Genomic DNA, 70,698 nt, shown 5'->3' with positions numbered 1-70,698 from the left:
TTGGTGGCATTTTAAACACTCCTGTGCAAGTAATTTTTCAGAAGAAGAGAAAAACACTCCTATAGTCAGCAAAAACACAAACATTAATATATAAACCTCTGCAATTTCCTTTAATCTATCAACAAAATCCGTACTAGTAGAAAAAATTTAATTTGATGTAGTCATCTTTAGCCACCCTAATATATCCTTAGTTCATGTAAACTTTAAAAAAAAATATTCATAATTCAGTAAATGCTCACCCCGAATCTTCCTATATCCTATACCACCCTGAATATTAATGAGAATAAACTACATGCTGTCGGTTAATTTCTTGTCTCTTTATTCTAAAAACTGAACGCTCAAATTGTAGTTTTCTCATTTTTATTAAGTGGCATGAAAATATATATTATAATTAGGGAATAATATAAAATATAAGAATTAATTAAATCTTTAAACATCTATCAAAGACTGAATCTAAAACGAAAACTGACCCACTACACAAGAATAGACAGAGTCATTTTCCGTGTATTCATGGTTTTTTGGAACGTCCGAGGCATTGGTAATTGTGACTCGTTCGGCAAGGATTTGTTGCATGCCTTTGGAATTTAAGAATCTGAGAATATATTTACGAGGATGTTTGACAGTGTGTTATACGGTGTTTAAAAAAAAAACATTTCTTATTTTTTTCTATTTTTAACATTAATAAATTAAAATTATTTTAAAAAATATCTTTTAAAAATATCTAGAAATAAAATTAGAATTCGTTTAAAACACTCTCTTAAGTCTTAATTATTAATCATAAAATCCAACAACCCATCTGTCTTCTAGATTTCCTATAAATGATTTTCAATTTATTATAAGAAGATGATTTCTCTGTCAGGTCTCTAAGTGGATGCATCTCAGAAGGTCTGTTGAGTTGAGAATTATTAAATAAACTATAATTTAATTCATGTGCTTTTTTAAAAAATAATAATAAATTAGTTACTATATTTTTAGTGGGTATTTAATAGCATGGTAATTTTTATTTTCAGTTATGTTTTAAAAGTGTGTTTTATTTTAAAAAATATTAAATTGTTCTTTTTAAAAATATTTTACCCAGTTTAATAATTAATTTATTGACAGATCTATTACTTTTTCAATTATATCCGAAGCGTTAGATCAACATATTCTTGGTAACTAAACAAAAGAGGAACTAAATATTGAAATGTAGAGATTAATACGGGGCGTTTTCAATCAAAGGGACTCCTTTTTAGTTCCTTAAAAATTCAAGGATTTTTAACCATATTTCGATTTTTAACCATTTAGCTCAATTTGAGCTCAAAAGGTTCGCACCATTTTTTGCCTAATGATTTTAGAAGCTATTTTGTCAAGTGGAATTAAGACTATATATTTCACCAAATCAAGTAAGCTAGTGAGTAAAATAAAATTAAAAACTATGTAGAGTGTTAATTAAATGTTTCCAACTTTTATAAAAAAAAAATGCAAAAATGCATGTGTTTAGAAATAATTTTTTATTATTATTTTACTATGAATCATTAAACAAAAACAAATGTTAATTAGGATTTTCTTTTCGAGTGATTTTCTTTTTCTTTTTTTTTGTGATGAAAATGATTACTTTACTCCTTTTACATAAAGATGGAAACACCTTCTACTTTAGTGTATAAATGAAGATTAATCAACTCGTCGAGAGCAAAAACACATACCATAAAGATTGGCTTCGAAAATCCAGCAGTTACATCCCATGTATCACCATCGTTATTTCTATTATCCATCGATGAATCATATTCGTTGTTCATATCAAACCTCCCAGTAGTATCCAACTTTCCTAGTTCAATTTCATAAGGATCCTCACCTTTTCACGAACACAGTAACTTACCACCCCACCTCAATACACTAGTATTTGCTACATTTTTCATCACCTTGGTATTACCAAGTATCTTGCCTCCTTTTAACACAGAAAACGAGCCACGATGTGTAAACCGCCACGTGTTAGTCTCTGGATCATGTTCCTCAACTTGAGCCTCTTTTTTTACGTACCTAGCTATCATCTTGACCTTTCTGTTGACTCCACCAATACTAAATGCCCTAAAGTATACATGACCACCCAAAGGGTGCACCGTGGAACAATGATCATCTGTAAATAGCCCTGGGCCGGTTAGATAACACGTCCCGAATGGAAAATGAGATGGGACTACTCCATTGATGACTCGAAGCGTTACTGCCTTGATTGTCTCTGATCTTTGTGACACGGGACTACTCCATTGATGACTCGAAGCGTTGGTAGTCCCAAAAGGCAGCTACGGGATCAACTATCGTGTCAAGGGATGTACGGCTTGAAACATGATCGGTGGTATCCGGGGTGAAAATGGATATAATTCTAGGTATATTGATCTTAGCGGGCGATGGGGTCCGATGAAATCGAGGGAGTTTACTCGGTAAAGGGAAATTCATGGGAACTATATGGCATGGTCTTGCTTGCATTGTTATTTCTTTGAGCTAAGGTTTCTGGGGAGCGAGTGAGATACCTCTCTCTCTCTTTTTCTTGGAGGTGTGTGATAAGCTGTCATGGGATTCGAATATATATATAGGATTTTTTAGAGTAAGTCATGCAGTTGCCAAAGTTTAAAGTTGCTGATTAATTGACGTTGAGGATGATCCACAAGTCATTGTCGGTTGAGTATGCCAGTAGATTAGATCCTGAAAGGGTCGGCGAGGGAGGTCAATGATTCTACGATAATGGCAACTATAGTAATTTCCTAGCGGTTTGAGCTAATTTGTGCTAGGAAGAATATTCGATTGAGGCACTAACAAAGACAATGATGAGGAGTTTGATACTCTCTGGTGTTGTTGGCATGATACTGCCCAGACAACGACAAGAAGGGGCGCATCCTCTGCTTTAGAGTTTAGCCGTCTATTCTCGTTTTTATTAAGTTAAATGAAAATATATATAATAATTAGGAAATAATATAAAATATAAGAATTAATTAAATCTTTAAACATATATCAAAGACTGAATCTGGAACGAAAACTGACATACTACGCAAGAATAGACAGAGACATTTTCTGTGTATTCATGGTTTCTTGGAACGTCCGAGGCATTGGTAACTGTGACTCGTTCGGCAAGGATTTGTCGCATGCCTTTGGAATTTAAGAATCAGAGAATATATTTACGAGGATGTTCGACAATGTGTCCATACTGTACCAAGCTGTCTTCTAGATTTCTTATAAATGATTTTCAATTTATTATAAGAAGATGATTTCTCTGTCAGGTCTCCAAGTGGATGCATCTCAGAGCATGATAATTTTTATTTTCAGTTATTAAAAGTATGTTTTATTTTTAAAAATATTAAATTAATTTTTAAAAGAAAAATATTTTACCAAGTTTAATAATTAATTTATTAACAGATCTATTACCTTTTCAATTATATCCGAAGCGTTAAATCAACATATTCTTGGTAACTAAAAACAAAAGAGGAACTGAGTGTTGAAATATAGAGATTAATACGATTTTTAACCATTTAGCTCAATTTGAGTTTAAAAGGTTCGCACCATTTTTTACCTAAAGATTTTGGAAGCTATTTTGTCAAGTGGAATTAAGACTATCTCACCAAATCAAGTAAACTAGTGGTTAAAATAAAATTAAAAACTATGTAGAGTGTTAATTATATGCTTGCACCTTCTATAAAAAAAAAATGGCATGAGATTAGAAATAAAATTCTTTTTTTATTATTTACTATGCATCAGTAGACAAAAACAAATGTTAATTAGGATTTTCTTTTCGAGTGATTTTCTTTTTTCTTTTTTTGTGATGAAAATGATCGGGATTTTCTTTTCGAGTGATTTTCTTTTTTGGTGATGAAAATGATCATCTTACTCCTTTTACATAAAAGAATAATATTGATGGAAACACCTTCTAATTTAGTATATAAATGATAATTATTTTCTTTGATCATAATTAAATATTAATCAACTTGCCAAGAGCAGAAACACTTACCGTGTAAGATTGGCTTTAATAATCCAGCTGCTATATCCCTTGTATCACGATCATTACTTCTATTATCCATCGATGAATCACGTCCGTTGATCATATCAAATCTTCCAGTAGTATCCAACGTCCCTAGTTCAATCTCATAAGGATCCCCACCTTCCCACAAACACAATAGCTTACCACCCCACCTCAACACACTGGTATTTGCCACATTCTTCATCACCTTGGTATTACCAAGTCTCTTGCCTCCTTTTAACACAGAAAACGGACCACGATGTGTAAACCGCCACGTGTTAGTCTCTGGATCGTGTTCCTCGACTTGAGCCTCTGTTCTTACATACCTAGCCATGAACTTGACCTCTTTGTCGACTCCATCAATACTAAATGCTCTGAGGTATCCATGGCCATCCAAAGGGTGCACCGTGGAACCATGATCATCTGTAAATAGCCCTGGACCGGTTAGATAATACGTGCCAGATGGGAAATCAGATGGGACTGCTCCATCAACGACTCGAAGTGTTACTGCCTCGGTTGTCTCTGACCTTTGTGACATGAATAAGAATTGGTAGTCCCAAAAGGCAGCCACGGGGTCATCTATAATGTCCAGGGATACACTGCTTGAGGCATGGTCAGTGGTATCCGGGATGGAAATGGATATGACTCTGGGTATTTTAATCCTAGCCGGCGATGGAGTCCGATGAAATCGAAGGAATTTACTTGGTGAAGAAAAACTCGTGGAAACTATATGGTATGGTCTTGCTTGCATTGTTTTTTAAGCCAAGGATTTTTGAAAGCGAGTATGTAAGATACGCTTTTTTTTCCTTGAAGGGGTGTGATGATTAAGGTGTCGCGGGGTTCGAATATATATAGGATTTCCCAGTCATGTTGCTACTTGGTTTAAGGTCGATCTTCCAATATGTTAATGGGGGGTCAGGTTTGCTGGTGGGGCCATGATGGAGGACATTAAGAAATTTGGACATTGAATGGCAGACACATTGTCTCGTTTATATAATTTTTTTGTCTGTTCTTTTAACTTGTGCTAAGAGCATCTATCTATATATAAATGGCGTGATGGCAAGAGATTTTTACCCCTTCATGTTATCCTCCACTTTTTTAGTTTCCCATGCTCTGCTTTGATGAGCTTGGAGGGTCTAACAGGGGAAATAAAAATTAATAAACTCATGGGCCATTGGCTCCAAGTTGCTCTGTGGTGCTTGGAATTCCGAAGTGCTTGGCTATGACAGCAAGTTTATTATTGATCGTAGCTATGATTATATTTTCTTATTTTGTCTCTTCCACTTCTACCCCCACAATTTTAAACCAGTATTTCATTTTTTTTTTATCTCACTACTAGATAACTAATGGAAATATCAACTTTTTATTTTATTCTATCATTTTTCTTCTTCAATCCCTGTAAATGTTCTAATATCTGGTAAAAAAAAATTATAAATTAAAAAACCAAAAAATGGTTATTTAAAAGAACTTGGGGGGTTTTTTTAGATGCCTTTTACAAGTGTATTTATCTTAAAAAAATATTAAATTAATGTGTTTTTATAATTTTGATGTGTTGATATTAAAAATAAAAATAAAAATATATTTTTAAATAAAAATTATTTTTGACAAGTACCTGTATAATACTTTGAGATAAATTTGAGACATATATATATATACATAGAAACTAGGATGGTCTGGGGGGATTTAAACTACAGGGTTAGAAGTTCAATGTTGATAAATGGATAGGAGCAAGAACAAAGTCTAACCACGTTTTGTATAATTGAAGCAAGAATGAAGCATAACCACGGTTTGTATAATTCATATAAACCCTAATTGATATAGTTTGTATCTAGTTAATGCAATTTGTATCATCAATGATTCTTAATAATTTTAACTTATACTTATTGATTTAAATTTAGTCAAGCCCTAATTTCTCATATAAAACCTAGTTGGTTTAATCTATATCTAGTTGATGTAACTGGTTACTAGCTTAGTTAACTTATACTTGATTGATTTAAAATCAATTAATTCCTACTTTAACGCAGGGTTAGATATTCAATGCTGATAACAACCTTTTACATAATTGATTTAACCTAATTAACATAGTTTGTACCATATTGATATGATTTGTAGCATCAGTAATTCTAAGTTGATTAGACTTGTACCTTGTTGACTTAAATTTAACCAAGCATAATGTCTCACATAAAATCTAATTTGTCTAATTTAAATTTAATTGATGTAATAGCATTGATGTAGTTGGTTTTTAATTTATTACTAGAAATTTTAAATATATAAATTGAAATATTAATGAAAATTTTAAATTGATAAATTACAGTGAATTTTATCAATAAAATTTTTCATCATTATATCTATTAGTACTCATTAATAAAAATATTATATTGATATATATAGAGAGTTATAATAATAAAAAAATAAAATAAAAAATAGAATGATATGTAACTTCTAATGATAGAATTAACTTGACATTAAAATGTATCCATAAATATATCAATAGAAACATTCTTTTAGTATACACCAAAAAATTATGGACAATGTTAGAGTGATGGTAAATCCCGACAAGCGTAAAATAATAAAATACTAGTAAAATAAAAAAATACTAGTGTAAATAAAAAAATACAAAATTTATAATTTAGCTACCACTATATTAAAAATGTTTGACAACAATTATACTATTTACAATTGAAAACACATTTTCTTTCGAGTATGTATGTTAAACTTAAAGTTGCTGATTAATTGGCGTTGAGGATGATCCCCAAGTCATTGTTGGCTAAGTATGCCAATAGATTAGATTCTAAAAGGATCGGCGAAGAAAGTCAATGATTCTACAATAATGGTAACTATAGTAATTTTCTAGTGGTTTGAGCTTATTTGTGCTGGGAAGAATATTCAATTAAGACACTAACAAAGAGAATGATGAGGAGTTTGATACTCTCTGGTGTTGTGAGCATGATACTACCCAGACAACAACAACAAGAGGCGCATCCTCTGCTTTAGAATTCAGCCGTCTATTGTGGAATCTGATGAGCACAGCTTCTCCTCCACCATTAACATGTTGCTGCATGGTTTAAGGTAGATCTTCCAATATGTTAATGGGGAGTCAGGTTTGCTGGTGGGGCCATGGTGGAGGCCATTAAGAAATTTGGACATTGAATGGCAGACACATTGTCTCGTTTATATAATTTTCTCGTCTGTTCTTTTAACTTGTGCTAAGAGCATCTATCTATATATAAATGGCGTGATGGCAAGAGATTTTTACCCCTTCATGTTATCCTCCACTTTTTTAGTTTCCCATGCTCTGCTTTGATGAGCTTGGAGGGTCTAACAGGGGAAATAAAAATTAATAAACTCATGGGTCATAGGCTCCAAGTTGCTCTGTGGTGCTTGGAATTCCGAAGTGCTTGGCTATGGCAGCAAGTTATTATTGATCATAGCCACTAAGCTGTGCTGGAAAATATGATTATATTTTTTTATCTTGTCTTTTCCACTTCTACCCCACAATTTTAAACCAATATTTCATTTAGTTTTTACGAGTCTAGATTTTTTCTCTTTCTACTAAATAACTAATGAAAATATCACCTTTTTCAACGTTTTATTTATTCTATCATTTTTCCTTTTCAATCCCTGGTAAAAAAAATTAAAAAATGTTTATTTAAAAGAACTTGTTTTTTTTTTTGGGGGGGCGTCTTTTTAGATACAAATTTATATTTTTTTTATTTGAGCATAATTTTTAAGTTTTCTGGTATATTTTTTTGGTTTGTGTATTTATTTATTTTATAGTTTTTTTCTTATATAATTTTGTTATATGAATTTATGATTTGTATATGTTATGATTTGTTTTAGATTTTATTAAATTACATTTGTTTGTAAATTGATGAAACTTATATTAAATTTGTTACTCTATGTTTTGTGATAAAATAAATAATAATTTATTTATAAGTTTATTTTTGTTTTGTTAATTTTATTGTTGAATTGTAATTTTCAGTAAATATGTAGAAATTTAAATTTATATAGAGATATAATTGATAATGGATTAAAAAAATTATTAAAATTGATTAAATAAAAACAACCAAAACCAATCTCTTACTACTAAATAATATTATTTTTTTTCAAATAAAAGTGATTGTAAACACCAACAAAGGTATAAAATGATAAAATACCAGTGTAAATAAATAAAAAATATTTGAAAAAACAAAAATTATAATTTAGCCACCACTACAGTAAAAGTTTGACAACAATTATACTATTTACAATTGAAAACACATTTTCTTTCTAGTACATATTATAATAATTTATTTCAGAACCGTTGAAGCTTAAGGTTGTTGATTAATTGATGTCGAGGATGATCCCCAAGTCATTGCCGGTCGAGTATGCCAATAGATCAGATCCTAAAAGGGTCGGTGAGGGAGTTCAATGATTCTACGATAATGGCAACTATAGTAATTTTCTAGAGGGTCGAGCTCATTTGTGCTGAGAAGAATATTCAATCAAGGCACTAACAAAGACAATGATGAGGAGTTTGATACTCTCTGGTGTTGTTGGCATGATATTGTACGTACAATGACAAGAAGGGGCGCATCCTCTGCTTTGGCCAGCTATTGTGGAATCTAATGAGCACATCTTCAACTTGAGCCCTTGTTCGACACTACCGATTTAAAAACATTCAGAATATATATGTGCATGGGCTTCCGAGTGAGCAGACTTTGATTTGAATATTATTCGACCATGTTTCTGAAGCTAGAAATACTGTACTTTTTTATTGGCGAGACACCAGTCGATTCTCGGCTCGGAATGTTTCCTGCTCTGGATGCGAATGGTAGGAAAATTAGGCTTTTTACTGGTCCACTCCTTTCAGAAAGTTTGGTACCCCTCCATTTTCTCGAAAGGATTGCCCATCTGAACTTGATGACTCTTGGATATAATTCCTCTGTTTTTTTAGAGATTTAAAGGGATTAGATTTTTTCATTTTTATCTTTTTAAGATATGTTTTAATTCAAGCTCTCGCTCTAGTATGAGATGAAAATGTTGGATGATGAATAGTAAATGATTTATGTTTACCTTGCAAAAAATATGTATTAAAAAATCAACAAGAAACTACTATATTAGAAGTTTAATACTAACAAATAAAATTACTAATAAATAATTAAAATTATATAATCTCAATACCATAATTTTTATAATACACCTATGCTGTAACTAGTACATATAGACATGTATACTAGCAAATGATCATAAAAAGAGTAATTTGTAATTCTTAGTTTTAAACTGGTTAAAAAATATTTTTTTAAAAAATTATTTTATAATAAAAAGTGAATTTATAAAAATTAAATTATTTTTTAATATTTGATAATGTCATAAAAAATAAATTGAAAGATATTTTTAAATGTTTTGTTATATTTTAGAAAATAAACTGAAAAAATAATTTTTTAATTTTTTTGTTAAGTTTATTAAAAGAATGTTGACTGGATATGATAGATAAACAAGATAAAGAAAGATGAAATTAAAAAAAATATAATTTTATAGATTATTTTAAATAAAATAAATAATAAATAAATAGATCAAATTTGATAAATAAAAAAATTTAAAAAAATTATTTTTTTAATTATTTAAAATAAATAATAAGGAATAGATTTGATAAATAAAAAAAATTAATTGAAAAAAATAAAAATTAACAAAATAAATATAAAAATAAAAATCAATTAAAATAAGTTTCATTAACCGTGCTGTAAATTATCTATTTTATTATTCACGTGTACCAAGTAAATTCGACTCGAATTTTATTCCATTAAAAATGGGATAAATTATGACAGATAGCAAATCCTTTTCCAATCATTTGGAAAAGCATGAAATAACTTAAAGTTAATAAAATAGCCGATTTGAAAAATAAATACGAACTCGGCTGGTCTTGATAAATTGCTGTTACCGATTATTATACTTTGAATTCTATATCTTTTTGGAGCCTGGATGACAGGTTGATTTGAAAAATCCAGGATGAGAAAGTTTGATCCATGTTAATGAATTGGATAAAATATTAATCCAATAAAACTTAATTAACCTTAACTAGTTTTTTTTATATGATTGTTCTAATTAAAACATAACAGTTAGTGCGTGTTTGGCACTATATTAACTTTTACGATTAAAAATTTTAAAAAATAAAAAATAAAATTTCATTTTTAATTATTATTTAATGAAATAAATTATATATTTAATTAAAACAGTATTGTTTATAATAAAATGATTAAAAATATATATAGTAATTTAAATGTTACAAATTAGAGTGTATGCGTGTGTGTACATGCAATTAGTAATACATCATAAATACAATAAAATCTTAATTTTACAGTCTCATTAAATTTATTGTAAGTGAACGAATTGAACATGGGAGCATGGCCCGGATGACATTAATTGTGAGAAGTAACTCAAAATTAATGTTGTCAACTAATCTTCAGCGAGAATGGAGAGAAGGAATCTCCAGTTTTATGGTGGTTTTTACTTGTTTATTTTTTTTCTTGCTGAATTGTGTGGCCCTGTCTGCCTATCACTTTTTAATTTGGGGATTTTTGTTTTGCATCGTGCTCTATTTGTTTTTAAAATAATTTCATTTTCATGGGATTATCGGCAACGTGACCTTGCTTTATCCTGTAATCTTCCTCCCCTTTAAGAAATTAAGTACATTATTGGTAATAATAATGATAAATTACTTCTTAAAATATTTTAAATAATATTTTTATTATTATTTTAAAATTTTATTTTTAACAATAATATATAAAACATATTTTAAAAATATTTAAAAAATATTTTTTAAAGTACATTAAACCCCAAATTCTAAACCTGAATGATATTTAAGGGTATAATTATAGTTGTTTTTTAAAATATTTTTTAATTAAAAATATATTAAAATATTATTTTTTAAATATTATTTTTTATATTAACACATTAAAATAATATGAAAATACTAAAAAAAATTATTTTAAAATAAAAAATAAATTTTTTTAATTTTTTTAAAAAAATATAAAAATTAAAAATACCATCAATAAATATTTCATTATTATAATTTTTTTTTTATCACATGGAATCAAATGAAAAGATAGTACCAGTGAAAATTACTGATTTTGATTGATGTTTGTTGTGCTGGTACAAGTAATGGACATGCCGTCGATCCAAAAAATTGTACTAGAAATTCACCAAAATAATTCGAAGATAAGTGAAGTTTCTTACATTATCCACCTCTTCCGGTTACTTGTATTTTATCATGGTAGATTAAAAAAAATCTAATAAATAAAAAAATTTAATTAATTAAATGATGAAAAAATAAAAACCAAAATTGATCAATTAAAATAAGGTTCATTAACCTTGCTGAAAATGATCTATTTTATTATTTACATGTACCAGGTAAATTCGACTCAAATTTTACTCAATAAAAATGGGATGGATCATGACAGAGAGCAAATTCTTTTCCAATCATTTGGAAAAGCTGATTTGAAAAATAAATATGAACTCGATCGGTTGGTTTTGATAAATTGCTGTTACCGATCATTACACTGTGAATTCTTTATATTTTGCATAGTTATTAATATTTCCTGATTTTTTAAATTCTAGGATGAAAATATTTGATTAGAGTTTTCTAATTGAATTTGAATAAAAAATTAATTTAGATTAATCTTGATTAATTTTTTAGTAAATTCATGTAAGTAATATTTGATTAGAGTTTTCTAATTGAATTGAATAAAATATTAATTTAGATTAATTTTGATTAATTTTTCAGTAAATTCTAGTGCGTGTTTGATATTATATTAATTTTTACAATTATAATTTAATAAAAATAAATTTAAGAGAATCATTTTTAATTACCGTTTGACAAATTACGTGGTTAGTTGAAATTATTGTTAGAAGTGTGGTTTATAATAAAATTATTAAAAAATTGCAGTAATTTAAATGATACAAACTATACTACTATACACATGCGATTATTAATACATACAATAAAGCAACATTAAATTCTTAATTTTATTGTCTTATTAAACAAGATTAGACCTCATTTATCAATTGATGCAGCCCTTTTTATTAAAAAAAAAACTAGCAACGTATTATTTATGTGTTTTTCCCATAACATGAAAACTATCTTCTTTATCAAACAGACTTATAATATTTTAAAAAAACATCATTTTCTAATAAAAATAACTGATCAAAATAAACTTAATAATCAAATAATCCAAAAATTTCCCAGTCAATCTTCAAATCAAAACCTGACAACTGTCATATTTCATTATCCTTCGAACAAAAATTTCACATACTAGAGAAAAGACTAAACAAACGTAGAAGTTTCCTCAACAGTCAATATTTGGCTTTAGCTTGACACGCACGCAGACTCCCGATCCATATACACGCCGCGCAAAATCCCAAGAATAACCCCACGAACTGATGCTTACTCACAAGGCTAGAACCGTCATTACGTAACCTAACCGCCCTTTTTTTTTTATTTCCCTCGCGTCCCCTTCAAGCCAGTCTTCGATAAGCAACGGCTACCCTCGAAGAGACCGAGAGGGATGAATTATGAGCAGAGGCTCGCGGCAGCCACAATGATCATCGAATCGAAATCACACGGAGAAAGCGGTTATGCAACTTCGCCTTTTGACGCCACAGAAATCGGCGTCACGGCGACGCTAAAACCTCACCAACTTGAAGGCATCTCGTGGCTTATACAGAGATATCACCTCGGTGTTAATGTTATCCTCGGTAGGATTTTATTTTTTCACTTCTATTTTTTAATCTGATAAAATCTAACTGAAAATCTCAAGAATACAAGAAATCAGGGTTTTCCAGTATTGCTTGGTGTCTGATTTGATATATTCAATTTTGTGAATTTGAAAAGGAGTCTAGGGTTTCACTTTAATTATATGCTGTTTTATTTTTAACGCGCATTAGAGTGACTCTTGAATTGGTATTGTATTTGCAGGAGATGAGGTACATAGCTTGAGGACTTGAATGGTTTCAAGCCTTTATATTGAAGGAAACCTGAAATTGTCTTAAATTTATCTTGATGCCTGATATTTACTTTTAAACGTGTGAAAATCAAGTAATATAGAGATTATTTGTGACCATCATTATTTTTGTCATTTGAGTATGGCCTGGCCCTTTAGGTAATCGCACAGACCTGCGAAACTCAAAAATTTTCAAGTAAAAAATCTAGCTTTCAATTGTCAATTAAAGCTTCAGATAAATCTCCCTGTAGTTATTCAATGTCCTTTTTTTTTTTGAATTTTTCGAAAGTTTACTAGTGCCAGGTCTTAGGGGGGCTGTATTATTTACTCTTAGAATTTTGCAACTGGCTTGGTATTGGATAATTGATTGTTGCATCTCTTATAACTGAATTTACTCCTAACATAATGTAAAATCTTGTCGGGTTTGTGAAGTAATTAAATTTACAGCTGAAACCCTGATGGAGTTTTGTCGTTCTCATCACTGACACAATGGTTAAAGAAGTCCTTATTTTTCTCGTTACTTTTAGTAATCTTCCCGTGCCTCATTATCTAGTCAAGTAGAACAGATGAGTGTGATAATAGCAATGGCAGTGTGATTCTGTTCATTATGTTTTGAAATCAAAGATATTTGCTGGCAGATGGGATTAGGGAAGACCTTGCAAGCCATCTCTTTCTTAAGTTATTTGAAAGTTCATCAGAAGTCACCTGGACCATATTGTGAGTTAAGAAAGTCTTTTGTTTGACTTCGAAGACTTTAGGGTATCTATTCTGGTAATGACTTTGATTCACAATTTTGCTTGTTATCCAATTATATGCAGTGGTGTTGTGCCCTTTAAGTGTGACAGATGGATGGGTGTCAGAGATAGCCAAATTCACCCCCAAACTGAAAGTCCTTAGGTATGTCGGTGAGAAAGAACACCGGCGCACTTTGCGCAAGACAATACATGAACATGTGAAAGAGATTCCTTCATCATCCGATGTGAGTTTGGAATCTTGTAATGCATATTTACTAACTGGAATGATATAATTTGTTAGTATATCCTGTTCCTTAAATTTTTTCATGTGTCTGGGTTCTAGTTTGAGGTTCTTTAAAATCTAAATAGATATGTTGGCTGTTTACAGGTATCATTGTTGCCTTTTGATGTGCTACTGACAACATATGACATTGCATTACTGGATCAAGATTTTTTGTCACAGATTCCATGGCACTACGCTATAGTTGATGAAGCTCAGAGACTTAAAAATCCAAAGAGCGTATGTTCAAGCTATCACACAGTGTCTTCTCGTAAATGTGAACATAAATTCCTATATTGGTTATGGTTTCAAGCTATTTATGCTACCATGGTGCAATAACAAAAAAATATATTTATATTATAAATTGCTTTTGTGCCTCTCCTTTTATACTTCTCGAGCTAGACTTGAAGAGTTTCTTTTTTTGTTTAAAAAATTTAATAAGGACAGGTTCTTTATAATGTTCTCATAGACCAGTTCCTCATGCCAAGACGGTTGTTGATGACTGGCACACCCATCCAGAATAATCTCACTGAACTCTGGGCTCTGATGCATTTTTGTATGCCTTTGGTGTTTGGAACCCTGGATCAGTTCCTTTCCACGTTCAGGGAAGCTGCTGATGCTTCATCAGGTCATTTATCCTTTTACTTGGTCTAAGTGTGTATTTAAGTGTCAACTTTCTCCTGAAACCAGGCTTTGTATTCTTGTAATTTTCTATATCCTCATTTTTTCCCCTTGATATTGGTATTCTTCTTAGGAGATCACATGGTTTGATGGCCCCTCAATGAATCTCTAGTATCACCAATATATTAATGATTGTCTAAAGAGTGCAAGGCTTCACCGTTAGATTAAATGTATCTTGAAAATCGATATATTTTTTTTTAGGCCCCCCCCCCCCCCCCCCCAATTGTTTCTAAAATATTACAGAAGGGAGGTCATGAGTTTTGAAACAAAGTGAGATAATATCTGGACTTGTTATGGGATCATTCCTCTGTGTTTCTGAAAGTTACAGTTGCGTATTCTTTCAAGGAACTGTCAATAGTTTATGGCAAAACCTTGCAGCTAAAATCTATACCTGGGATTGGCCTTTGATTCAGAAAAAAAAGCAGAAAATTGATGTGCATTCGTCTGGGTTATTCTCAATTCCTTCAAGGTTTATGAGCTTCAAAATTATTATTTAATTCTTTTTGTCTGCTTCTGCTGTGAATCTTGGGTTGATTCTCTTGAATACAACAAAAGCTGAGGTTTTCCATATTTGCAAGAATGTTAAACCTGTTGCTTTTGAACAGATCATGATGCAACAAAGGTCAAGCGGCAATTCAAGACTTTAAAAAGTATATTGAAATCCTTCATGCTTCGCAGAACAAAATCTAGGCTTATAGAGTGTGGAAACCTAGTGCTGCCATCATTGACTGAGATTACTGTGTAAGTTGTCTTACCTTATTAAGACTGAGCATCTGGTGTTTCAAGATGGGAACTCTCCTAAAAAGACTAAAAATTTTATTTGTCTTGATAGGATGGCTCCACTGGTCAGCCTGCAAAAGAAAGTTTATACCTCAATTTTGAGGAAGGAGCTTCCAAAACTTCTTGCACTGTCTTCTTCAGCTTCCAATCATCAATCTCTGCAGAATATGGTATACTAGCTTCTCATTCTTTGACTTGCTCATTGTAGCTAACTTGCCATGCCAAACTGCCTTTCTGCTCTAGTTAATTGAAATAGAATGATGTTTTTTCTGACTTGAATATTCTGTTAGTTTCAGCCATTAATTCTGTCTCTTTGGTCCAGGTAATACAACTAAGAAAAGCATGCAGCCACCCTTACCTCTTTCATGGTATTGAGCCTGAGCCATATGAAGAGGGTGAACACCTAGTTAAGGTAACCTCTACATCTACTAGTTTTGTGGTATATGAAATTTTAATGAGCACCTGTTTTCATCTCCAAAATTAAAAATGCTAGTCTGAAATGAGTTGTGCGTAGCCATAACTTCGAAAGCAAAGAAACAAACAGGAACAAAAAAACCGTGTTCACGTAAACTTTCTGGTATAGAAGAAGCAAACCTTTATACTGAATATCCAATTTTGATAATGAAAAACTCCTTTTCCCCTGATGTCTTTGTATTAATTAACTTGAACTTCATGTAGTCTTGTTATCTTGCAACTGTTTGATATATCAAAAGTAATGAAAACCGGGTTTGAATGATTTGTTTTTTGCCATAACTTTAAAAGCAAACAAAGAATTGCTTAAATTTCTGGTCTGAAATAGGCAGTCCTTTATGCTATATCTCTGATCTCACTAACGTTTCCATAACTCTATAAGAAAACTAAGAATTGTTTAAATCTGAAAGAGGCAAGTACTTGTCGTGCATCTATGATTTCACTTTGTTCCCATAACTCTAAAAGCAAACAAAGAATTGCTTAAATTTTCTGCTTTGAAAGATGCAGTCCTTCTGCACGGCATTTCTGATCTCACTATTTGAAACCTACCTGTTGCTGTCCCTGCTGTCCTCTTGATTTTATGACTTCAGCTTCAGGTATCCTTGCTGTCTAATAATTTTGCAATGTGTAATGATTGCTTATTTTGGAGTGGTTGCACATTTATATAGCTTGAAAAACAAAGAATTGAAGAGGCATAAAGGGGGGAAAAAACCTAAACTTGCTTAAACTTTCTATTCTAAAAGAGGCAAGTTTTTTGCTTCCTCTCTGATTTTGTTAATTCCTTTGGGTCCTGTGCAAACCTCTGATCTTGATCTCTGATTCCACTAATTGAAATCTGCTGTCATCTCTGTATATCTTATGACATCATGTTCAGGCCAGTGGGAAACTTATAATTTTGGATCAACTACTTGAGAAGCTACATGATTCTGGACATCGTGTGCTTCTCTTTGCTCAAATGACACACACACTTGACATTTTACAGGTACATGTTTGAATTTGTTGCTTGTTTATGCATGTCAGTATATTTTGAACAATTATTAATGACATAATTGGCATGTAATATAGGATTTTCTAGAGCTTCGAAAGTATTCATATGAGCGTCTTGATGGTTCAGTTCGAGCTGAGGAGCGTTTTGCTGCAATAAGAAGTTTTAGTGGACAGTCAGGGAGCTCTGGTTCTGAATCTGATCAAAATAGCTCTTTTGTTTTTATGATATCTACAAGAGCTGGAGGAGTTGGCTTGAATCTCGTGGCTGCAGATACGGTGGGTTATCTCTTGAAGTTTTCAGAAATCACCATCTGGCATATGAACTCATTAACCTGCTCCTCAAGTTGAGAGAGAGAAAAAAGATTTTGTAAAAAATAAAGGAGAAAAAGAAGCATAAATGGCTCCAACTTTGGTACAATAAATTTCTGACAAGCCCAACAAAGAAAAAAGTTGGCATCACAATAATAACCACACACTTTATCAGCTAAAAGTTGCTGGCAAGGGAAAATGAAAATAAACCTTACAAATGGTGACACATAAAGTTCCAAAACAAATCAGCAATCTACTAGGGGGCTTTGCCTGCAGTGTTTAAAGATGGATTTTTTCATTGATTCTTCTTGCTTGAGAACATGTTTTCTGTTTTTGGTGGGTGGTCTTTTTTCCCTGTAGAGCTGGTTCAGTGTTTTCTGAGACAAATATGCTATGTGTATGTCACTTATATATGATACATATTCAGTTGTGCGCCAGCCATTCTCATATTTGAGATGAATTAATTTGATGCTAATAGCTCATGTTTTTCACTTTCTCTCACTTCTAAGCAATTGCCTGAGTATAAACAGATACAACTTGCAGGACTTGAAGATGTATAGACATTTCTATACCGACCTTGACAAGGAAAATTTATAAATGCAATTTTCTGAGGCGAAGGGAGAAACTTTGTTCTTTATTTATCCATTTACTTTTCCTCACATGATTTGGCTTTTGGTAACGGTTTAAGCTCCTGTTTGTCATTTTCTGTTAATAACTGTATTTCTTTCATGCTTTATGTTGGAACTGTAAATTTTGTTCGCCATGTAGATGCTTCTTTAATTGGAAAGGTTCTTACTGACTTCTAATGTTCTACATGATTCTAATAGCTAATAAATTCAGTGCTCTATATAAGATTATAAAAGAAGTGAAGGTTTTTACAAGACTTGTGGCATCTGCTTCTAATTTAAACAACTTCAATGGAATGGATTGGATATGCTGATATTTATTTCCATCTAAAGAATTTTAAGTGTAACATGGAAAACTTGAAAGAGTTTGATGGGTTGTCCAAGTAGACTCCATTATTTCTCAAAAAATTGGTTGGCGTTATACATGGCGTTCTGAACATTCTTAAACTTGCATTCATTAACAGGTTATATTCTATGAGCAAGATTGGAATCCTCAGGTTGACAAACAGGCTTTGCAGCGAGCACACAGGATTGGTCAAACGAACCATGTCCTGTCAATAAACTTAGTTACAAGGCATACTGTGGAGGAGGTGAGGTTTTATAACTCAACCTTTAACGTTTAATAATGTCTTTCATATTATCATTTTGAATATAAAATGTGCGAGTGTAGGTTATTATGCAAAGAGCAAAGAGGAAATTGCAGCTTAGCCATGATGTTGTAGGAGATGATGTCATGGAAGAGGACAGAAAAGAAACAGGAGGAATTGAAAATGGTGATTTGCGATCTGTCATATTTGGGTTGCATAGGTTTGATCCTTTGGAGGTCAACAATGAAAAATCAAATGAATTAAATGCCTCAGAATTGAAAGCTTTGGCACAGAAAGTAATTGCTCTGCGATGTGACCAGATATTGGACAAAGATGATAGAAAGTTTGAGGTCAATCCTATTGGTCAAGAAAAAGGACTTGATTTTGTTAGTGGAGGAGAATCTGCTCTTGCAAGCTATGATCCTGGTCTTGATGAGGCATCATATCTATCATGGGTTGAAAAATTCAAGGAAACATCACAATCAAATGAAAATCTGGTTTTGGATTTGGGAAATAGAAGGAACTTGCCTGATAATAAGTATCTTAATCTTGAGGCTGCAAAGAAAAAGGCAGAGGAGAAAAGGTTGTCAAAGTGGGAGGCCCTTGGATACCATTCATTATCTGTTGGGGATCCCATCTACCCTGTAGATGGGGATGCATTGTCAGACTCAGGTTTTGTTGATTTTGTTGTTGGGGATTGTACACATCCAGATAAGCTCTGCTTGTCCGAGCCCAGTGTCATATTCAGGTAATTCCTTGGAGACATACAGAAAATCCCTCCAGTCTACTCATTCGTTGTTGTGGCATGCAACTTATTGATGATAATGGATACTTTTCGTTAGTTTCTTACTTCTAATTTTGTTTTGAAACTCTTGAAATTGCTTTCTTCGGTTTCCTACTCTGATTTGGTATCTGTAAGAATTACAAACATCTATTTTTTCCCATCATTATCAGTTACAAGTAAGGTTTTACCACGAAACCAATCCCTTTCTGCTCGTTCTTTTCTACTTGATAGTAATCTTAACATTAGAACTGATCAATTCAAAGCAGCGTGTAGTTGGTGCAATTACAAATGGGACATTGGCTATGGAAGAGTTGTTTTTATGTGGACTTATCCAAGAAAAAGAATCAGCTCGCACTCCCTTAGATGGAATTTGAAAATGTGTCATTTGTATTTCCATGGAATTTAATTTCAGTCTGCAGTTAGACATCATCTCATTGATGGTCACAACTGTTAATATCCTGTTTTGGTATGTTCTAAGTTGAACTCATCCCTCTACTCCACGGGAAAAGAATGCACTAGTTACAAGGGTGTGAATATTGCTTAGTAAGCATCAGTTTTTCTCTTAGCCTGATTCTGGTATTAATTTGGCAGTTGTGTAGATGAGTCTGGACAGTGGGGCCATGGAGGAATGTTCGATGCACTGGCCAAACTGTCTTCAAGTATCCCTGCTGCATATCAACGAGCCTCTGAATTTAGGGACCTTCATCTTGGTGATGTCCATCTTGTAAAAATTATTGGTCAGATTTCTTGTTCGCTCTTCCTGCATTTTTACATTTTGGCCTTTTCCAATAATTAATGGTGGTGCAAAAATTTTAAGTGATGTGCATAAATACGAGAGGCAATTTAACCTTCCAGGATCACTGAACATATTCACTACAACATGCATAGTTTTTTTTTCATTTTCATTTTGTTCTCATACTGCCATCCCAATTGCCACCACACTTTCAGGCCTCAGTTCATGTTCCTTACTGGGGTTGATGTTAATTGTGACCGATATTTTTGTTCCTTGCAGACCAATCCTTCTAGAACTAAAAAGGAAAAGAAAAGGTAGTGAGTGTGCAAAAAGCAAATACAAAGGAAGACTAGATCTGCAATTTCAAACATGAAAATGTAGTAGCCTAGCCAGGGAGTGATCTCCATCTCCACTCCCTGTTATAAATACAGTATCCAACCTGTGCTTATGGTGATTAAATTTAATTAATTTTGCTTGTAGCTGTGAGTGGAGTGGTTGAGATTAGTAAATATTTATTAATCATGGAACTGTTAGCTGCTGGCTGAGATGACATATGTATAGTTATTAATCAAATAGGTTACCCTGGTGGTCTCAAAGTTCCTTGCTATGCTTCTTCCTGATGTGCAAAAGATTGCTTCAAATGGATTATTTTTATAACTTCATGCTTGAACTTAATGACTCGAATTTAATTTTGTAGCTCCCTGTGACTGGTTTTCTTTGATGTTCCGATGAATGATCATGAGCAAAACTTTAGCTAGGTTAATGAGATCACTATTTGGTGTAACTTGTTTTCCTTTCAGAAAGTTCTGATGATCTGTCTCACATACTGATGTGAATGGTTTCTATGATAAACCCCGTAACCCCCCCCCCCCCCCCCCCTCCTTATTGATGGATAGTTCTCCGAAGAAATTCATTTAACCTGTTTGTTGTTGCACAGAGGATACTGATGGGCAGAACATGGAAGGTGATACTCCACGGTGGGTTGCTTTGGCTGTTGTACAATCTTATAATCCCAGGCGCAAAGTGCCTCGTAGTGAGATCTCTATTCCTGACTTGGAGGCTTGCCTGTCCAAGGTGTCTTTTGCTGCAGCTCAAAATTCAGGTATGTTTCTTCTAATGTTTATTTTGATGCTGTTGTATTCCATCATAATGGCAAACTTTAAAAAGAACAATGAAAATTGAAATAGTTGGTCTGCTCGCTCGCTATGAAGAGTAGATGCTTAGAGATGCAAGTGATTTTGTTGTTTGGAATTTATTGTAGTCATCCAACAATGTGAAAATATAGTTAGCAGGCTGGCATGCATCTGTCCATAGAGCAACTTCATAGGCGAAGCACAACCAGGACGAGCATGAGCAGTAGTGAGCAACAATCAACATGATGAGAGAGGCAGTCCTCTTATTCATAAGAACCTTCTTCGTTATCATTAAAAATGATTCAAATTTCAGAATTCTTAGATTGTTCACGTTCAGGGACTGCCTTTGACTGTGTGAACTTAGCTTGTTCTTACTCTTGTTTGTTTCTTTCATATATATTTGAATTATCTGACATAAACTCCTGACTTTTCCATGTAGCCTCAATCCACATGCCTCGTATTGGTTATCAAGATGGAACAGATCGCTCACAGTGGTATACTGTTGAACGTCTTCTACGAAAATATGCTTCTGTTTTTGGAATAAAGATCTACGTGTATGACCTCTCTCACACAGACCTGTATCCCCCCCGCCGTTTTTTGTGTGTTCCAGCAATTTTATGTCATCTGATATCTTTGCAGGTATTATTATCGACGATCATCTTGAGGCTTGTGCTCTGTCCTCTGATACCATGGCCGCTCAGTTGTAGCTCAAAGAACAGAGTAGAAATCGTTATGTTTTTGTATGATTTAGCCTTTTCAGTAAACAGTAAACTTTTTTACAGCTGGGTCATCTGGTGGAAGCGAATGAATTATGGGTTTACTTATGTGTGAACCAAATAGAAGCGAAACTCAGCTAATGTTTTTGACAGACTGTTCAGTTCCGTTTCCACCCAGTTAGCAGTCATTGAACCCAGGTTAGCCTAGACCTCCATCTTAGTTTTGTAGAAAATTTGATTTTTTTTGTGCGATTTTGAGTTTATTTGTCTTACTTTTGACCTGAAGTCGTTTGTTGTGAATAATAGATTTAGTATCATTTAACTGGTTACTATTATATTACTAAATAAAAGGAAATAAAGATTTATATGCCTACAAAGTAGCCAGGAGAAGGGTTAGTACTAAATTTATAATTTTTTTTATATACATATAAAAGTATCTTTTTATCAAGTTTTAGATAAAATCTTATATCTCAGATTAAATGTTTATTGATATTCAGAGTAAATCATTGGAGATTAGGATAAGAATGAGTTGTTAACTTATTTATAAAAAATAAAATAAAATAAAATTTATTCGCAATTTTATGATGCTAGTGCGATGGGTGTGACCTTGTTAATTTCTCTCTCTCACTCTCTCTTTTTTAATTTAATTGTTCAATTTCCTAAATAAATTTGGAGACTGCTATTTTGAAGAAAAAAGCCCCATTAATGCTCTTAAACTGTACTTTCATGAATCTCCATGGCCAGAGACCAAAACCCGTATCTTGCTATTTTCCCCCAACAGCTCAAGTTCTCACATCCACATCCCAAGCTTGATCTCAACCTTTTACCTGTGACTGTAATGCTCGAGTCATCAACAAACCAAGGTATTCTGCTTCGCCTTTAGGCCTATCGGGGAACCCTTGATATTTTGTTTGCAAGCTTGCTACTGAACAATGGCACCAAATTCCAAATCCAAAAACTCGATGTATGACTAAAGCAGCTAGCATGATTGTGATAAGATCAAATCTTTTGCGCTATAAGATAGTAAGATTCTCCAAGCCAAATGGTCGCAGTTCTAGTCATTTCTATCAATGTAGCATTCCTAGATCCGAGGTTTTCGATTCGCAGACGTAGGCTTGGAGGCAACTGGAGGAAGTGAATTTGTTATATGCCGATGAAGATTCTGTTTCTGCCTGTGGTTTGCTTCACCGGCTCACATCTAAAGAAGGACCTTCACATTCCACGAAAACGAGAAGACGTGTAGCATAATTTCCCCGCTTTATCTGGTTCATGATAGTAATCCTTGTTCCTTACGAGCATATTATGCTCGTCAGATGTGAGGGAAAGCTTGCTCAGATCTGCAGAGGAAAAATGTGAGAGTTTTATAGAGTTGTGGATACAAGAGAAACATGGCAGGAAAATATGGGAAAAGAAGCCAGCTATAAGGATTGAAGCTTTAACAAAGGAGCAACTGTCTACGAGTCCCTCTAGCCCTATACCACAGATATTACTCTGATGACTATGAACTGTACAGTGACATTTTTTAACTTCAACAAGGGAAGCAATGAAACTGTCGGATTGGAGAAGTATTAGCATAATCATGAGATCTTTTATTTTCAATCTGATTCTGAGATTTTACAAGGGGCATTTAAATTGGAGCATTCAAGCGGCAAACCAGGAACAGGCAAATCAAGATCAAGCAAGTCTTTCCTTGATTACATCGGTTTTGTTCAAGAGTTCAGACCATCTGTTACATTTCACTTCTCTTACTTCGGATTTTAGAAATTAATTTTTTCAGCTCTCAATAAAATGCTGTAGTAGTTCTTGTCCGGATGATTTGGAAGCAGTGCTATTTCAAGTTATGATTCGGGTAAGATCCTTCCAACCAATAGTGAAATGAGCTTAGCAAAGTTATTTATGGCTTTGAGAAAAAATAAAAAAGTTAGGAGCTAAGAATAGATAAGAGAATAGGTTCTCTCATTGATGGTCCCCTCCAGACACACAACCATTGATGGTTGAATAAATTTTCTTTATGCACGTCCATGGCAGAAAATCAGCAGGCACCATCACTGTTAGGTATTCATTTGCTAAACTCTTGAGCCACTGAAGTCGAGCAGATGACTCTGTAAACTGAGGCTACGGAGAGAAGTTGGATGCACTCTCTAGACCGTCCTCGAGGGTCCCTATAAACATGCCCCCCAAGTATAATCTAAGAAACTTCATCTTCTTGATATCCATTCCGGGAAATTTTGTGGCCACCTGTCTTGTTTTCTTTGTGACTTCGTTAATTTCAAGTATTACATCATTTATTATCTTTTTTTCAATTGGGTTTTCAAAAGATTCAACAATCTATCAGTATCAAATCCCCCGATCAATGTCCCTCGATTTGTTGAATGTTTTGGCATTAATTTGAAACACGTTCTAAAAATCAAAGCATGATCTATCTGTATCAAGTCCCTCAATCAATCTCGTCCTGAAGTTTATGGTAGTAAATGAGACACCATAAACTCCTGTCGAAATAGTATAAAAGCAGTATCAGCTAAGTTAACGCCATGACAAACGCTAATTGACAGTGCATGGAATACATAAATCAATTAGACAGCAGCTAACGGAAAGTCAGACAACTCATCTCAGAACAAATTCTCCTAATAGAAATTATCAGTTACGTTTACACCATGATTAAGCTTGTGAAGGGTAAACCTTGGTTCAAAAATGCAGAGAAAACTGATTGCAAGTCATGTTTTGTTCAGGGGTTAAAAAAAGATAATTAAAATAATTGTCCCAATCTGAACATAAAACTAATGCTGCAGCAATTCAATTGGAAAGTTTGGTGACGGCAGAGAACACTAGAATTGCACAAAGCTGCAACTGGACATAGGAATTTCATTCCAACTCAGATATAAGCCACAGGTTCTTCAGAAGGCAACATCAATGCTCTCCAAGGAAACACACAAATGGTTTACTAAATCTCAAATGACAGAGACATCACTTGCTCTCCAAGGAAACACACAAATGGTTTATTAGATCTCAAATGACAGAGACATCACAGAAAACCAGAAACCAAGACCTGAACTTGTACAATCATTCCCAACTACACAAATCTCAATGCCTCCCTATCAATTCTTGGTGCTTTTACCTCCTCTACCTCCAGCATTATTCCCTCCAGCCGCTGCCTGCGCAGCTTTTCTCGCTGCCTTTTCCTGTAAAGCCTTCGCGTCTCTGCACACCCGAATCAAGAAAACATAAATTAAGAACCAAATTTCTTAAAAGATGTTTAGAGGAAAGGAAAAATATATGAAACAAAAACCTTTCGCGGCGTTGTTCAGGTGTTAGTCCGTCATCTTTGGAATTCTTTGTTTTATGGGCTGCCCTGGCTTGAGCCCTTTCACGGTCTCTTTCTCTTTGGTTACCGCGTTCGCTTCAGTTAAAGCCAAACAAAAATTATCACAAAACCAAAGGGGGCATAATTTACAAGACACAACAAGTTTTAAATTATTCGAGATCCCAATTATTATGAAGACAAATAAAGAGATAAGAGAAGCACACAACTGATCGTCAGCAAAGGATATGAGTCATTGTTGATCGGACTGAGTGGGCACTGGTCAATCAGAATTCCTGAAAATTCAGGCAGAAACCCGGGCTTTACTACATTATAGTTAACAAAATAAAACTTGGAAGAAAGAAAGAGACAAGGGCAGCACCTGCACCTACCGGTCGGAGACGGGGAGGGAGAGAGCGAGTGATCCACAAATTTCGCACCTTTTCAAACAAAATTAGCCTCCTTTTCGGACAAGCAGCTGTGGCAACTAGAAAAAGAGTGGAAATAGATGCTATGGAAGGCTCCAGAAGCTGACCTGTCTGAATGCATAAAAAAGTGATGGTATTTTCTAGAATTGAAATAAATAAAAACTATTGGATTTAATTATTACGTGGTATCTGTAGTTTAAAACAAGTTATTTATTGGCCCTTGTAGAATTAAAAATAATTAAATTGTACCTTAATTAGATTGACGATCCTCGATTTAACAGTTCTTTGCCCCGGAAATGTCATCTCTTTCGCATCCAGATTTCACCAATCAGGTACTTCTCTTCTATTTGTTATTTTTGGAAGATAAAATAAATATAAAAATAATAAATTTTTATTAGTGTTAAATTATTAATTTTAACCTAATATATTAAATTTTTATGTGAGGTTTCAATATATAATTTATATTATTTATTTTTTTATTTTTTTAAGTATTTTTTTTAAATTTAAGATATATACGTACCTATATTATCTTGTATTTTTATTTTAATCAAATAAATAGAAATAATAAAATTTAAATTTATAATTATTTAGTTATCAAGATTCTGATATCATATTAAAGAATTATTTTAATTAAATAAATTAAGTTTTAAATTAAATTTTTAGATGAGATTTTAATATATAATTTATATTATTTTTTAATAATTAAAAAATTAAAAATTAAAAATTAAAAATAAAATCCTATTTTCTTATAAAAAATCCTCAAATAAGTTGTTATGTAAAAATATATTTGTCCTGTCAAATAAACACATTTGCCACCGGTAAATATTATGGGATTAGATGAGTATTTTTAAAATGTTCTTGAACAATGTAACGACGTAAACGGGATTTGGAGCCAAAAAGATTAAGCTAACGTCTAGGGATTTTGTTGATATTTTGTTTTTATATGAACAATGTATTTACTATAATACCATCTGTATCGAGGAATTTAAAACTTGGTTTTAGGGGCCTTTTGTCTTTAAACCTCGATTTTTTTGTTACACTCTCCTCGGACAATTTGGTTTTTCTCAATATATATATATATATATATTTAATGCATAGTGTAATTACTTGTGTGTCCCCGAGATTTGAAATTTTCAATCTAGGTGGTTGGGGCCTTTTTGATCTTTTACTCTTATTTTTTATTAAATTCTTGTGGTGCTAGGGGTAATTTAATCATTCCAAAATTATAAAATATTTTTTTTAAAATTAGCTGGTAGCGAGCAGCAGCATCTGACAGTGATTTAGTATTTTACTCTTGTTTGTTTGCTTGTTTTATTTATATATATATATATATATATATTCACATGTCATTAAAGGTAATATGATCCTTACCAAAATATAAAATATTAAAAAAAATTTACTAGCGAGCGATGGTGGAATTACACCATTCATAACAGCATTGGAAGCATGTCAATGTTATTTATTTGATGATACAGTGTGTGTCTATGTCGGGTTAATTATTGGGCTCTGATAATTTTATTTTTCTTTACTGAGATATTATAGTGTCTTTTCATTTATTTTATTTATTTATTAATTTATTTTATTTTTTATTTTATTTTATCCATAATCATTTAATTTAAATTTATTTTTATACCAAATCTATTCATCATTCGTTCTTTTTTCCCCCTTTTACTAGATGATTTTTTTAATTCACTGTATTGCATTTGATCTCAATTTATTTTCACATCAAATCTAATTTTTATTATTCTTATAACTATTTAGTTTTTTAGTATTTTTTTATTATATTTATTTTTAATTTCATTTTTTATTATATATTTTTTTGAAGACTTTGCTTCCTTTTCAAACATGTGGTTAGTGGGGGTTTTCTAATCACCGTTATAAGTTTTAAAAATTGATATAGATTGATTTTAATTTTGTTTTAAAGTTTTATATAAAACTAGTTTATTTTTAATTTTATTTTTTAATATTTTTAAAATTAATTTTTTTAATTTTATTTTTTATGTTTTGTGAAGTTATATAGATAGCAGATTAACCCTAATTGATTCAAATATTTTTTTAAATGAATTTTTTTTGGTTCATTACTTATTATTTTTATATTAAAAATTTTAATTCATTTTTTTAAATCTATTTTTTATACAATTAATCTCAACGTCATGAATACAGCAGCAAATTTTGAAAGTTGGTACAAGTTGAGTTTAATATTTTTCATGTTATTTTTAAAAATTTATTTTTTAAAAAATTTACTTTTAACCATTTATGTTTTTAGAAATTGATTATTGTGATTTTTTTTTATTTTCATCCTACATTAATTTTTTTTTATCAAATATCTTATTTTTTAGAAATTAATTAAATATCAATTTATTTAATTAGATGTGTATATAAATATTTCTTTTATAATTAGAAATATTTTTATATAAAAAACCTAATAAAAAAAAACACAATTAGCAACAAATTACGGGTCATGTAACTAGTATATTACTAAAAAAGTACAAGGACACACACATGTATATATATATATATATATGTTATTTGAAATCTTCACCCAGATTACATCACTAACGCTACTGCTACTCTCGAAGCCAAACACCCTTGATGATATGAAGCTTTAAGCATTGTTCATGTAGGTTAGAAATAGAAAAGATTCCCAGATCAAGGCATATTAAAATCCCCCAAAAGTAAAAAAACAAAGAAAAAGTTCTTATTTTTTCATCCCCACATGAATTTATGAATACATCACATAAATGAATGCTCCACGCAAGCTTTTCGTTGATGCTTCCACTAAATCTCCATTGCCGTAATCAAATTTAAGGCAAAAGAGTCAGAGTGGAATGAGCAAAGAGAAGCTCGGGAAATGGACTGCCCTCCATTTAGGGACAGTACCACAAAAAGGGAGGAGGAGGAGGAGGAGGACTTATTCTGTCAAGAAGAAGACTCCTCCTTGTTCATCTAGCTACCTTATCCTGCAGAAAATTCTCCTTCTAATATCCCTGTTTTGAAGCCATACAGAGTGCACAGGGTGCGTTTCATTGGGTACAATATTGTCTGAAAATTCACATATCGGTATCAGATACTGCATTGCAGTGTTGCCAGATGGACTTTGCTGCAACCTATACGAGCTGCGCGCGACTATTAAAATTGTTTGTTTTCATGTTTTAAGAGAATTTATTTTTTAAAATTATATTTTTATGTTTTTTATAATAAATTTTAAAAAATAAAAATAATATTTTAATATATTTAAAAAATATCATTTTAAAAAATAACTATTACTATAAATACTAAATAAACTCATATAACCGTGAGGAAGCTATCAACATTTTAGGGCTTCATGAGCATTGAGAAAGAAAAGTCTGTATTTTAGAGCTTATAATCATTTTGATATTTATTTCTATGAGTAACTGTGTAATTGGCTTAAAAAAATATAAATATTTAATGATAAAATAAACTTATTATCAAAATTAATATAATAAAAAAATTAAAATTAAAACAAAAATCTACAACATCAAACCTGCGAGAGATCAATATAAATCACATATTAACTGAAATAAATTAACTATATATAAAGAATTTTATCATGTTAATTTAATATTACAATATTAAAATTATTAATTTAAAATTAGAAAAAAATATTAAAAAACATGTTGGATTTGAATGGATCTAGATTAGCTGGATTCCAGCCTTACGATCTAAAGACATTGGTTGTTTTGGCATGAACGTATTGTCACCTTCCGACTTTTCAAAGTCAACATTTCTGTACCGTCCGTTGTTTCTGCTGTTGTAGCTGCTGGAAAAGTGATGGCAGTTGCTACTCTGGACTGGACTGTAACAAGGCAAATAAATGGGCCAAATTTTCTTGAAACTAAAACATTTACTGTGGATCTTTCCCCCAGTCCAGCCCAATTTCTTTGTAATGGAACAGGCCCACCATTTTTTTTATCAGAATGCACGAGCAGGCCCACCATTCTTGTACTGATCTGAGTGTTATGGCTCCGATTTGAATAGGTGGATGCTAGACATTTGATTTTCTTGATTCATAATCCGGTCTCGAGTTTTATAATTTGAAAAAAAAAAAAGTTGCAAATTTCCAAAAATCGTAATAAAACGAAACCGGCGCTTTCTCAGCTTCCGCTCCACAGATACGAGAAAGCCTTCGAAATCATCATCTCCTGCATAACAAATAATTCCCCATGACCCCCATTGCCAATTCTCGGACGCGGGCACTCTTTGGAAGACAATTCTTCTTCAACGTCAACTCTCAAGTCCAAGCACCACTCCTCTTAGTTCTCAGGTAACTCAAAATTTCCCACTTCATGCCTCTCCTTTCTTTCCATGTTTTCTTAATCTTAACTAAAAAAAAGAATCTGTCTTTTTACTTAATTCCAGGCACTACTCATCTTCCAATGGAGAACAACTGGACGCTGATAATGTTAATGAGCCAAGAAAATCCTCAAACAAATCCAAGACAGCTAAATCAATGGCAAGACTCATCAACTCAAAACCCTGGTCAACTGAACTTGAATCTTCTCTTTTTTCTCTTTCTCCTTCAATTTCTAAAACCACTTTCTTTCAAGTTCTTCGCTTTATTGCTTCCCCATCAAAAGCTTTTGAATTTTTCAACTGGGCTTCAAGAAACGGGTTCACTCATGATAGCCGATCGTATTTTATGATGCTAGAAATCTTGGGTCGTAATGGAAATCTCAATATTGCTCGTAATTTTTTGTTTTCTATTGAGAGAAGGTCCAATGGGAGTGTTAAGATTGAAGATAGGTTTTGTAACACTTTGTTGAGGAGTTATGGTAATGCTGGGTTGTTTAATGAAGCTATAAAGCTTTTTAGTTTAATGAAGTCAAGTGGGGTGTCACCATCTGTCATTACATTTAATAGTCTTTTGTTAATCTTGCTTAAAAGAGGAAGGACTAACATGGCACATAGTGTGTTTGATGAAATGTGTGGGACTTACGGGGTTACGCCGGATACATATACTTTTAATATCTTGATTAGAGGCTTTTGTAAGAATTCGATGGTTGATGAAGGGTTTAGGTTTTTCAAGGAAATGTCAAGGTTTAATTGTGAGCCTGATGTGGTTACTTACAATACACTTGTTGATGGGTTGTGTAGGGCGGGGAAGGTCAGGATTGCACATAATGTGGTTAAAGGGATGGTTAAGAAAATGAAGGATTTGAGTCCTGATGTTGTTACTTATACTACTTTGGTTAGAGGGTATTGTATGAAACAAGAGATTGATGAGGCTCTGGTTGTTTTTGAAGAGATGGTTAGTAGAGGGTTAAAACCTAATGATATTACCTACAACACCCTTATAAAGGGTCTTTGCGAAGTGCAGAAGTTTGATAAGATCAAAGAGATTTTGGGGGGAGCTGTGGGGGGTAGAGGGTTTGTTCCGGATACTTGTACATATAACACTTTGATGAATTCACAGTGTGATGCAGGGAATTTCGATGAGGCTCTGAAGATGTTTAAGAAGATGAAGGAGTTGAAAGTCCAACCGGACTCAGCTACATATAGTGTTTTGATCAGGAATTTGTGTCAAAGGGGGGATTTTGAGAGGGCAGAGCAATTGTTCGACGAGCTATCTGATGATGATATTTTGTTACGTGATGATGGCTGTACTCCTCTTGTTGCGGCTTACAATCCAATTTTTGATTTTTTATGTAAAAATGGAAAGACTAGCAAGGCTGAGAGAGTGTTCAGGCAGCTAATGAAAAAGGGAACACAAGATCCTCCTTCATACAAGACCTTGATCCTTGGGCACTGTAAGGAAGGTACTTTTGAGGCTGGGTATAAGCTCCTGCTCTATATGTTGAGAAGAGATTATGTGCCTGATTTTGAAACCTACGTGCTGTTGATTAACGGTTTCTTGCAGAAAGGTGAACCAATTCTGGCCTACAAGACCCTGGAGAGGATGCTAAAAAGTTCCTATCTACCTAAAACTTCTGTTTTCCATTCTATACTTTCAGAACTTCTGAAACATGATTTTGCCCGTGAATCAGCTAGCTTTGTTGTATTGATGATAGACAGAAAAATTAGACAAAATATCAATCTCTCAACACATACCATGAGGTTGCTCTTTGGTAGTGGACTGCGAAATAAAGCATTCCAGATTGTTGAATTACTTTATGATAATGGATATGTGGTTGACATGGAAGAATTGATTGGTTTCATTTGCCAGAATGGGAAGTTACTAGACGCACAGAAGATGTTGTCATTTTGTTTGGAGAAGGGTCACACTGTGGATATTAACGTGTGCAATGTAGTTATTGAAGGTCTGTGTAAAATGAAAAGACCTTTAGAAGCATTTGGGTTGTACTACAAGCTAGTGGAGAAAAGTAACCATCAGCAGTTGAGCTGCCTAGAAGGTTTGAGAACTGCCTTGGAGGCTGGGGGAAGATCAGAGGAAGCAAAATTTGTATCTAAGAGGATGCCCGATGAGAGGCAGCTGGCAGATCTCTGAAAATTAGATCTGGCAGCAATCTCAAGGTGTGATAGCACTGTTCAAGTGAGCAAACTTTACTTCTCTGAAGTCTCTTTGAAGTGGTTTGACTTATTTTGCGGATTAGCACCCTATACGAACATTTCAACAGGGCACAAACACTTTGACCATGCATATCCTTCTCACTTCTGGTCTCATATAACTAGGCCATTGCTGAGTTCAGTCACTGGACAGTAATGCTACATTCTGTTCAAGCTTTCAGCTAGTTTTACCCTTTGAATAAGTTTGAGATGATTGAACCTTTAAAGTGTATATGGACCACGGAACTCTAGCATTAGTGCACTGCTTCACAGCTCAGCAGCAGAACCAGCTGAGCAGCACCCAATGTCTTTCAACTGAACCTGTTCACATGGTCAGGTAATCAACCAGGGCCTTTCCTTTCTGTCTGTACTTCATTATATTATCACTTTCTTTCTCAAATTAAGCTCGATGCAGCGACATTTTAACTCATTTATTGGTGTGCAGAGGGCTGTCTTGATGGAGCATGGACATGATTCTTCTGAATTCCTGGCTTTGGCTTATGTAAAATTGTTTGAGCCTGAACATAAAATCTCTCTGCGTCAAGCTGTTGCTCTCTTCTGCACAAGAATTTAATTTTCATAATTAGACCGCATTTCATTTTCAGATGAAGATTTTAATTTTTCCTGTCATCTTTCAAAATGTAATATTTGTTGTTTATTGGTGTGAAAGAATCATTATAATTTATTTATTAATTTAAGTGAGATTTTAAAATATAATTTTATATTATTCTTTAATACATTTCTTTTCAAATAAAAATTTTCTGAATTTAAAATTTGTATATATTCATATTAATTATATTATTAAAATTTTGATATTATGTTAAATAATTATTTCAATTTAATGGTTTAACTTTTTAAGTAAGATTGAAAGATATAACTTTATAATACTTTCAAACATAATCTCGCTCTTGCATGTGTAATCTTGTTTATCATGTTCAGTAGGCAACGGAACAGTGTTTAATGATGTTAATGGCATGGTGCTATTATTGTCAAACGGGAAAATCTTATTATTATTTACTTTTGCTGATGACTACGGTCCTTCGAATTTTTTAGGGTTGTAATAATAGAACTTTTTGGGTTGAAATAATAGTTGTAGGTAAAAGTATTTTTTTTAAAAAATATATTAAAATAATTTTTTAAAAATTAATATATCAAAATAATCTAAAAATATAAAAAAATAATATTTTTAATTTTTAATAAAAAATTAAATAAAAAATTAAAATTTTAAAAAATATGGTTTCAACCACGTTTTCAAATAAACTTGATATATTCACTCATTTTGCGTTTGTCATGCACCATGCAAGGGAGAAAAATAAAAAATCTTATATGTATTTGCTAGCTGCTGCTTGGTGTGAGTATGCAGTTTTATTAGCACCCAAGCTTTGCCAACATATTTTTCTACTTTAGAAAGAAGGTAAGTTTGAATTCGGTTAAAAAACAACCACAACCCTTTAAGAAAAGAAGGAAACAATTGTCACCCCCTTCAAGCCTTCTAGCTTCCAACCAAAAAAAAAAACCAGAAACATTAGCAGAATTTTATTAAAGTATACTTTTTTAATTTTTCATGCTTCTCATCCTTGGCACCAACCTTTCTCCAAGATCAAGTTTAGCTCTCGTTTATATTTCCCTGCTTTGTGATGCTTCATCCATTCAATTCTCTTTGTACCAAACTATCTTCTTCCTAAACCTGTTGAAGATGTCTAAAACGATTGGCAACGGGGCTTCAAAGCACCATGCCACACTCACTGGGCGCGCACCCACTCCAGGCAAGGCAACAATACTTGCAACAGGCAAGGCCTTCCCCAGCCAACTTGTTCCTCAGGAATGCTTGGTGGAGGGTTATATGCGTGACACCAAATGCGATGATGCTTCCATTAAGGAGAAACTGGAGCGACTTTGTAACTCAAATTCCTCCTATTAATACTCTTTTATTCCATTAAATGGCAGGTTTCTCTAACTTTGAATTCCATTCTCTTTGGCTAGGTAAAAGCACTACTGTGAAGACAAGATACACGGTCATGTCCAAGGAGATACTAGAAAAATACCCGGAACTTGCAACAGAGGGCTCTCCGACGATCAAGCAAAGACTCGAAATAGCAAATCCGGCAGTTGTTGAGATGGCACTGAAAGCAAGCATTGCTTGCATCAATGAATGGGGTGGGTCGGTAAAAGATATCACCCATGTTGTCTATGTTTCTTCCAGTGAGATACGCTTACCGGGTGGTGATCTCTACCTTGCCAGTCAGCTTGGACTAAGGAATGACGTTGGCCGAGTAATGCTTTACTTCCTGGGCTGTTATGGAGGCGTCACTGGACTTAGAGTTGCCAAGGACATAGCTGAAAACAACCCAGGAAGCCGTATCTTATTAACTACTTCTGAGACAACGATTCTTGGTTTTCGCCCTCCAAACAAGGCACGCCCTTACGACCTTGTGGGGGCCGCACTCTTTGGTGATGGAGCTGCAGCTGTGATCATCGGAGCTGACCCTGTAATAGGTAAAGAGTCTCCTTTCATGGAGCTGAGCTATGCTGTTCAACAATTCTTGCCAGGTACGCAGAATGTGATCGATGGACGCCTTTCTGAAGAGGGCATAAACTTCAAGCTTGGGAGGGATCTTCCTCAGAAAATTGAAGACAACATTGAGGAGTTTTGCAGGAAGCTTATGTCAAAGGCTGGTCTAACTGAGTTCAATGATTTATTCTGGGCAGTCCATCCTGGTGGCCCGGCAATACTTAACAGGCTAGAGAGCAATCTCAAATTAAACACAGAGAAGCTGGAATGCAGCAGGAGGGCTCTAATCAACTACGGGAATGTCAGCAGTAATACCATAGTCTATGTTTTGGAATATATGAAGGAAGAGTTGAAGAGAGGAGGAGGGGAAGAATGGGGACTTGCCTTAGCTTTTGGACCAGGCATTACTTTTGAAGGCATCCTTCTTCGTAGCCTATAATTAAATCCTGCAGCTACATATATGCATTTGGTTTTTATTTTTCATAATGAAGCTACTCATGTTATGCTGTTTCTGATGTAGTAACTCAAAAGAAATGAAATCTAAGAAATTTCCACAGAACTGAACTTTTTAACTGTCTTTCCATTGCAATTTATCATCACAACCTGTGCTTGGAAATATTAATGCTCATGTAGATCTTTTCTAAAGCGGAAGCCAGCTATTGCAGGGCAATAATGTTGGTGTGTGTCTATATATATATATATATATATATATATTGCTTCCTGACTACAGTTTCTTCCTTTACCTTGAATGGATTGAAGTTCAGAAATGTTAACAGGCTGCATTCACCTTGATAGAATAGGTCTGCCACTGGATGGAGTAACACTTGTTAATAGTTTTTTTGGTGTTTTGGGTTAAGAATGAGTTTTTACATAAAAAAATCTTGTTTTTCTTGAACACCAGTTGAATTTTGGATTTTCCAGACAATGTGTCGTTTACTAATGCAAATGATAAATCCTTTTTTTAATATATATTTGGAGACTCGTGTACCAGTTATTTTTTTTTTTAAATTAACGTGGGTGTTTGGGTTAGCTTACGCGTATTATGACTAATTCCACAGGCCCTGAAGTTAACGATCATGTAAGCTTTCAGTGGCCATCATGCACCAGCCGGGTGCTGGGCCTAACTTATTAGATCTAGTAGTAACTATTTACATCAAATCAATATCCTATTCTATTTATATAAAAACTTGATTTAATGAAGTTTTAAGACCCAGAGTTTCTCTAACTTGAGTTTTTAAAGTTAACTTAATTGAATTTAATAAATATAATTATTATGTGATGATGGTTTCCTTGTGAGTATTATGTATTGTATTATCGTAAATATTAACTTCTAGAGCACAAAAATAACCTCACCCTAATTTATAATCATGCTTCATTGTTGTGCCATGCAAAGGCTAGATAGAAATTACCCTTGTAATAATTAAATATCCCTCGATCATCACAAATTAAACCAAACCGCATTGTAAGATTTTTAAGTAATCCAGGCCTAGATATATAAATAAGGTGTGCAATCTTTCATGATATATTGTGAATCACCGTAATATATTTTTTTAATTTTTATTTTAATTTTAAAATTTTTATTTTGTACTATTTGATATTTTTTAGCTCAAATTAGCTTTAAAATTCACATTTTTTTAGGAGAAAGAGTTTAATTGAAAGAAAAAGAACTAAAATCTTGAGTTATGATAGAAGGCAAGGTGAAACTTTCATTAACACATTCATACAAAGAACTAAAATGAAAATCTTGAGTTATGATAGAAGACAAGGTGAAACTTTCATTAACACATTCATTTTAATTCCTCATTTTTTTTAGAAATTAGATGACCAATTCCTTTAATTTTAAGAAAATATATTTTAACATTTAATTTCATTTTTTGGAGGTTTTTTAGGAGAAGAGAGAGGGAATCGTCAAATTTTAGCTTAGAAAAAGAAAGTAGCTATCAGAGAAAATTACGAGCACCAAAACAAATGATTTTTGTGTTAAAGAGTTTCATATGATGAGGGAAATTACATTTATATTTTTTTTTACCTTAAAGATACCTAGAAAATATATCTAAGTGTGGCTTACTAGGCCAATCAATACCTAACCTGATTCTTTTTTTTTTTAAATTTGTTTTAAAATAATGTATTATTTATGTTTATTTTTTTGAAATAAATTTTGGGTTTATATTTTAATTAGATTGTGATTATTTTTAAATGATATTAAGTGTGTTTAATATTTTAAAGATGTAAGTATAGTTCATCTATGGTTTTTTTTTTAAAAAATCATATTGATTAATTTTTTTAAATATTATTTTTTATAAGATTAGTTCATCTATGGTTTTTTTTTTAAAAAAATTATATTGATTAATTTTTTTTTAAATATTATTTTTTATAAGATTTTTTAGATGTGCTGTCTAGCATTATTTTTTTATTCAATAAATTTTATATATGTATCAGTTTCTATTACAAATTTTATATGCTTTGCAATTCAAATTTATTTTGATAGAAAAATTCATTAAACATAACTAAGTAAAACACCTATATTGCGATGTTCGATGTCTTGATCTTTATTTTTTGCGTGGTTTTCTGAATTTTATTTTTGTTTATTGTTGATAATTTTTTTTAATTGCTTTACACAATTGTTATTGAGTTGTTTAATAAAATGCGTGCATAAGTTTTTCGATTTACATTTATAAATTGTTTTAGTGTAAAAAAACATGTTGAAGAATTATGTATATTCATTGTTTTAATTATATTTTGATGTTAAAGATTTGATGTGTATTTTTATGATTTTTTAATTTTTTCTCTTAACTTTTTAATTAAAGTTTCATTTTTTTTAGTTTCACCCTTTAATTCCAATTTATTATGTATTTTTTTATTTTGATTTTTGTTCTTTTCATTTTTATTATTTTGTTAATGTTTTTATTCTTTTCAGTTTAACTCTCAAATTTAAAATTTGTTTTTGCCTTTTTTTTTAATATTTTTTACTATAATTTTAACCTTCATGATTTTTTAATGTACAGTGCTTTCGATTTTATAACCCGGGTCACATTTTAAAAAGTTAACAGTAATTAATTTTTTTATCTTATTTTTTTAGATTAATATTTTTTTGCATATTTTTTTATATACAATTATTCTATTCTCTTTTAATTTACTTTGTTAATAAATTAAGTCATGGAAATGTTTTGAGAATATTTTTATAATATTGGCAAGCGTTTATCTTTTGCATTAAATTATTATTTTTTATTTATTGTTGATATTTTATTTTTTAATTATATTATTAAATTAACTAATTTTATTAAATTCTTTCGAGCCAATTACTTGAATATTAAATATTTTTATTTAATTTTTTTTTACCTCCTTTTGATATTTTTATGCAATCACCTAACTAGTATCAAAACTTTTCTTGCTTCATAGTTCACACTACAGTTTCTTCCTTCACCTTGGATGGGTTGAAGGTCAGACATGTTAACAGTCTGCATGTACCTCGATAGGATAGCTCTGCCATTGGATGGAGTAATACCTGCAAATTGCAATCCAATAATCCTGCTCCAATCAAATAAATAAATTTTGTTATTACTTTTTTTAATGCCAGACGAGAAGAACAACTTCGTTGGAGTAAACTGTTATTTACAAAGGAGAATTTATACATTTTTTTTATAAAAAAATTCAACAATTAACTCTGGTTAATGGACTAACTTATGATGTCCATGGCCAATGTGTCAATGATGTTAAATGATTATTAATAATGTTAGTAGACGTAAACCATATGACCCACCAAATTATTTGTCAGCCCTGAATCAACAACTACTCTGCTCGCTCGCGCACCAATCTTCTTTCTGGTATTTCTAATCCAAGAAAGAATTCTGTTTGTATTTACAATGGGAAGGAGACAGTGAAGATCAAACCGTCCTGTGAAGTTCTTTCGTGGTCCATTTTGCAAACATGAAGTCAGGGTTGGGCGCTTTCAACAAGAAGTTGAACACTGGCGAGGTCGCAGGCTCTATATGTCAGTTGTCAATGGTGCACATCATGAATCGATTCCTGTGATCACTACTGTGTGTGAAGACAAGATGCAGTCATGTTCAAGCAGATACTAGACAAGTAGCCTGAGCTTGCAACCGAGGGCTCTCCAATAATCAAGAGAAGGCTCGAAATAGCTAATCCATCAGTTGTTTAGAAGGTATTGAAAGCAAGCGTTTCTTGCATCGAGGAACGGGGGAGGGCCGGTAGAAGCTATCACCCACTTTCTCCATGTTTCTTCCAGTGAGACCTCGCTAGTCATCTGGGCTTACGGAGTGATGTTGGCTGTTTAATGTTTTACTTCCTAGCTAGGCTGTTATGGAGGTGTCACTGAACTTAAAGTGAGGACACAGCCGAAAACAATCAAAGAACCCCAGTTTCTTTGTCTAATGGACTATGGTAACATCAGCAACAACACCATGGTCTGTGTGTTTTGGAAGATATGAGGGAAGAGTGGAAGAAAGGAGGGGAAAGGTAGCGACTTGCCTTAGCATTTGAACCAGGCATTACTTTTGAAGACACCCTTCTTCGTAGCGTATAATCAAATCCTGCAACCACACATGCATCTGGATTTTAATTTTCAGAAGAAGACGTTGGACGAGTGGAAATCAAGTTTACTGGACAACTTCAGGCATGATTTCAATGGTGATAGAGATCTTGTTCTTGCTTCTTGCCTACACTTTTTCCTTCAAGTGGACTAAAAGTGATCAAATTAACATGCAAACATTCTGCGTTTTGCCCGGATATCAGCTTGTAGGGTAATTCATTATAAAAAATAAATAAAGAAAAATTAGTTTGTAATTCGGGGCCCAACCATTCCGAGGCCCGTTCGGAATTTTTCAAGGAGCCAGAGAAAAAATACCCATCAACCATCTAATCCGATGTGGATCAGAAATTCAGGATTCTCATTATAACGGGATAAAGTCGGTGGCAATGCACTATATAAAAGAAGCACGTAATAAACCCTATCATATCATATTATTTGCCAGCCCTGAATCAAAAACACCTACCATTCACTCACTAATCTTCTTTGTTTTGAGAGCAATCTGTTTATATTCACAATGGCAAGGAGAAAGTCAAGATCAAACAACCGTCCTGTGAAGAAGCCAAAGCTAAAGCTTGATACAGTCTTTCGTTGCCCATTCTGCCAACTTGAAAACACTGTTGGGTGCTCCTTCGACAAGGATCTGAACATTGGCGAAATCTCATGCTCCATATGTCACGCTGGCTACGAGACCAATCTCACTCCATTGACCGAGCCTATAGACATATACTGTGAGTGGATCGATGAATGCGAGCGGGTTAACCAGAAATCGTAGCCATATTATTTTTTAGTTTTTCTTAGGAAATTAGCATTTAGTCTTTTATATATGTAAGGAAGTTTAACAAGCAATCGAACGTTTGCAATGTTTCTTTTCTTCGTTTTCAAGTTAGTGTTCTTATCATAGTAGACTCTGAACTTGGAAATCATCCAAAAAAAAGTAAGTTTTATTATATCTTCAAATCAACTGAAGATTCATGTGGTCATTAATTTTTATTAAAATAGCATTGTCTCATACGTTCATTTTTAACCTGGTATTAATTATTTTACTAATCAAGTTTTTAAAAACTCGAGTTTTATTAAAGAAATGTTCTGTTTAATTTAACTAAAAACTTGATTCAATCAAGTTTTCAGACCCGAGTCTTTTCAATCTAGTTTCTCATATTAACCGGCTGAATTTAACAATTATTGTTATCAAGTGATTACGGTTCCTTCTGGAAAATATTGACTTCTAGGGCATAAAAATAACCTAACCCTAGTTTATAATCATGCTTCCTTGTTGGGCCATTCACAGGCCCAAACTGAAATTACCCTTGTAATAATTAAACATCCCTCGATCAGCGTAAACGAAACTGCCGTGTAAGATTCGAAGTAATCCAGGCCCAGATCTATAAATACAGGTCCCGCGCGGTCATCAAACACTAGAGCCTACGTGTTTATTATCACCCCCTCTTCTACTTTGCCGTTGCATTTTGGATTCCTTGCGTTTATTCGAAGAAATCTAACCAACAACAGAAAGCACGCTTCACTTTCTTCCAATTCCAAGTAATATCCCCAACAAATAATAAATTCTCCTGATAGGTATTTCAATTAATCAATGTTAATCACAGCTGTCATTATCTTGAATTATTTCTCTTTCAATTTCGCTAATTTTTGAAAGATCCTGATGGAGGAGGAACCAGGAAACCCTAGAAGAAGTAGTGAAGAATCAACCACGCCTTTCTTGGTAATTCATTTTTTTTATCTTTTTTAATTATGTGGAGTATTTTATTGATTTTTCTTTTTGGTTTTTTCAGTCGCTGAATGATGGGCTAATTCCGCAGTTATTCACATCAGTGCCATCCTTAAATGAAGCTGCCTCTTATCTAGTTCAATCTACTTCGTTGTTTACCCGCTGCTTCTCTGATTATTCTGGTATATTAATTTTCAATTATAATACTTGTTTGTTTTAAATACGCGAATTAGGATAGTGATAAATGATGATTCTTTTGTTATTATATATAATTTGTCAATACACAGTTCTTTTATGTGTTTCTTGGTTGGGAAATACTTACATTTTTAGCAATATAAAAATAGTGAAGTGGAGTTCGCACTTGCCTATTTATTGCAGCCTTTGGAATCTGTTCTGGACCTCTTGTGTCCTTATTTACTTAAGGGAACTCATATATTTTTCTTACGCTTCTCACTCATTGAGGTAAATGCTGGTTTTTTTTAATCTTTGAAATGAGATTCTAGTTGTTACACTTCCCTGTCCATGCATGTTTCTCGTTTAAGGGAAAATGGCATGATTACCATACTCTTAGGTTTCACCATTTCCTCATGTTTCTTATTGTTTTAATTTTAAAATGTAGACTTGTTTTAATTTTAAAATGTAGACTCGGTTGAGGGGGTAAAGTCAGTATCATCACATCTTTTTATCACTGTTCGTGACTGGTTTTTAAATCTTTACCTCCTGTACATTTACTTAAATAGCACTACAGATCCAAATCAGCAAATATTGTCCTTCCAAAGACAGTGCCTTTCTGCGATGCCACTATTTGCCATTTATGCATTTAATTTCCAGACCTCTTGTCCATTAAGAGGCCATTTCTCAATTATGATCACACCAAAGTGGGTCTTGGGAGAAAAATTACCGAGACCCTACCTTTTTTGCTTTTTTCCATGAAAATCTGTTCTGAAAATTCAAACATGCTTCCTTAAGCTTGTAAGCTTAAGAATTTTACCATTATGTGATGCAATGGGCCATGGTTTATGTTGCTAAAAAGAATTATTGGATGTGTCACAGTGGAATATCCTTCTTCGGGGGTTTCTGTCACACATGAGCAGGAGCTGACAACGTTTTCTTCCACACAAAATGGGGCCTCTCTGGATAGTGATCTCCCATCTTCAAGTGGAAGTCATTCTGCCACCGATACCCCTCCTATCCATGCTGGAGTAACAATAAACTCTTCTGAAGGACCATCTCAAAATACTAGTGCACTTGTACAATCAAATAACAGTGGTCAAAGCGGACTTTCAATGTTTCAAGGGTATTGGGCTCCTTCTTTCTTACTTTTGCTTCAGTATTTCTTACAGGATAATTTTGCCAGATACAGTATTTTACATGATAAATGGATTGCAAAATGTACAGGATGTTAACATGGTACATAGTGAGCTAGTCATTTAGTATATGTCACTCCTTCTGTCTCACAACGAATGATCATCTTTCCTTTTTGGTCAGCCCCGTATATTTATCTATTATTAAAAGTGAAAGTGCCGATTCTTTCATGTTCCTTATCTGCAGTTCATTAAAGAGTGTTAATTATTCTATCTTTTGAAAAGTATTCATGGAAGTGTAATTCCAGAAAGTTAATACTTAAATAAATGAGGCAGGACAATATTTATTAGCCATTCTTAACATGTATGCATAGGCAAAGCAGACATTGTAAAATTTTGTTTCATATTGTGGGATAGAGTTGGGGTAGATCCTAGGATTAAAAGCACAGGTTTCTGGTTTGATAATGAGATGTTTTCAGTTTCTTGATAGTTTGCTTTGCTATCATTTGCAATTACATAAACGACAGTGGTTCTTTGTATTTCCTTGCTGACAGAAAATTGTTTATCTCATTTATCAAGATTGAGTTTTTACTTTTACCCATGTATCAGGAACTAGAAATGAGTGAAACCATTTTTTTCTCCATTTCTTGTGATTTTGTCAAGATGTGGGAACAGTATTTGAAGTTTCCCAATCTGTTTTATGTGCCCTTGATGTGTGGATTGGTTTAGCATATAATTAGGTTTTTTACCTGTCCTTTTGGATCATGTGATGATTGCTTGTAGGCTTATTGAGCGTGCACGGAGGACTGTTCGTGGATCCGCGGACGATATAGGTTGGCTGCAACGTGCTTCAGGTATGCCTTCAGTTGAAGATGGAACTGGAAGGTTTATGGAAATTCTTGACAACATAAGGTACATAAAGCTTCCTTGGATCCTTAAGACGTCGAACATGGTCATTTAGTTGGTGATTGAGATCTTTTCTCTTTTTACCAGGCATGGTCTACACAAGTTGCCAAATTCGATAGTTTATCTGTTGGTGCCAGGTAGCAATTTCTATGTAGAATAATGCCAGTTTGTAGCTCTATGAATAAAATATTTAGTCATTGGGTAATCATCACTTAGCATATTGCTTGTTTAATTGAGCATCTTGCATGTTTAAAGTGTTCTAGACTTGATCTCAATGACGTGATCGTGTGCAATTGTACTTGTCATATCAGCAAGACCATGTTTAAGTTTTTTGCTTTTCTTCCTGAAGTCCTCTTGAACCATATGAGATTATATTCATACAAGTTCTAGTCACCTTTTAGGTAGGCCATAGGAGTTAGGGTCAAGGTCTTGAACGGGCACCGTAACTTTTATCCAGCATTGGTGTGTCAAAAGGCATTGAATATCACAAACTATATGGTAATATGACGCAGATTGGTTAGTCATTTTTTGGCAAGATTTTCAAGATGAATTCAATATAATGATAAATTAATCATCTAGGCAAGCTTTTGCGAGGAACTTGACTTCAACATATGCCCTGTCAAATTGTGATGCCAAAAACCACTCAATTGGATAGAAAGACAGCCTCAATGGCCTAATTTCATTATCATGCAATGTAACACTTTTGGAGGAGTTGATATGATAATCTCTTTTCAAAGGCTTAGGTTATTATTGAATTTTTATATGAAATCTCACATGACAAATTAAAAGCCTGATTCAGAGGGTATGGTTTGAATTTTTTTTTTATTTTTCTATTTTGTATCCCGGAATCAATGGTTTGTGCAACTTTGCTGGTTAACTTGTCAGGTCTTTTCAGTAATCATGGACCGCTTTATTTTGTTTCTACAAAAACAAGTTTCTCAAAGATGGGTCTGGCTTGTCACATTGCCAAGATTCATAGTGAGGTACTTATTGGGTCGTTCTTCCTTGCGTGATCATGCTGTACATATTCTATACTGAGCTTGTACAATGGCTAACCAGGCTTCAGTTGAGAAAAATGCCAGAGAGATAAAAGAATATATTGAGGAAATTTACTGGGGTTCACAGAAACGCGTCATGCTTCTTGGACATAGCAAAGGGGGAGTAGATGCTGCGGCTGCTTTGTCATTGTATTGGTCAGATTTGAAAGACAAGGTTGTCGGATTAGCATTAGCGCAGAGTCCATATGGTGGTAGTCCGATAGCTTCGGATATTTTACGTGAAGGACAGCTTGGAGATTATGTAAATATACGGAGACTTATGGAGATTATAATCTGTAAAGTGATTAAGGTACTCGGTATTTCCTCCTTTTTTTTTCCTTTCAATATGACTACACATGCACCTGCATGGACACATAAAGTAACGTGACACGCACCCACTCACACACACACACACACACACACATGTATGTGTTTTTTTTACCTTTTTAAATGAAGTTGTTTAGAAGTACTTGATTGCAATACTCAATCTATTGGCATTTATTCCTTCTTTGTGGTGGCCATCAAAATGTAAATAAGATATTAGTTAATGGGTTGTTAAGCATTATAATTGTTAGAAAGCAAACAATGTAATTAGATAGAATGCCATCTTTTGATAGATTGAGTTGAGAAAGGATCATCATAGGACTATAACTGTAAGCCAATTCTGGAAATCTAGTTGTACCTACTGCATAATTGCTGATGAAGACAAGTTGACACAGTTATTGCACCAGTAAACCGGGAAAAGAGAACCAAACAAGATATGAATTTGTTGATAAAGGCCTTGTGCTGTGTTAAACAGCTATCTATTCCAGTCTAAACTGGTATCAATACCAAGAGAGGGCCAAACAAGATTTGAATGGAAAGTTGAAAAGACATAGCATGCTGCTGTGGATAATGCATGCAGAGAAGATCTAGCCGAGTCAAGTTAATCGGGGCATGGCATGATATGTTTATTGAGCTGGAGTTAGATTTCATTTTGTTTCTAAAATAAGTCTGCTTTCAATATTTTTCTAAATAAATTATGTTTTAATGGTCAAGTTTATTTTCATCTCTAGGAAATCGTTTAATTGACTTGTGCTAATTCTTGTGTTATACACAAACCTTGTAGGGTGACATGCAAGCTTTAGAAGACTTGACTTATGAGAGGAGGAAGGAATTCTTGAGGAAACACCAATTGCCAAGCGAGCTTCCTGTTGTATCTTTTCATACTGAAGCAGGCATTACACCTGCTGTTCTAGCCACACTGTCTCATGTTGCTCATGCAGAGTTGCCCTTGATGGCACCTCTATCTGCTGGTGAATCACCAAGACTCCCAGTGGTAATACCCCTTGGTGCTGCAATGGCCGCGTGTGCCCAACTACTACAAATCAGGTATGGAGAGAAGAGTGACGGGCTTGTCACATGCCGGGATGCAGAAGTCCCTGGATCCACAGTAGTGCGACCCAAATGTAAACTGGATCATGCTTGGATGGTCTATTCATCTCTGAACGGCGACGCTTCTGATTGGGATGCTTCTCAAGTGTGTGAAGCTCTGTTAACATTGCTTTTGGAAGTCGGTCAAAGGAAGAGACATGAATTTGCAATGAAAGATGAATGAGCCCAGTGCGATCTTGCTTTTCGCCTCCTCCTTGTGCTGCTGTTGTACTTGATAATTTGCTCATTTGGGTATATAGAATCCGAACTCCTTTCCCCACCTCTCCTGCTTTGGTGGAATGAAGGCCATCAACAACTGAGTCTAGCAAGTGTCCTTGTAACAACTAGGAAACTCGCTCTTCGACGACTTGAAACTGATGAACCTCGAGAGCTGGAGCTGGATTAGTTGAGCCAGCTCTCGTTGAGTTGCACGCAAATTATATTCACGGTGACGATACGTTTGTTTCGCATCGAAGTAGAGCTATTTTTTTAGGTTTTTTTTTAAATTTTTATTTTTCGGGGAAGGAGAGGGGCTGCGGTAGTGTATCCCTCCATCTGGTAACAATACATTTTATCTAAGTTGCACGTGTAAAGTCGCCTCGTGAATGTGAGCGTGTGTGCATGCTTGCTCGATGGATCTATCAATTAAACAAAATAAGCTAACTTAGAAATCTATTAATTAATTTGATTTAAAATTAATTTTGTACCGTAAACAATCAATGTGAAGCAAAAACTGAAAGAAGCTCAACATTCCGAGGTCTCAAGATACTCGAGCCTCAAAATGCTTTTCCCCTTTCCACCAATCATATTCCAGCATTCACTTTAAGCTAAACCCGTTACTTGCGTTGTGTGTCTTCATTAAATTTCAATCAATCAAGTATAACTCACTTAAATTGAAAAAAAAGAAAAATACTCATCGGAGAGTAGAAAGAGTGAAATAAGTGATGATGTTAATAAAAATTAAATAAAATAAAAATGATAATGATAAATCACCGCTATTAAATGGTAAAAATTAGAAAGCAAGCCCGCATTTCAACGAAGTTTATTTATTTATTTATTATTTTTGATATTAAAAATAAAATTAAAAATATAAAGTATATTATTTTAATATATTATTTTTTATATTAAAAATAAAATTTAAAATATAAAGTATATTATTTTAATATATTTTTAAATAAAATAATAATTTAAAAAATAATTAATATCACTTTCCAGACAATCATGTTGCCTCTCTCACCTCGTCGTGCCACTAGCAGGCCACAGATTCCTAGCGGTAGCATTTAATTCCCAAAATTACCCTTCTAGGAGTCACGGAATTTCACGCTCTCTCTTTATGCTAAAATATCAGTCACAACAAACAAACAAACTACCGTCTCGTCTCCCTCACGCTCCCGAGCAGAGACCGAAGAGGAAATGAAAAATAAAGAAAAAGAAAAAAGATTTAAACTTCTTTTGTTCTTTTAATTATCGGTTTGAGAAAGGAAATCAAATTTCACAGTAAGTTATAGACTCTTTGATTAGGGTTAGGTTTAGGGTTAGGGTTTTTTTGGTGAAAAGAAAACCAAACTGCTTGTTTGGCGGTTCTGAATTAGGGTTTCGAGAAATTTAATTGTTAAATTTAGTGTTTGATATGTTTTGAATTAGGATTAATTGAAATTTGTGTGTGCGCTCATGTGAGTGAAGTTGCTGGGGGAGGGAGTTTTGTTTTGTTGTTGCAATTTTTTTTTCAATGGGGAGTACAGGTGAGCCAGACAGAAAACGGCGTCACTTCAGCTCTATATCATCACCAACAGCTGCTATGGCTAAAAAGCAGCCGTTATCGCATCTGTCCGAGGACAAAAAGGTTTGAACTTTTTCGCAATTTGACTGCTTCTCCTTTTCTTTTAATGATTTTGAGGAATCTTGTGCGGGTTCTGTTTTATGTTATGAATCTGATGGTCTTGATGCTCTGGGTTTATCGGGTTATGAGTAAAACAAAATCATATACTTGTAGGGTTATGGGCTGCATCACTTGGATAATTATGTGTGTTTGATTTGTTAAATCAGATGATGGTGATTAAATGAGAGTTTTGCAGGGATGTGTTCAAATGAGGTCGGATTGTTTTATCTGCTTGAATGTTCTACTCTTGTAGCCTACGACTTATTAAGCTAACGATCTTCAATAAATATTCATACATTGAATTTTTGCAATGCTTAACTTGTCTACAATTTGTCTCTTGTAATTTAGTCATCTATCATTGTAACTCAATGAATGGATATCTAAGTCCAATGAGGTTGCTGCCTGTCTATCTCTAAAATCAATTTTTCATGGTCAAAAATACATTTCCAGGCAATGTGTTCTCTCTCTTTGCTTGTGAATCATTTATTTGTGTAATTCTCTAGCTCTGGGGCTTGATGGCTGCAGCAGTTTAGCTGCTATTTTAGATTTTCCAATACTGGGTACCTTGGCTTTTTAGAAGCTTTATATGTTACTGCACTCAGTAATTTCTATATCTACTAGTACCAGTGTATAATGGGTAACTTGGCTTTTTAGAACCTTTATATGGCACTGCACTCAGAAAGTTCTATATCTAGAAGTATCAGAGTTGTCAAGAGGTTCTGAGGCGCCGCCCAGGTGAGCACCTTGTGAGTGGGTGCAAGGTGCTAAGGCTAGTGCCTGCTTGAAGTTCTTCCTTCTCTGTTGGTTTTTTTTTTTTTATGATTTATGTTTTGAACTATATGTCCATTTTTTTAATTCCACAAGAAACAACTTAGGGTTATTTTTTGTTAAAAAAACCAAGATTAGGGTAAAAAAATCATTAAAGTGGGAGGCAAACAGACAATGAAAGACACTTACAAGAGAAACACCAACTGCACTTTCTTTTTTCAATAGTGGGAGTCAACCGCACTTTCTTTTTTCAATAGTGGCAGTCAAAGAACAGCACATCTGTACAACTAATACTTCAATTTTTTCTCTGTACAACTACTACTTCAATTTTTTCTAAACAAGTGCAGTATAGTTTGAGAGATGAGGATTTCAATTATAATCATGAAATGGAGGATTCAAGTGAAGGAGAGGAAAGCATGGATGGAGATGTTTTTGAAGATTAATGAATAATGATGATGATATTTAATTTTTCTTTTTAATCTACTTGGCTACTAACTACTTTAAACTATCATAATTTGTTTTAAGGGTGAAAAATATAACTTTATATATGTTTTTTTTTAATTTATAGCTTATCACCTTGGTTCATTCAGGTGAGCGCGTAGCACCTCAGTCATTTTATAGGCTTGGCGCCTTTTGCCTTTGAGAACAGTGATAAGTACCAAACTGTAATGTCACTAACGAGTAGCTTGTTTGTTGTGAACTCACATTTTCTTTTGATGATATAGCTTGATACTGCTGTTCTTCAATACCAAAATCAAAAGCTTCAACAGAAGTTAGAGGCTCAGAAGGTTGAGCATTCTGCACTTGAAAACAAGTTATCTCTACTGAAGAAGAAACAGCAACCATACAATTCCACATTAAAGGCTGTCAATAAGTCTTGGGAAGTGGTAATTCCTTGGGCTTTTTTGTTCTTCATATTATCTTTCTTTTTATACACTAGTTCAGAGAATTTAAAGCATAAGATATCTTTCAGCGTTATCTACACACAGTACCTTATTGTAATTGTGGGAATGTTGACTTTTTTTAACAATAGCTGGTGACTGAGTTGGAAACATGTTCCAACCGCACAAAAGAGTGGATCAATGGGCAAAATGTCAAACATGTACCAATCACGAAAGGTGAGGAAACTGTAATGTATTACTTCTCTCTGGTTTTTTATTTTTTCCCCTTAGCATTTTACTGGTAACACTTGCTTAGATAGCATGAATTCATTGCTATCCATTCCTAACATTTGCTTTCTTGTGATAGCTATTTATGACTAATTAATATATATACATGGGAGAAAACTGTACAAGGCGAATAAGAATCCACCTTTTGGCACATGACATAATATAGTTCCTGAAATTTTAGCTTGTACAAGCCATACTTGGTGACTCTTGGCTTTGTATGCATGCTTAATTTGCTTGTTTGATTACAGCAAGGAAACTTTTTTGAGTAGTCTTACCTCTTCTTTGCAAATTATTATCTTACAACTTTAATGCTTATAACATCCATGAGATGCCAATTGTCTTGGAAGTTGGTTTAAATTTCAAAAATATTTTGGGAAATTCATGTGTTGTGGTTGGTAGGTTGGTGGGTGTGTGGCTTTTGTAACTATGCATGTGTGCATGGGTTTGCATGGTCATTTGTGTGGGTAGGTTTCAGAAACATATGTGTGTGTATTTGGGGGGAGGGTATTTTAGCAATGTGTGCGGCATTTATGCAGTTCAAAGTGAGCAGCTAGGAAAAAGTTGGCTCCAGTGTTTGTAGATTTAATACATGTGTGCTTTCAGAGTGGACACAAATTTGATAACCAGTCTTTATGTGATGATTAAAAATTATCAATAGTGTTTTTTTTATATATATATATAAAAGCAAGGCCATTTTCTAATAGGATATTATTAAATTTCGGTCATTTTCTAATAGGATATTATTAAATTTCCTTTCAGACGAGGGCTCATCTTCTCTCAAGGATGCATTTCTTAGCCGACTTATGGAAACTGGTGCAACTGAAAGTTCCTCTGCAAGTAACTGCCCTGATCAGATGGAAGTGGATAGAGAAACTGCCTTTGAAAAGAATAAAAGCATTGTACATAATTTAGTGGCTACAATCAATGGCCTTTGGTATCTGAAGGATGGATTACGTGCAGCAGTTTTGAAACAGCTTACAGCAGATGGTAGGAGTATACTGCCACAGGTGTCTGTGTTATATTTGTCTTGGGCTACTTCAGATTTTTCTCAGTTCCTATGTATGTTTCTCCTTTGCTAGATGCTTGTAGGGAAACAATATCTAATGAATTGGAGACAGAACTTAAGAACTTGAGGTTAGGGCTAAGTGACCTTCATTTGAAGCACAAATCACTGGCAAGGGAATTGCAGAACCATCGAGACAGTGATGCAAAAAATAAAGCTGAGCTTAAGCATCTAAAAGGTAACATTTTGAATCCTTTAGTGTTCATCTGAGGGCCCCTCTTCCTTTATTCAAATTAACAACATATCCTGTTTATGATACATGCATAGGTACGTGTCCTTTTTTTTTAAAAACGGTCTTGTTTAATTGTATATGTTCACTAGCACACTATATCACATTTAAATACACATCACGCATGCTTGGTGATAAGGTTTGGCATGTTTGGATACCTTTTCTCTCTCTACAGTTATTTACTAATTTTGATTTGTTATTGTACAATGGTGGAACGAGTTTTATGCTATCATTCTTTGATAAGATCGTTTCAGCCATTCATCTAATGTTTGGAAAATCTGGAGGAAATAATTTGGTTTTGCAAGAGCAGGTTTATGACTGAGCAAACTACACACTGCATTATGCTATTCCTTCTTTTTACTTGAAAATTAATCATCATTGACTGATATGCTTTTGTAAGTGTGACTGTTGCGCATCTGCTTGTTTTCCATAGGTGAATTGGAGACCACAGTTGCAGAATTAAATGACAGCAACTGTAAATTGGCAACACTTAAAGCGGAGAGAAATGCAACTAAAGGGGCATTCTTCCCTGTCTTAAACTTGGGAAGCAAGCATGCTGCTGGTGATCAGGTCAGGGATAAACAAAAGGATCTTCAGGATATGGAGTCTGCTGTCAAAGAGCTTTTAGTGAGTTGTTGACTTTTATTTTATTGGATTCCTTCTTGGGAATTTCTTGAACTGGAAGAGATAGGCATGTTAATTAATTCGAGTTTCACAGGACCAAGCTTCCTCTCGACTACTAGAACTAAAAGATCTTCATGAAGAAAGGTTAACAATATTACAGAAGCTATCCAATTTGCAGGTTAGGATTTTTTTTTTGGGGGGGTGGGGGTGGGTGGGGCTTCAATGCAGATTCACTTATTTGATATTATAAATAGAATGAAATGCAGCTTTATTTATGTGCTAATAGAAGTGGAATGAAATTATTTTGGTTTACAGCACTCATTGAAGAATGTGAAGGTTATTTCTTCATCACGAGCCTACCTTTTGCTTAAAGATCAACTAGAGAAATCAAAATCAATGGTTCTCCATTATCGTGCCTTATTTGAGAAACTACAGGTTGTAACTGGTCGGTAGTTTCATTTATGCCCGAGTCTGTAAATGTTTTTTGCATGGATTAGTCTCTGATGCTGACAATATTTTGTACCTGGAAATTACAGGTTGAGAAGGATAACCTTGTCTGGAAGGAAAGGGAACTAAATATGAAAAATGATTTAGTTGATGTTTGTCGAAGATCTACTGCAGTTATCGATTCTAGAGTTGCTGATTTAGGAAAGGAGATACAGAAACAGATTAATGAAAGAAACATGATTGAGACTAATCTGGAAGTGTCATCAAGAGAACCAGGTGCATTACTGCTTTATGCTTTTGTGTGACTTGTAATTCATGCTGCTTCTTCCCTCTTGTGCTCGAAGCCTCATAAGTACTCTCTATTTTAGGAAGAAAAGTAGTTTTGTGTGACTTGTAATTCATGCTAATTCTCTGAAGCCTGATAAGTACTCTCTATTTTAGGAAGAAAAGAGATGATTGCTGAATTCAAAGCATTGGTTTCTTCATTTCCCGAGGAAATGGGCTCTATGCAAAGCCAATTAAGTAAATTCAAAGAAGCTTCTTCTGATATTCATTCTTTGCGGGCTGATGTGCAGTCTCTTTCTACTGTTCTGGATAGGAAGGTGGGTGCATTCTGGTGTATGCATTTATATATGTTAAATTTAAGTCAGTTAAAGGTTGCTAAGATTTGTTTTCTGAAGCAGGGAAAACAGTGTGGAAGTTTGTCTTCCAGATCAACAAGCCAAATTGCTGAGATACATAAGTTGCAGTCTCTGGTATTTTTCCATTCTTCATTTTCGTAGAAATTTTAGGGGCTTGTAAATGACTTCAAAGCCTTCCTTTTTTCTGCCTGAGGATTTTATAACCTAGGTTAACTTGGAACTTGAATATGGATGGAATGAAAGCTTTTTGCAAAAATTCTTCATGCTGTGTACTGTTGTTGGTCACTCTTAAGGAATTATAGCATTTTAATCCTGCTGTCTGACATTATTTCCTTGATGTTTTAATATCCTATATTGTTATTATCTTCCAATGAAATGTGGTCATTTTAGGTTTTTAAGTGTGTTATTGTGTCATAAGCTTGTAATAGGATCTCTGAAATGCCAATTCCAAGTCATGAATTTTTTTTGCCCTGAAACGTGTCGTGGGTCCTACTTTTCCTCGCCATATCTTTCAAGGACTTGTAATTCAAGACTTCAATGTATGACTACCTTTTCTTTGGAGTTGAAGAATTCCTAAAATTAACATTTTATTTTATTTGAAAAACTCGTCCATAGTGTTCCTTTATCTAGATGCATAAAATTTTGGCCATGGGAATGTTGTTGCGAAAAGATCCATTTGGTGCCCATCTTTCTTTTATTTGCTAGCTATTTTTTGAGACTTTTTTTGTTTCAGAGGAAAAAATGTGCATCCCTGCAGGGTATGCTTTTGCTGCATTTATAAATTTGTACCTCTTGATGAAGTTTGATTTGAACCCCATACAAGTTTTAAAATTATATAGGTGTCACTTTCATTTACTCTAGCAGAAGAAACTCTAGCCACGTTTGTTGACTATGCCAGAAGAACTACAGCCAAATGTTTTATGATATTTGGGAACTCAAATCAGCAAAATGATTGTCGTGGTGTATTCTTAAACAAGAGATTCTTAAAAGATTAGGTACTGGATTATTTCCTGTTGAATTCTCTTATGTTTCATTTTTTCCAAGAAACCCAAAATATGGTTATAGATATACCTCAACTATGTTTTTGCTAGTAGAAAAACGATGTCTCTCCGAGCATTAAATTCATCATCACATTTAACTTGTTTTACTGGATCAAGTTTATTTTTCTAGTCCTTGTGAGCTTATCTTTTTTTCAGAAATATTAAATTACTGATAAATTTAAATGTATTCTATGCTCTGACAAGTGGTCTGATAACCATTTGCCAAGGTCTGCTGGAACACGGGCTAGAAGAATTTATGATGCCTTGCTTTCTTATTTTAAGGGTATTAAACTGTCATGATCTGATTTAGCAATTGAACCCCTTTTTTCCTTGGTTGTAGGTCCAAGATCTGAGGGAAAACATACTGGAGTTGAAACTGATTTTGGACATGTATCAACGTGAATCCACTTGTTCAAGGTCAGAGTCATCTATACATCCTGCTTTCCCCATAATAGCTTGAACTTCTACTTCATATTCAACCAACTACAGATAGTTTATTTTGTATATTCATTTAGTATTCTAATGAATGTTTGTTGCTTTATGCTGGAAATTGAAGTACATTGAATGATTGTGCTCTGTTTAAATTTGGTGTCCAACTTCTTGCATCGGTATAAAAATCATTATTTTTAAGATACTAGCTAAGGCATCGGTATAAAATCATTATTTTTAAGATACTAGCTAAGTAATGCTAGCTGTGGGTCGTCCTCAGTGGTAAAGTATTTGATTAAATCATTTATTAGCACGATCCAGTTCATACCATTTTCTCATCATTGGTTCTAGATTATGTGAAATTATGTGGTGGCTTCGAAATTTATTCTGCAATTTTAGGGATGTCTTGGAAGCTAGGGATCTGGAATACAAGGCATGGGCTCAAGTTCAAAGTTTTAAATTCTCTCTTGATGAGCAAAACTTGGAATTACGAGTGAAGACAGCAAATGAAGCCGAGGCCATATCCCAGCAAAAGCTAGCTGCTGCAGAAGCTGAGATTGCTGATTTGAGACACAAACTAGAAGCTTCTAAAATGTAAACCTTTCCATTGAACAATCATCCTTTCATTGTAATTGTTTTTGGTTAATAGGTGGGCCTAATATTTGTTCTCACCTAAATTTTAACATGCTAATTATGGGAGTGCAGTGTGTGAAAATGTTCATTTATTTCCTTTCAGGGATATGTCTAGACTTTCTGATGTCCTAGAATCAAAAAATGAAGAAAATGAGGCCTACTTATCTGAAATAGAGGTCAGTGTTATTTTCATTGCAGGTTTTTTTTAGAATGCAATAATGCATCTGTTTTAAGATTGTTTATTTGGTTTTGCTTCAGACAATTGGTCAAGCATATGATGACATGCAAACTCAAAATCAACATCTGTTGCAGCAAATAACGGAGAGAGATGATTATAACATTAAGGTTAGCATATTCCATAATCTGTCTTTGAGTAGACTGTTTTATGCTGCATGCAGTGTCTTTCAGCTGTTAGTGCTTAAGCCCTTGGTCTTACTTTGTTTGTTCAATATTTGCTTTACTGTATGACGTGATATTGGTATTTACATGGCCAACTTGTATTTTGAAACGTTCGTATTCATATAAGCTTTGGGGTTCTTAAGACTTGCAATGTGGTTCATTTTTCTATATTTTGCTAGATGAACTGTTAAACAGGTAATATCTGACCTTACACATGTCAACAGTTATGAATTTGATCCAGCTTTTCTTGATTACTTGGGCATGGAAACATGTTTTGCCGTACTGGTTTGTAATATCTATAGGACCAATTATGGACTGATTTGATATCTTAAACTGAAAAGAGATGTATTAATAGTTTGTAGCTGGAGATAGGGTCTTCATTCTGTTACCTCCTTGACATCTTGGTTGAGTTTCCCTCATCCTCGAACTTCAAAACATCAACATGCGACCTGCTATGTTTGTATGGTTTTAACAGGCATCACTTGTAAACTACATAATTTTACTCTTGCTTATCATGATGATGCTCTTCTTGTATTCATGTAAATGAATTTTTGCTTGCATTTACTTTTAAATGTGAAGGGATTCGTCTTAGAGTTCAGGTAAAGATATGAAATGTATGTACTTGACAGTATGATTTAGTGGATCTTGCTATTCTTGTTTTAGCTTGTTTTAGAGGGTGTGAGAGCAAGACAACTGCGGGATTCTCTGCTCATGGACAAACAAACCATGGAAAAGGAGATTCAGCAAGGCAATATTTCCCTTGATTTCTTTGATGTGAAAGCTGCAAGAATAGAAGATCAGGTATTTCTAAGTGGTAGTTATTTTGATATATGCAAGAAATAGTAGTTATTTTGACATATGGCTTGCATATAGAGTATTCATGCATATAGTATAAAAATTGGCATGTGAAATAAAATAAACATTCTTGAATGTGATTAGAAAAGGAAATAAAAGGAGAAATTGTCATTTTTTTCAATTGATAAATAACTAATATGTTTTTAATTTGTCTTTTTATTTTTTTATTTTTATCTTTCTATTTTAGAAGATGATTGTCTTTTAATTAAACCAATCTTCTTTTTCAACCAAACCCTTCTCCTTTTACTTTCTAAATAATATAAATGTATGCGAATATGTTTAAAAAGAACAGGTAAGCCATCACTATTATTCTAGTCTTCTTTCATATCTTTTTTTTTTTTGAGATTAAGAATTGAGGAGTATGGAGTATCTTGTTGATGTTTCCACTATGCATATGGTATTGTAGCCTTGGTACTTCACTACTTCTCTTACTATTAGATGAGCATAGGCATGCCTCCAAGTTAGGTAAATAATTAGTATTATGTTGATGATTTTCCAGGATAAATGGTAGTTTAGATTAATTAATTGATAATAAAGGTATTTAGTATTATTAAATTATTGAAGGGCAAAATAGTAGATCAATTTTTTTTACGAGGTCATACATAGTTGTGGATCATTTTGTAGTAGAGTCAACATTACTGGAACATGTATAATCAGTATTGAATGCCTTTGCCTTGCAGTTAAAAAATTGTTCAGACCAGGTTCATAAACTTGCAGAAGATAAGTTTCAAAGGTCGGTTATGTTGGAAAATACACAAAAGAAATTGCTAGAATTGAGAAGATCATCTAATCAAGCAAGAGAGTCATTGGAGGATTCCCAATCTAGAGTTGAAAGAAGTCGAGCTGCTCTTTTGGAGGTGCAGATAGATCTAGAGAAAGAGAGGTAACAATATAAATCCCATTCCGCTTCCTATTTGTATGAATGTAGACATTTATGTCATTGCTTGTTTTATCAGATTTGACAAGAGAAGAATGGAGGAGGAATTGGAAGTTGCAAGGAGAAAGTTTTCTCGTCTTCAAGAACATACAGAAGGGTCTTTGATTGTAGAAAAGCTTCAACAGGAACTTAGAGAATACAGGGAAATAGTTAAGTGCAGTATCTGCCTTGACAGACCAAAAGAGGTGATTTGCAATCCCTGTTCTGCTATTTGCTGGATTTAATGTCCTGTTTTGATGAATGAAACCAGCTTTACTAGTTGGATAACTTGATATGAAAACAGGGCATGCAAAGCATAATCAAACCATTATTTCTAAGATAAGTTTGACATGTACATTATCCAACAAGTAGGTTTCCCATCAAGGGAACTGAATTTTATGAAGTGATGTTGAATTATGATTTTCTGGTCTTACTGCTGCTCCAGCTTTTTTCCTGAGGAAGGCAGTTGGTTTCACGTTTACTAGCAAGATATTATATTTCAACTTGCTCTTACTCTCAGTGGAACTTCAGTACTAGGTGGCAATAGCAGTAGTTTCAATTGAGAACAAACTTGTACTATTCTCGGTAGAAAGGATTAGCAGTGTGATGGATGAGCACTATTCTGTGGTATGCAGTGCTTGGTATTGTGATAGCATGTTTATTAATAAATCATATAGGCTAGAAAAGGAAAATACTGAATCTGCAGGAAAGTGGAATGACGAGTATCTATAAACTGACAAAGTGATTGGCTTGGAGTTTGATTGAAGGAATAGAAAATTAGGCAAAGAATCTCACATTCTGGTGTGGTAAAAATTTGGTTGTTATGATAAAGTGTCCTAAAACATTACAGAATGGACGAAGAGCTTCTTTGAAGCAACCTCAACTAGTTTAGGACAGAGGCTTGTTGAAATTTGACTGGTTGTATTCTCCACCATATTTGCCTAGAGGTTCTAAAAAACTTTTGGTGATTTAGTAAGTGTTTTTCTTCATAGTGGGTGCTTGAGTTCCTTTGGGATTCGGGTTGGGTTACTAATAGGTTCAATATTAGAATATTACTGTTACTGTATTTATTCAAATTGATCAATAATCTCCAAGATTTTATGATATACATATCAGTCAATTATATGACTTATTTTTGCCACTGTTTATCCAAATATACTGTGTAGTGATTCTAATAATTTTGTTTTCCGATCAGGCTGTCATTACAAAATGCTATCATTTGTTCTGCAATCCCTGCATACAGAGAATTGTTGAAAGTCGTCACCGCAAGTGTCCAGTGTGTAGCGTGAGTTTTGGGCATAATGATGTGAAGCCAGTGTACATCTGATGACATGGGAATGAGGTGTACCATGCTGTTTGATGATGAGGTTCCTTTTCGAAGTCAGGTCCCATTGAGGCTTGTCTGCCCTGATAGAACCTTGACCTTTGGATGCCTGCTGGTTCATGCCTATTCTTTTGTTAGAGAATTACCAAGAGAATAGTGACAGGAACCAGTGCAATTCCTGTCCATATCATCCCCATGCAGATCATTTTAAATTTGATTCTAGGTTGATTTCATTTGTTGCTCGACTTCCATGTATCTAGGATGTTGGTTCCTTATTAACTGCTGGAGACACTATAGTGTTTCAATTTGTTGCAGAAGATCAGAATCCGACAAAATGCCATTGCTGAAAGCCTTGGAGGTTGTAGAGATCACCTTGGCACATAGCAATGAGAGTTGGCTCATGCATTTGATGTCAGTTTTCTCCATCCAGTGAAAATACCTGGAATGGAACTTAATTTTTGACTGTACAGGTTTTAGTGCACACATTAGATTTGCAGGAATATCAATCAGTTTACATTTTTTGCTTTATAAACTAATGACGTTTATAATAGTAGTTTGTGCTAGATGTGCTCAACATTGCTTCTTGTATGTACGGAACTTTTGAAAGTGAATGTTGTAGTGTTATATTTCATGTATGTTATTTCCACTAGGGGGCATTCTCTCTGAAAATTTTGAGCTATTGCGGGTGTTCATTAGAGGGAGGTATGCACCATTTTATGGAAAAGTGAAGGAAAACGTGAAAAACGGTGTTTGTATTGAGTAGACCAGTGAGCATTTGTGGTTTTTGTTAGCATGGGAAATAGCAGTGGCTTGTGGCTGAAGAGGCGCGATAGCGAGTGAAGCGCTTGTGGAAGAACCGCACTTTGGTGGAAGAAGTACCGCCGTTGGTTTGGAATGGGTTTGGTTGTCAAGCTTACAAGAGAAGGTTTGCCATGGCTTCTGTTTGACGGTTTTTAGCTTTTGGAGAAAAGAGGCATTTTTACAAGGTGGGTTATGTGGATTCGGTTTGAAGTAGATTGCCTGTAGTTTTTCTGGTAATCTTTAGATTTAAAATTCATTCTTGACCCCATTTGAGTCGGTTTAAACCCGGATTCTCATTTCCTATTGGGTTTCCTAGTATGAAATGTGTTGGGTTCGTAGAGGTGTGGCTATGAACTCACTAATGAAAATTTAGGTTGAAAACTCGGGGTAGAAAATGGTTCAAGCCATTTTTCTCTATCAGATGTTGGCTCAAGATTCCTGGTGGATATTGACAAGCTTACAGTAAGTTTCAGTTATTTGCAATTTAGTCTCTGAGGTTGAAGATAGATAATGACTAATTCAAAAATTTTAAATATGTATAGTTCAGTCTGATACTGGTAGTCACATTTTTATTTTTTATTTTTTGACAAAGTTGATATGCATCGGTATTAGAAAGGAAGGAGGTCAGGCTTGATAGTGGCCAGAAAGGGGATTAATCCGATCATCATAATAAAGATTAGAGATTAGTTTTGATCATTTTTGGATGAAGGATTAAGTAGAAAACTAAAAGGCTGTGGGTTTGGTTTTCTTTTTTTTCCTGGTTGAAGGTTGCATTGTTCATCTGCTTGCACGTTACATGGACTTTGTAATTTTTTTTTTGTTTTTTTATTTTAATCTTTAAATTTATTTTTTCTCTTCTGATTGCATTTTTTGGGCCAAATTCAAGGGGATTTGAACAAAATTTGTTGGCTAAGGATGAAATTGAAAAATTAGGGACCAAAATAAAAAAGACATTATAAATAGATAATGGTTTCAAAGTAAATACAAAAACATTTTATTTGGTCCTTGTACTTTAAAAAGTATAAATGCTTGGTACCTTAATATTTTACCAAAGTTTATTTTATATATATATATATATAAGAAAAAAATATTATTTAACCAAATTTCATGAACCGAATTATATAGTTAACAAGTTAAGCCAGAATAACAAGAATATTATTTTTTTAATTTATATCTTTTTTTAATCTGTTTTTTAACTTTTAAATTTATTTTTTAAGTAATATCACTCATCTGTGATTTTTTTCAAAAAAATATTTTATATATGTTTAATTTTGAAGAAATTCTTTCTATTCATATATAATTTTTTTTAATATTTTGTATAAATGAAGTTTATTTTTTAAAATAAAAAAACAGAATTTTTAGATAATTTTTCTAATATATGTAGTTTTGCATGATTTTTTATTTTATTTAAATAATTTAATGTGTATATCTATTTTTATTATTGCTGGATTGGATAAAAACAGTATTTTGATTAATAAGATTTATCAAATACAACCGAGTAAATATTTTATTTTTTGGATTTATACTTGTATCTCGATTTTTCCAACTTTATTTTTAGTTAATATTAATAATTTTATTTTAATTTATTACCGCAAATAAATTATAATTTATTTAATTACATGTGTATATAAATTTGTTTATTTATACTCAAAATAGTTTTTTAGCTATAGCAATATGTCGAAAAATTCAATATATATAATTTTTAACAGGCTGTGGGTTTTTTTTTTTTTCTTTGTCCTGGTTGAAGGCTGCATTGTTCATCTGCTTGCACATTACATGGACTTTGTAATTTGTTTTTTGTTTTGATTCTTAAATTTATTTATTTTAGTCTGATTGCATTTTTTGGGCTAAATTCAAGGGGAACAAAATTTGTTGGCTAAGGATGAAATTAAAAAATTGACAACCAAAATAAAAAAGACATCATAAATGGATAATGGTTTCAAGGTTAATACACAAAAATTTAATTTGGTTATTGTACTTTGAAAATTATAAATGCATGGTACCTTAATATTTTACCACTTACCTTTTAGTGTGAAAGTTTATTATATATATAAGAAAAAAATATTATTTAACCAGAGTTCATGACCCGAATTATATATTTAACAAATTATATATTTAACAAGTTAAGCCAGAATAACAAGACTATTATTTTTTTAATTTTTTAATTTATACCTTTTTTAATCTTTTTTTTAATTTATGTTTTAAATAATATCATCCATTTGTGATTTTTTTTAAAATTATTTTGTATGTGTTTAATTTTTAAAGTGATTGTTTAATTTAAATATAATTTTTTAATATTTTGTAGAGATAAATTTTATTTTTTAAAATAAAAAATAGAATTTTTAGATAATTTTTCTAATATATATAGTTTTGCATGATATTTTTTTGTTTATTTTATTTAAATAATTTAATATACATATTTATTTTTATTATTACTTGATTGGATAAAAACATTATTTTAATTAACAAGATTTATCAAATACAATCAGATAAATATTTTATATTTTAAAATCAAATATTTTAATTTGTGCTTGTATCTCAATTTTTCCAACTTTATTTTTAGTTAATGTTAATAATTTTATTTTAATTTATTATCACACATAATTTTTAATTTATTTAATTACATGTGCATATAAATTTGTTTATTTATACTCAAAATAGTTTTTTAGCGTCGAAAAATTCAATATATATAATTTTTAATAAAAGATAAAAATATATTACCCTCGGCGGCGGCGAAACACAGGTTAATAAGTTAAATAACTAGTGGATTCCTATCATTCGTCACTTCTTGGTAGATACAAAGAGCCACCAGCTTTCGAATGGCTGAAAACATTATCTATGGAAAATGTGTATCTTCACTCTGTCTCCTCCCTCTCTGTAAATAGAAATATGTAACATCGTATCACTGAACATTCGTAAAAATAATTTGATGTGCCATATTTAATTATTCTATTTGAAAGCTCCTCTGTACTATCGCAAATAATTCCATGGTCTCATAATTTATCTTGTCATGCTCTATATATTCGGAATTTGTTCTTATATCTTTAGTTAAATAAATTGTCTTTGTAATAAAATAAGAGAGTTTTGATTTACCATTTCAATGATATTTTCCGGTTAAATCATCAGAATTAGTCATACGCATAACAAATATTATATATAAAAAATATCTAGAGATAAAAAGAGAATTAACCCAATTCCCAATTGCTCTCAATTTGTCTCGAAATATAATATTAGATCTTAATCTGTTTTTCTCGTCTAAATTGATGAACATACACTCGGATGTGAAATCAATCCTAGCCTCATTAATTTATTAAAAAAAGAAAAAATAGACATGATTTTTTTTAACACCACATGACAATTTGTTTTTGATCTTTTTAATAAATTAGATAGAGTTTAAGTTTTTCAAGTGAGGGTATTATTAATTGAGAAAACTGCAATTTGAGTGCCCGATTATTTATTTTTATTTTGTTTGAGTGAAAAACCTTTTATTCTATTTAACTTGATTTTTTTTTCTATTTGAGTTTCCTCCATCATCTAGCTTTGAAAATGCTGTCATAGTCGGGATGAACGGACACATGACAACAAAAATGGGTCCTGCTCATGTTTCTTAAGAAAAATAAAATAAACTAGGTACTAGAAATTGGGGGGGGGGGGGGGGAATGAAAACAGTAAAATGAGAAATATTATCGAATATTTTATTATTATTTTCCACAGTAAACATGGGTGGGATCCATCTTGTCCATGTATTATTAGTTAGAGACTGTCATATGTCAGCATTTCAATGATGGTAACAAGAGGGATCTCGAATAGAAAAATAATTAAATATGGAGCACTCATATAGGAAGAATAAAAGCTTTCACACTTAAATAGAAATGGACACCTAGAATTGTAGTGCTGTTCTCATTTTCGTTGGTTTGAAAATTAATGTAAAGTACAAGGACAAATCGAGAGCGATTTACAATTTTAATGATAGATTGGAGACCGAGTGTAAGATATAAGTACAAATTGAGCTAATTTCTCGAGATATACTACCGAGTGTAAAAATAATTCTAATGATTCGGACAGAAAATACCATGAAGAAGAGATTAAAAGCTCACTTATTATGTAGGGACATATTGTACACTGATAATCAAATAGAAGGTGAACTCAGCAACCATGTTGGATTTTTGTGTTTCCAACTTGTTTTTCATGTGCTATTCTATCAAGCATGGAGACAATCCATGCCCCCTTTCCTTGGCTTCCAATAATTCGGTCATATCATGCATTCTGTTCAACATTTCCTTCTCCGAAGAACAAGAACAATTCTTTTTTATCACTTTGTTTCTTTGTTGAATTGGATGTCTTTTTCCCTCGAAGATAGAATCATGCAGCCCTTAGTTTGGCATCAGCGGTTTCGAGAGCTAAGAAAGTCACTCATACCACCATGACAGAGATTAAGAAATTACTCTAATATTTTTTTAAATATTTTCTGAAAGAGAATTATCATTTTAAGATTATTTCAAGATTGTTTGTTTTTGCATTACAATTTGCCTTTTAAAATACTTTTAAAATTATTTTTATCTGAAATAACATTAAATTAATGTTTTTGAAAGATTTTAATGTACTAATATTAAAAATAAAAATATAATTTTAATATATTTTCAATTAAAAAACATCATACATCACAATACTAAAAAACAAAAAACATAATCAAGAGGTGGCGAAATCTACCAATGAATTGAGTGAAAAGGGATGCAAAACCCACTCCATTGGCATTGAAAGAGGAGCAACTTTTCAAGAAGAGACATCTTGGATTCACGTATGAGTTGATATCATCAAAATTGATCATTCAAACAGCTGAATAAGACGTGATTGCCAAAAAAAAAAATCTCAGAGAAATTGATTGCAGAGTTCTTTGTACCGTATAATTAATACATGACCGTGAGAAAATCTATCAACTGTAAGGGATCTATGATGTTGTTGTTGACCAAAGCGATGAAAAATAATTCAAAGACTAAAAGCATTAGAAACTGTTATAATGTGGAAGCACGCAAATAACATCAAGTCCATATGGACAATGATTTTTCTGTTTATTTATTCTTTCTTTGGGTCGTTCAGAAATTTATTTGAAGTCATTACCTTCTCTTTTCAAAATATAATTTCGTTTGATTAAATGCGACTTTACTTAAATAAATAAATAGGACTTTATTTGAATAAATATGTGTTTAGTAATACCGTGCATGATAGTTTTTAATTAAAAATATATCAATTTTTTATATATATTTAGCATATCAAATTTATCAAAAAACACCTAAAAAGTATGAATTTGAATTTTTTTTTTGAAAAAAAACTTTAAAAAACAAGTTGAAATATATTATCAAACACCCTAAATATTTTTAATAAAGCCTTAGATATATTAATGTTTACTTTTCTAAAATTATTTATTTGATAAATATCTTTTCCATTATTTGACTGCATGCGTTGGATTTTTTTGAAAAAAATGTATACTTTCCATGGTAGAAGGGCTATGATGATGGTGGAGATAGCAATATTAGTTATATTAGTAGCAATAATGAACGGTAGTAGAACTTAGAAGTAGGAGATGAAAATTTGCGAAGAGATAGTAGTTTCTCATCCCATGTGCCTTTCAATTTTCATGTCCCAAGACCACCAAATCTCTGCCATATGCATCAATCCCCATTTATTTCATTTGGATGAGCCGTGGACTTACAAAAACATTTAATGTATTTTAATCTTTTATCATGCCATTTATTTTCAAGATTAATAATGATTGAGTGAAAAAAAAAAGAAGTTCGGATTCCTCCAATGAGATTCAGTTGAAGAACTTAAAAAAAAAATAAAAAATTTCACATTATTTATTAATATAAATTAGCATCTTTTAATTTCATGTTTTCAAGAAGTGTAGGGTGACAAAAAAAATTTGAGATTTGCACAACAAATCTTAAGTTCAAATTAAAATGTGCATCTTTTTTTTTTTTGTAAAAGTTTGAATAACTAGAATTTTACTTGCGTATTTAAACTTATAATTTTTTTTTTAAGAATAAGATTTTATTGAATCCAAAAAAATATCTTTCAATTTCATTATAGATAATTGGGATAGAAAAGTATCTTTAAAAAATAAAATTTTTAATCAATAATAACCCGATTATATATTTTGGAAAAAAAACCATAACAATTGAATTTATTTTTCAAAATAGATGTTGCTGGCACAGGCACTTTGCGTTACCGTGGGCCCATTTAGAAAAGTTATTATAATATTTTTAATTAAATCTAATGTAAGTTGAAGTATATTATCAAAGTCAAGTTCGAAAAACATTTATATATAGATGAAGTAAATAGATTATTTATTGAATTGATAAATCACACATTAAAATATCTACGACACCAAGATTTTATTTTTGACTTTTCTATTTTTATTTGGTTTACAAAAACTAAAAACCCTAGACAGCCTTTAATTTTCTATTTTTTACAGATCATTTAATTTTTATGGACAAATCACGCCGTCCAGCTCATCAAATTGCTAACTATTCTACTAAATATGAACTGTGGCCATGTTACAAGGGTTTCGAACGTGTTCCTAAGGTCTCACCAACCAGAGGCATTTCAGGCTAGGGAATAAGGGAAAGTTGAGTCGGACTTTTAAGATTCTAGAGAGGGTTGGTGTCATCATAAAATCAATGTAACAAGTCTTCGAAATACAATATATCAACACCTTAATTTTCATAATTTTTTTATTATCCTATTGATTTTTTTACTCGACAAGAAAACTTATTTATATACTATAATTATATCATAGCGGCTATAATTTAATGATAAAAATACGATTCAATATATTAATTCAACTATTAATAGTTAAGGGATCCATCATGGGTGCAATAAAAAAATCTCATTTCTTAAAAGGATTAAATCCTTTACCTCTCAATAAAATAAAAAATTTCAGGAAAAATATCTAATCACATGATTTGATTTCAAGAGTCATTTATAAATTGAAAAATTGAATTATGAGATTACCAAACATAGTTTTTTTTTATTGGATCAACACTAAATCTTACTCTCTCTAGAATCTTAAAAAACCTAATAAATCTGAGGCTGTTTGCTTTTATATTTTAAAAGAACTTTAAAAAAAATTAATTTGTTTTATATTTTATTTTAAATTAATATTCTTTTAAAATTTTCTTATTATTTTGATGTGTTGATATTAAAATAAATTTTCTTATTATTTTTATGCGTTGATATCAAAATAATTCTTTTAAAATAAAAAATATTATTTTAATATAATTTCAAACAAAAAATATTTTAAAAAATAATTACAATTATATTTTCAAATAAACTGTCTACATCAAACTTGTCAATTTATGGTGCACTGGCTGATTAATATCCTCGTATCACTATTAAGGATAGCATAGCAATAGTGATTTTTCTTAGCATTAATCAATCAAGTTAAGATCCAGTACTTCAAAAGACATCGGATTCCCCGGCCATTTCTTGTCACTTTCCTCTCAGAACAAAACATACATGCATATATATAGCCCCCCTGTATCTGGAACATGGTTGTCATGTCTTGCCATCTCTGAACAAAGTAACAAAGATATGCGAATGTAGTTTTGGAAAATTACAAGCATGTTAGCCTTTTTCCCCCCTCATACACTTCATCTTTGAACACCCAGTTTTGGCACGTGCTGTTCTTTTCTTTTTGTTTAACACCCTCTTCGTAAACCAGTTAACGCAAGCTTATAATTAAGGATGCATGGTGAATCACTGAGGATCCATAATTTATATACATTCCAATTTCAGGATTTTTGGAGTTTTTGAGCTTCTACAGGCATCATGAATGCTAAGACCTGAATGGGATTTGCGATCATATATCTATACATATTCTTCAATCAATAGGACTTGGTAGCCCTATAATGCCTCAATTGCTGAAAAAAATAAAATATGGTAAAACAAAAACTTACTCGGAGAATGCTTCTGTAAGTTCATGATAGAACCATCACCATCATCCTATTTGTACTATCTATTTGTCACCCACATATTATCTTTGAAATTCTCTTCATATAGTTCATACAAGCCACACAACTTGGGCCAGCAATTAAATTCAAGGGACAGTAAGGAACTGTTTCTCCTGCTGTCTTTGTGTTGTTTGTATTCAAGCTTGATTAAGAAAACTTCCAAACAGTAATACTCTATGCTTTACACTCTTTGATCAACTCTTCTCGGTAATGTTTTCCTTTTATTATTTGAAAATTAAAAATTCGTGTTTAGATCTTGCAACATCTTGGCGGCCGAGTTGCTCTAAATTAATCTAAAGTCTAGCTTGTAAAGGGCAACGGCCACCTACTATCAAACAAGATCACACGCTAGTGTCCCAGGCTGCGAGTGCATAAATCAGACAAAACTTCGGCTTATAATAACTTAATTATGTTCGCATGTGATGAATTCCATAGATGTCACAGATCTTGATGGTAATCAGCATAATCTGTACTTTAATTAATGGCAATGATCCAAAGCTCTCCTCTCTCTAAACAGGAAAACAGAAAAAGCAAACATGCATCAAAAGCATACAAGTATCTTATGATTAAGGCCAAAAGCATTTGATGCACCTCTTTCCAACTTAAAAGAACAAACATGGTTTTGATTCTTTGCTCTCTTTTTTTCCCTTCTCACAGGTAACTTGGCCGTTGGTCCTATTTATGGCTTCGTTCATCGTGACTCACGACCACACCCCCCCCGCCGAGATTCAATTCTTAAATATTATATATTACAGCATTTGATTTGATATATAATTAAGGGGTGTTTTAAGATTGTGATACACCGTACTTTTAGATATGTTAAAATGATTTTTTTAGATTTTTTAATTTTTAATATCAATATATCAAAATCATATAAAAACACTAAAAAAATCAATTTTTCAAAGCTAAAATTACTTTCCACAAGTATCTAAAAGAGAAGAAGCTGTTACTCCCTCAATCATCTGTTAATTATATATAGTCCTGCCCGCACCCCCCATCATATTCTAACAAGTGACTCCTGTCATTGTCTCTCATGTTACATGTTTCATTCTCTCACATGCATGGCCCGACAAGATGTCATTTTAGTTTATGATCAGGTTTTCTATGGTGTAATTAAAGAGAATCGTCAAGATTTTATTGTTAATATGCTCAAATAATAGTAATCAGGATGTGAATGCAATTAATTAAGACTCAAATTAACAATCCCTTCTTAAAAAAGGGATTCAGGCAATCTGAATTGATTGATCTTCAAGATACTGTGAAAGATCATCAGCCACTTATTCATTTATCAATATCTGCCAACAATAATCTCTTGCCCCATGCTTCATGATTAATAAGGAAAAACTTGTATATTGTACTTCAAAGCACATCAAATAGTACTTTAAAGGATTTCAACAGAGTAAACCAATCAATATCCCTAAAATTATGTATCTTGAAATTATTGGATGTATCTTCTTAGACAAGGGGTTAATTCAACATGCTTACCAACTAAGAAAACTTGAACTATTTAAATGGATTTTATTTTCATTTATATTGAATGTTGATGATATATAAGTGTATATATAACTTTGATAAATAGCTAGACGTTACGAATTCTTGACGTACATCGACAGAAAAACATATAAATTGATTGCTAACAAATATGGAAAACAAAACACAACTGGCAGTATTTGTGGTGCTGTACCTCATTATAGTGTATCATGCTCTTCTCTATAACTATATATCCATGCACGATCTACATGTTTCAAGAACTCTAATTGCTTGGACCGTCACTATGATGTCATATTATAGTAATGATGTACTTGAATTAACCCTAAAAAATATAATTCAATTGGTTAGATATTAAGTTTTATTTTCTAGAAATTACTAGTTAGAATTTCATAAATTTTAAAGCTATTAGAGATTTATATAATTATTAATTTTAGAATCTATATAACTAGTCGATTAACCTGAATACCAACATTAATTAAAAAAAAAACCCATGAATTTAAGCACGAGGTAAAAAAAATCCACCGGAAATTGCAGAGCCAATGCTATATATGCCTAACATGCTGTGTTTTTGTACGCGGTATTCATCAATCTGGGGTTTGCTTCCTTGTCTTTTCCCCGTTTGTTAAATAGTAAACCCTAACACGGCTCTTATAATAACCGGTGTATCCAGAACAGCTGTACCTAGTACTGCCTTAAAGAAATGAAGTCCGAAGTGACCTTGCATTTCCTTGGATTTGCTAGATGCCAAGCATACCATTAAACATACCAAAAAAATGTTACATCTTTCCAGTACAAAGATGAAAAACGCTAAAATTATTTGTACTACAACCATCTTCCTACATCGACAATTCATTATTCTATTACAAAAATATCACAAGAATCAGGTAGAAAACAGTTTTTTATTTTATTTTATTTTGATATTAATGAATTTTTACAATGTGATTGATTTAGCGTACTAGTTTTTCACAAACATTAGGCATATCTAGATTGTTATCATTTTTAAATATCATTTTTCTAGTGTCAATATCAGGCCAGTACCACCATTGAATTAGGGTTTGATAATAGTTACAGGAAGAAGAAAGGGAACATTAATCAATTGAATTCAAGGCAACAGTCTTGAGTTTTGAGCAAAGATTGTTGGATTCTTGAGAACGATGCATTCCTTTCTGTCTCTTCTTTTGTCACATCCTTACGCAGGTTGCTTGCATGATTGGTGAAAACCCACTTGTTAATCACAGTTAGTTCTCGAATCAAAATAATCAGGCTAATGATTAGGTGCAAGGAATTAGTTGTTAATTATATGTTCAAGATTTGTTTATGGGCGCAAGATGTTATGTTTTCGTCCGTCCTAAATGTTAAGCCAATAGCTAAACGAAGCGTACGTAGCAAAAAATGATGGAGAAGTAGAAGACGACATAGAGAGAGAGAGGGGGGTAGTTATCGGGCGAGGTCAGTTATCACTAATACAAAGTGGACTCAACAAGTTTAAAGGAACGTGAGGGCCCTTTGCTTTTTCTAAATAGAACGGCACTTTCATTAAAGAGAGGAACTTTGAAATGAAAAGGAGAGACTTTACTTGGTGTTGTATGTGATCACAGCTTGGGAATCTATGTGCATAGGTTCTTTGGCCTGCTAAGTTCGGGAAAAAAGAAAAAAGAAAAAAAGAAAATCTGTTGACACACTCACACACACATATATATAGCACATTGTTTTCTTTTCCTTTTCCTTTTCCTTTTTTTGTTTTTGTTTAATCTTTATGTTTGGAAATGCAATAAAGAAAAAGAAAGAGGGGCCGGTTTCTAAAGAAATAATTGCCATCTGATGCAATTCAACCTTTGGACCGTCTCCTACTCATAAAATATTAATAGAAGAGCGTATCTAGATTTATCATGGTGGTTAACTTTTAGGTCAAAATGCCTTAAAGTTTCACTATCAAGATTTGGGTATCTAAATCTAGCAAAGGTTATTTCCAAGTCAATTGCACTAACCCACCATACCCTCCCTCCAATCCACCGACACGCACCAAAAAACAATTACAATAAAAAAACCTATATGCCTAATTACTGCCCCACTTCTTTATCCAAGGATTGAATTCTCTTGGGTAAAGATTCCTAACCGTATGTCTCTTCTTTTGGGAGAAAAAGAAAGGTCACAATTGCTCAAGTGGCGTAGAGAAAGAACACTAGAAGCAAAGACATGGGGTAAGACAAAACTTGGAATAGTATAACCACGAACCTCTGTCTTATATAAAAGAACAGATCAAATAATAATATTTTTTGTGCTCTCGTATTTTATAGTGCAGTCATGTTTAAGTCCCTTGTGTCGAGGGCCATGTAATTAATCTAAGCAAGCAAGCCAGGGGAGCAGCTTTCTTTTCAATCTGTGCACCTCTGTCGCAAATCCAAATATTGGGATGATGCTAAGCTGAGGTTACCTTCGCTCGTACCTCAACTCACTCTACATCCTCGCTTCAAATAGATTTTGGGTTCGAGTCTCTTG

At 32.9% G+C, this 70,698-nt stretch overlaps 6 protein-coding genes and 1 long non-coding RNA gene across 17 annotated transcripts in view; 4 read left to right on the top strand and 3 right to left on the bottom strand.

The window, feature by feature from the left end:
* LOC105138147 (carotenoid cleavage dioxygenase 7, chloroplastic) overlaps positions 1–4,733 on the bottom strand; it is a 4,849-nt gene extending 116 nt beyond the window's left edge. The window contains exons 1-2 of the mRNA XM_011044163.1: positions 3,974–4,733; positions 1–21 (exon numbers count right to left, since the gene is read on the bottom strand). The exon at positions 1–21 is cut by the window's left edge and continues 116 nt beyond it. Coding sequence (XP_011042465.1) covers positions 1–21; positions 3,974–4,733 — 781 coding nt within the window. The remainder of the gene's footprint in view (positions 22–3,973) is intronic.
* A 7,651-nt stretch (positions 4,734–12,384) lies between these two features.
* Positions 12,385–22,110, top strand: ASG3 (SNF2 domain-containing protein / helicase domain-containing protein). 6 transcript variants are annotated; one of them, XM_011034724.1, is made up of 17 exons: positions 12,387–12,715; positions 12,936–12,943; positions 13,599–13,677; positions 13,779–13,939; positions 14,083–14,214; positions 14,422–14,602; positions 15,261–15,396; positions 15,488–15,605; positions 15,758–15,847; positions 16,781–16,888; positions 16,972–17,169; positions 18,293–18,418; positions 18,499–19,163; positions 19,791–19,909; positions 20,870–21,034; positions 21,505–21,619; positions 21,705–22,110. In XM_011034724.1, the coding sequence occupies exons 1-17, from the start codon at positions 12,526–12,528 to the stop codon at positions 21,727–21,729; spliced, it is 2,616 nt and encodes an 871-aa protein (XP_011033026.1). In that variant the 5' UTR covers positions 12,387–12,525; the 3' UTR covers positions 21,730–22,110. The 6 variants fall into 6 exon arrangements, 5 of the variants coding, with proteins under 5 accessions (XP_011033026.1, XP_011033019.1, XP_011033033.1 ...); XM_011034717.1 differs by having other exon boundaries at positions 12,388–12,715; positions 19,791–19,936; XM_011034739.1 differs by having other exon boundaries at positions 12,636–12,715; positions 13,585–13,677; positions 19,791–19,936.
* Positions 22,111–24,582: 2,472 nt separating this feature from the next.
* On the bottom strand, positions 24,583–25,607 carry LOC105131638 (uncharacterized). Of its 2 annotated transcripts, XR_843473.1 has the most exons (5): positions 25,472–25,606; positions 25,310–25,375; positions 25,068–25,178; positions 24,808–24,979; positions 24,583–24,752 (listed from the first exon to the last, which is right to left on the bottom strand). It is a non-coding gene; the product is annotated as an uncharacterized LOC105131638 (long non-coding RNA). The 2 variants fall into 2 exon arrangements; XR_843472.1 differs by lacking the exon at positions 24,583–24,752 and having other exon boundaries at positions 24,754–24,979; positions 25,472–25,607.
* A 3,840-nt stretch (positions 25,608–29,447) lies between these two features.
* Positions 29,448–35,093, top strand: LOC105138139 (Tetratricopeptide repeat (TPR)-like superfamily protein). Its single transcript, XM_011044150.1, has 6 exons — positions 29,448–29,792; positions 29,888–31,971; positions 32,261–32,369; positions 33,396–33,446; positions 33,593–33,930; positions 34,016–35,093. The coding sequence occupies exons 1-6, from the start codon at positions 29,692–29,694 to the stop codon at positions 34,981–34,983; spliced, it is 3,651 nt and encodes a 1,216-aa protein (XP_011042452.1). The 5' UTR covers positions 29,448–29,691; the 3' UTR covers positions 34,984–35,093.
* Positions 35,094–40,500: 5,407 nt separating this feature from the next.
* LOC105131624 (alpha/beta-Hydrolases superfamily protein) lies at positions 40,501–46,093 on the top strand. 3 transcript variants are annotated; one of them, XM_011034691.1, is made up of 9 exons: positions 40,501–40,635; positions 40,751–40,816; positions 40,887–41,004; positions 41,876–42,119; positions 42,910–43,038; positions 43,120–43,169; positions 43,918–44,015; positions 44,092–44,379; positions 45,178–46,093. In XM_011034691.1, exons 2-9 carry the CDS (start codon positions 40,757–40,759, stop codon positions 45,664–45,666), a joined length of 1,476 nt encoding a protein of 491 aa, XP_011032993.1. In that variant the 5' UTR covers positions 40,501–40,635; positions 40,751–40,756; the 3' UTR covers positions 45,667–46,093. The 3 variants fall into 3 exon arrangements, with proteins under 3 accessions (XP_011032993.1, XP_011032984.1, XP_011032975.1); XM_011034682.1 differs by having other exon boundaries at positions 40,501–40,671; XM_011034673.1 differs by having other exon boundaries at positions 40,501–40,816.
* Positions 46,094–46,828: 735 nt separating this feature from the next.
* Positions 46,829–58,567, top strand: HUB1 (histone mono-ubiquitination 1). Of its 3 annotated transcripts, none has more exons than XM_011034654.1 (20): positions 46,829–46,979; positions 47,127–47,325; positions 48,855–49,016; positions 49,163–49,247; positions 50,058–50,285; positions 50,378–50,539; positions 51,024–51,217; positions 51,309–51,392; positions 51,530–51,649; positions 51,751–51,937; positions 52,103–52,263; positions 52,345–52,416; positions 53,683–53,759; positions 54,171–54,365; positions 54,508–54,580; positions 54,663–54,749; positions 55,467–55,604; positions 56,339–56,541; positions 56,615–56,780; positions 57,770–58,567. In XM_011034654.1, exons 2-20 carry the CDS (start codon positions 47,212–47,214, stop codon positions 57,899–57,901), a joined length of 2,640 nt encoding a protein of 879 aa, XP_011032956.1. In that variant the 5' UTR covers positions 46,829–46,979; positions 47,127–47,211; the 3' UTR covers positions 57,902–58,567. The 3 variants fall into 3 exon arrangements, with proteins under 3 accessions (XP_011032956.1, XP_011032949.1, XP_011032964.1); XM_011034662.1 differs by lacking the exon at positions 46,829–46,979 and adding an exon at positions 47,529–47,574 and having other exon boundaries at positions 47,234–47,325; XM_011034647.1 differs by having other exon boundaries at positions 46,829–47,325.
* An 11,834-nt stretch (positions 58,568–70,401) lies between these two features.
* Positions 70,402–70,698, bottom strand: part of LOC105131595 (Integrase-type DNA-binding superfamily protein) — a 1,302-nt gene continuing 1,005 nt past the window's right edge. The window contains exon 1 of the mRNA XM_011034636.1: positions 70,402–70,698. This exon is cut by the window's right edge and continues 1,005 nt beyond it. The gene's annotated coding sequence lies outside the window, so the exon portion shown is untranslated.

This window comes from Populus euphratica, unplaced genomic scaffold, assembly GCF_000495115.2.
Source record: "Populus euphratica unplaced genomic scaffold, PopEup_1.0 scaffold2.1, whole genome shotgun sequence".
Taxonomy (NCBI): Eukaryota; Viridiplantae; Streptophyta; class Magnoliopsida; order Malpighiales; family Salicaceae; genus Populus; species Populus euphratica.
This window is presented reverse-complemented; position numbering and strand designations above follow the sequence as displayed.

Bases quoted from the DNA above. Each gene is read 5' to 3' on its own strand.
- ASG3 (XM_011034717.1), top strand. From the start codon at position 12,526: ATGAATTATGAGCAGAGGCTCGCGGCAGCCACAATGATCATCGAATCG. The intron at 13,940-14,082 runs GTGAGTTTGGAA...GGCTGTTTACAG, and splicing joins AGATTCCTTCATCATCCGAT to GTATCATTGTTGCCTTTTGA. The intron at 21,620-21,704 runs GTATGACCTCTC...ATATCTTTGCAG, and splicing joins TTTGGAATAAAGATCTACGT to GTATTATTATCGACGATCAT.
- LOC105138139 (XM_011044150.1), top strand. From the start codon at position 29,692: ATGACCCCCATTGCCAATTCTCGGACGCGGGCACTCTTTGGAAGACAA. The intron at 31,972-32,260 runs GAAAATTAGATC...GAACCTTTAAAG, and splicing joins GAGGCAGCTGGCAGATCTCT to TGTATATGGACCACGGAACT. The intron at 32,370-33,395 runs GTAATCAACCAG...GTGAGTATGCAG, and splicing joins GAACCTGTTCACATGGTCAG to TTTTATTAGCACCCAAGCTT.
- LOC105131624 (XM_011034691.1), top strand. From the start codon at position 40,757: ATGGAGGAGGAACCAGGAAACCCTAGAAGAAGTAGTGAAGAATCAACC. The intron at 43,039-43,119 runs GTACATAAAGCT...TCTTTTTACCAG, and splicing joins GAAATTCTTGACAACATAAG to GCATGGTCTACACAAGTTGC. The intron at 43,170-43,917 runs GTAGCAATTTCT...TTAACTTGTCAG, and splicing joins AGTTTATCTGTTGGTGCCAG to GTCTTTTCAGTAATCATGGA.
- HUB1 (XM_011034654.1), top strand. From the start codon at position 47,212: ATGGGGAGTACAGGTGAGCCAGACAGAAAACGGCGTCACTTCAGCTCT. The intron at 52,417-53,682 runs GTATTTTTCCAT...CCTTGGTTGTAG, and splicing joins TACATAAGTTGCAGTCTCTG to GTCCAAGATCTGAGGGAAAA. The intron at 54,366-54,507 runs GTAAACCTTTCC...ATTTCCTTTCAG, and splicing joins AAACTAGAAGCTTCTAAAAT to GGATATGTCTAGACTTTCTG.